At 46.8% G+C, this 72089-nt stretch overlaps 1 protein-coding gene across 1 annotated transcript; it reads right to left on the reverse strand.

The window, feature by feature from the left end:
• Nucleotides 1-7522: 7522 nt before the first annotated feature.
• Nucleotides 7523-38286, reverse strand: Dd (CTD nuclear envelope phosphatase 1-like protein dullard). Its single transcript, XM_045736938.2, has 6 exons — nucleotides 38005-38286; nucleotides 32114-32180; nucleotides 30036-30226; nucleotides 19318-19546; nucleotides 16974-17126; nucleotides 7523-8260 (listed from the first exon to the last, which is right to left on the reverse strand). Exons 1-5 carry the CDS (start codon nucleotides 38101-38103, stop codon nucleotides 16981-16983), a joined length of 732 nt encoding a protein of 243 aa, XP_045592894.1. The 5' UTR covers nucleotides 38104-38286; the 3' UTR covers nucleotides 7523-8260; nucleotides 16974-16980.
• Between the last annotated feature and the right edge of the window lie 33803 nt (nucleotides 38287-72089).

Below are 72089 nucleotides of genomic sequence, written 5' to 3' on the forward strand. Positions count from 1 at the left end.
ACGATGCACATAAATTACGTTGTTCTTGTTTAAAGATGCTAATGATGCTGGGATATAAAGGGGTGACTGCTGAGATGTTGCAATGCATTGACGCTTTTGTAGAAAAAAAGAAAAGAAATTTCTGATATACAACAAATGTCAAAAAGATTCGTTCGGTGTTTGGCAGGTAGGCTGCTCCATTATAACAATCTTTCTTTGTTTCAAATGTGTTCCATTTGTTTTGTATTTGTCATTTACATCTTAATAATGGAGCAGCCTACCTTACATACACTGAACAAACCATTATGACATTTTTCTTTCTTCAAATGTGTTCAATATTTATTTTTAATTTGTCTTATAGCAAAAGGTTCGTTCGGTGGTCAGCAGGTAGGCTGCTCCATGTTTCTTACATAAAAAAAAAAAACGAAAAATAAAAACTGTTGAAACAATTTGAAAAATGGACAAATGCCATAGAGGTTCGTTCAGTGTTTGTCGGGTAGGCTGCTCCATTATTGAGACGTAAGTGACAAATACAAAACAAATGGAACATTTGAAACAAAGAAAGATTGTCATAATGGAGCAGCAGCCTACCCAACAAACACTGAACGAACCTTTTGTTATAACGAATATGAAAGACAAGGGCTGCTGGCTGGGTTAGTACTGCGTGAGCAACCATTTGTGGCACACGTGCCACTGGCTCCCAAACACCTGTCCAACACGGTGTTGAAAGATTGCGCTCAGTCGGTGAAATTCAGACCTTGTCGTTTGAAGAACATAAGGGTCATAATGTTGGTGAAGCTAGGAGCAATAAGGACTTAACACAACAGTCGGATGCAAGTGATACAGCACCGATGAGCATGATACAGCGAGCGTATCCAGTTGTAGCTCTGAGCCCCACCCTTGCCATTTCCAATTTATAAAAATGGTACATAGATGAATCGTTTTCTGCGTTCAGGGATGATGCATCTGATACAAGTAGCATAGATGAACAGTGTTAGCAGCTTCCATGGTGGTGTTTACCATAGATTTTCAAGAATACCTGAATCTCTTCCTGACTGACGGACACTCTTTGAGGCTAACTGAATCTTCCTGTGTGGGACCTTACAAAGCGATCTTTTCAAGACTACCTTACAAATTGAGCTTTTCCTATAATCGTTTTAATACTACCTTATGCTTTACAAGCTTGGCTACATACCACCTACAAGCACTAAAGCCAAGGGTGCACACGAGTACGTTATTTGCAAACACACAGAACAATGAAACAGGAAGTGAAAATCTATCTGTAGCTGGTGCAAGGACAGCAAAGTCGTGCTGTGTTCCATGGACTACTTCGTTGATTATTACGCACCTCCAAAGTACTGAGTGTGTAATACAGTGTGTTACTGTGTAAATAGTATGTGAAACTGTACATATTGTAATTTTAGTGAATGTTTACCACGTAATATTGTGACAAACATTTATTGTGGACACATGTATCACAGTTCCATGGAACATTATGAACATTCTACTGTACACATATTGTAAAGGTCACAAATATGCATCATATACGATAAAAGAAACAAATAAAACCGCATTGGAAATACATAGAAAAAATATTTGAAAATATATTTGTGGCAACACGCGGTGCTTGAATGGCCTGTGCGACCGTGTCTGGGAGTTTCACGCACGGGCGACCAGCCCCTGATGACGTCACAGTGCACCTTGTCCACGTCCTCACAGCCAAAGTAAGTGGAATTTGGTAATTATTTTTACATAGACATGTTCAGGGAAGGTAATTTATCATTTTACAAAGAAAAATGATTTTTTGGGAACATTTGATGTCATGCACACTGGGGGAATTTCACAATAAACACAGTGCATCACAATAAACATCATTGCATCAGTGGTTAAATGGGGACATTCGTTTTGTATGACGTCCGTTTCACATGACGAACACGGAACGGATTAAATTCGTTATTCGAGGTACCACTGTATGTGAATATTGCTATGGTAAAAGACTAAATTACAAAGTCACAATTACATCATGAGGTTTAACACAGCAGTATGCAACCTTCTAATGGGCCTGTGAAATTAAAAATGCACCAATAGCTTCCCATACACAGAAGTCGATACGTACTTGTATGTACACATGCAGTGTAAATTAAATTTCTTTGCAGATTGACTTTTTGCTCCTCTTATCTGGTGCAATCAAGACTTTTTCAAGATACTAAAATGTGCCAATTCAATATGCCAACGTTATCACAGCCATTAATTACTCAAGATAATAGTTGTATTTGCTTGGCTCTAGCTGAACATGTCTAAAAAGCCTCCTCACCCACAATGCACTATACACATTGTGGCAAAGGAAGAACACTAGTGTGTACAGAGACCCAGATATGTCAAGAAAATATACTACACTGCCTAAACTGCTAAAGCAACCTATCTTAAACTGGCAACTCTCAAAAATCAGTATTTAGCTCTATAAAATCAAACTAGAAAACATGATTAATACTTAAATATCTTTATACCAGTTACAAAATGACAAGACTGGTGAGCAGCTTAAACTGGACACTCAAGGAAACTGTTCACTGACAAGAGAACCCATGCAACACCAGACAGAGGTAGAGGTGTAAGCCTAGGTTTAAAGACCCCAGGTTTAATCGCACTAGGTGTGCAGTACACAAGTTGTTGCAAGAGTGTGTTAAATGTTTAGCATTCTTTCTGTAGGCAGTGCAGAAACACCAATTAAAACATTAACTATCAAATAACAGGCTAACTAAATAAGTTTCCTTTGTTACTATACATGACTAATACAAATCATGGTTTATTTCATTTTGAATACAGTACAGTATAGTGAAACTTCATAAATTTGGGCTATATTACTCCAGACCCCATTCAGCTTTTCACAAATTCCAAACGCTGATAAATCTTTTTACTAAAAACGATAGAATGCCCATTTTCTCGATGTTTACACACACTATTTAAACAAGGATTTTTCTAGTGTAAAAATATAATGTACTGTATATATAATTTAACTTTAAGAAAATAACATCAAAATTTGAGCCATGGAGCACATTTCTTTGCCCAGATCTCTTTCCTCTCTCTCTCCTCTGGCAATGAGCTACTTTTTGTAGTTCGGAAATGTTCTGTCCCAACACCACACTTCAGCCGGATCACTTTTCAATCTCATTTTAGCAATTTCGTTTGTGTGAAGACACCCTCTTCTTCCCATCTTGTTGAGTCAAATTACTTATTGTTGGCAGTCAGGTTTTTATTTGTAAATGAAGCAATACCCAAATACTGATGAAAATCCCTTGACAATAGTGGTTGATCGCACTAGCGTAAAGCCCCCCCACCCACCACGGCTGGGACAGTGCCCCTCATGGCCGGGACAGTACCCCCCTCCATGGTCGGGACAGTACCCCCCTCCATGGCCGGGACAGTACCCCCCTCCATGGCCGGGACAGAACCCCCCCTCCATGGCCGGAACAGTACCCCCATGGCCGGGACAGTACTCCCCTCCATGGCCGGGACAGTGCCCCCCTCCATGGCCGGGACAGTGCCCCCCCTCCATGGCCGGGACAGTGCCCCCCCTCCATGGCCGGGACAGTGCCCCCCCTCCATGGCCGGGACAGTGCCCCCCCTCCATGGCCGGGACAGTGCCCCCCCTCCATGGCCGGGACAGTACCCCCTCATGGCCGGGAGTCCCCCTCCATGGCCGGGAATAGTAACATCTCGTTGATAAAGGCTGGCTGTCAACAGAAATAGTAACTAACTAATACACTAACTGTATTGTATCAGTTTTGGTACAGTCTAAAGCACAGCAAATAATTACTAAAAAGCAAAACTTTTATATCAAAAATTTATTATTGCCATATTAACAATTACAGACAAATAATAAAATGACAGTAAACATTTTCAAAGCCCAGGGTTGGCGATTACCGACGATGCCGGGTCAGTAAACAACCCACCCAAACTTTTTTTTTAATGTTCACGAAAATTTCTTTCGAGCTTTGACATTCTATTAAAACAATAATATTTTTCAGGTTTGTAAAGTTTCCACTAGAACAAGTTTCAAATTTTTGAGAACATGCTATGCTATGCTTTTAATTTTTCACCCCTCTTTACACAAACACTCAAGCGCACACGCGCGCGCACTCTCTCTCTCTCTCTCACACACACACACACAATGATCCCCACAATCCGGGGGACGATCCCCGGCGGAGGTGGAAACAAATGGGCAGTTTCACCTTGATGCTCCTGTTCACCTAGCAGTAAATAGGAACTTGGGAGTTAGACAGGTGCTACGGGCTGCTTCCTGTCTGTCTGTGTGGGAGGGTGGAGGGGGGAAGAAGGGGAAAAAAATCAGTTGCTTGACAGTTGAGAGGCAGCCCCAAAGAGCCAGAGCTCAACCCACCCCCACAATCACAACTAGAAGTACAAGATGAGTACACACACACACACACACACACACGCGCGGAAAGGAAATCATGCCTAACAAACCAGGAATTCCACGATAAAGAAACAAGAATAAGGCAGGACATGGAAGGATGGGCAGACTGCATATTTCTGGACTGCCAAAACGCTTTTAATACAGTGCTGCCCAGGAGACTACTATTTAAATTTGAGCAGCAGGCACGTGTAAGCAGAAAGGCCCTAGAAAGGGTAAGGAACTACCTAACATGAAGAAGCCAGAGAGTAACAGTCAGGGGCGAGAAGTGGGACTGGCGAACAGTAACGATTAGAGTACCTCAAGGATCGGTGCTGGGACCAGTTCTATTTCTGATATACGTAAATGACATTTCTACAATAGTAGAGTCCTATACTGTATGTCGATGTTTGCTGATGATGTAAAGTTGATGAGAAGAGTTGTGACAGATAAGGACTGTAGGATCCTCCAAGAGAACTTGAACAAGTTGCAGAGATGGTCCGAGAAATGGCTACATTTTAAATGTTCAACATAAGCAAATGTAAAATTAGGGTACAGGGAGGATATGGGGTGAGGGAGGGGGAGGAAGGACAGGGAGGGTATGGGGGTGAGGGGGGGAAAGGAAGGGCTGAATGAGCAATTGAATGAGGACAGAGGGGGTTCAGGGTAAGGGGGGTTTCTATGGAGAGGAAGATGGGGGTGTTGTGCTCTCCTCTCGGGTTGTTGGGGTGCTGGTTGGGAGTTCCCCACTCCCCTCTGGGGTTGTGGAGTTGGGAGCTGTGGTACCCCGTTTCTCTCATCTCCTCCTGTGCTTCCTCCTCACTTCTGCTGCCATTACTCTTTTCCCTCGTCAAGTCCCTCTGGAGGAATACTTTCCTGTAACCTCTCACATGGTACAGACGGCTCTTCCTTGCAAGAACTGCCTCCTTTGCGATCTCGTTTGTAAACACTATCTTTATCAGGCGATCTCTGACCTTGTTGTACCGGCCAAGCCTGAAAACCTTCTCTATGTTATGTCCAGCCCCTTCCCTCTGTAGGATCCCTCTCACTGCCTCATTGTCTTTACCAACCTATTCAGTCTTATTGGAGCCTTCCTGTTCATTAATGCCCACTACTGTACTACCACTGATCTTTTCCTCTCCTACAGCTCATGGAGATATTAGATAGATTTTTTTTAGTGTCAGTAGTTGACTAATGGAATGCATTAGAAAGTGATGTGGTAGAGGCAGACTCCATACACAGTTTCAAGTGTAGATATGACAGAGCCCAGTAGGCTCAGGAATCTGTACACCAATTGACCGACAGTTGAGAGGTGGGAACAATGAGTCAGAGCTCAACCTCCGTAAGCATAAATAGGTGAGCACACGCGCGCGCGCGCGCACACACACACACACACACACACACACACACACACACACACACACACACACACACACACACACACACACACACACACACACACACACACACACACACACACACACACGCACACACGCACACACACACACGCACACGCGCGCGCACATCCTTTCTCAAGGTACTGAACACAATGTTCTAAGAACACTGTGTATGGTACCCTGAGAAAAAATATAGATTACATCCAAAAATTTGTTTTTTAATTCACTTACAAATACATTGGGTCTTTCCTTCATCTTCAAAATTTTTAGTACTGTACCTTTGATTTTACTTGACTAAATATAAATAGTCCAGTATAAAACAAAATCACTATAGCACTTCATATTCGAGATATATTCCCTATCACAAGTATGAATGCTTAGTTCTGCCATTACATAGTATATAAAAAAACAAAAAAACAAAAAACAGAAAGGAGCAATTTAAAAAACCCTTACAACAGTAGCCATTGACAATATTTTCTCACACGAACACTGAATCAGGACAATGTTCCAAGCTGGATAGTGTATCAGGAAAGATGAAATTAGAAACAGGTGTGTGAATGTCTGGGAATTGGTGACGGAATACGGTGTTAACTGTTGCCGCTATGACGTGCATGCACATTACACGTCTCAGGCAATACACTGAATCCAGCGAGATCAGAGGCCTAAAATCTGGACTGATTTACACTCGAGATATACCAGCAGTCTTGTATGGATATTTCTTATGTTACATGTAGTGAACGGGATGAGGAAATCAGATGAGACCAATACTATACTTCATATATAGTGCAGTATTATTCACATTCTCTGCATACAAATATAAAGTCTACATGCAGCTACATCAAACCATGATGGTTAAACAGGTAATCTACCCATTTCCCTGCCAATAATTAACTCCACATTTCTACTCCACAACTTGGATCTCTATAACGTGCTACCCACTCACATCCATAACTCCATAACTACATAACTATAACTACATGGTACCATCAGCAGTCCTGGACACCATGGTCTCCTCATCACCACCTTCACCACAACAAAAGGCTCAAGAACTACTAAAAAGAACCTTGTACCTACATGCATAGCTACATATTTACAAATACACTTTCTTACAACCCAATATTTAAATTGGAAACCTTTGTACCTTCATGTGTTAGTGGGTCATCTCAGTACAGCCCAGTAAAACTCCGAGGGGACTGTCACGGGTCCTATAAATCCTTAAACAAATCCAAGTTACTTGTTCATTTTCAAGAGAGCTCTTAATTCACTTCACTCGCAATCAACAGGGATGTCTACGAGGGGTCGAGCCGGTTTTCACCGACTCCCGAGCCCTAATTTCACATTACAAACCACGACTTGAAAAATCTGATGCCTTGTAGACCAAGACAATTAATTTTGGTCATTGTACTAGCCAGAATGTTCACTTGTATACAGAATGTCCCTTAATGACAACCTTTGACTTTTATGAGTCAGCCAGCTGACAGCCACATTTGTGATCTATTTACACTTCACATACACTTGTACAGCAACACCAACACGAGCAAAAAAATTTTGTCTTCACAACTTTGCTATAAATCAATTAGAAATATTTTTAGATGCAATGATATTTTTATATTTTTAAATCTAGTGATCTTGTCACTAATCTTGTCTTGTGATCTTGTCTTGGTTTCTGTACCACCCAGAAGCTTCAGCTTCTGGGTGGCACAGAAAACATTTGTCAAGGTAGAGGAAAAGTCTGCTGGACAACCAAGGCATTAAGCAGCTACCCTAGTGGGTTAGCTACAAATTTTGAATTTTATTTTTTAAGCCCTGCTAACAATGGAGCCTCAAGCCAACATTATATATGCCTGTCAACATTATACATGCCTGCCAACCACTTTTATCAATGATGTTTAAACAACAAGAGTTCTAAGTCAATGACGAACAAAGACAATAGAGCTCTTTTGTCCAGAAACACACACACACAACACAGCTCAAACCACCATTTCAGTGATGGCTCCAATTTCATCTCTGAGACAAGTGCTCAAAGCTCTCTTTACAAACACACTAATGAGCTCCTAGCCCACGTCACAGACAACATATCCCTAAGCCACGTTACTTGACCCAGTAGTATTCTAAGCTTGACAAATCAAAATTTAAATGTTCAACATCCTTCAAATGACTTCACATATATATATTCTGTAGCTAAACATTATTCTATATAAAAATGTGTTCACGCACTATAAAGGTTAAATTAATCTATTGTTATGAAAAAAAAAAATAAAAAATTGTATGGGAGAGACTCAGTTGGACTGAGGACTCCCCAAGTAGACCATTCACTCCACCAGCGTTCTCACCAGTCACTCACCACTCATGCCAGTAGGAGGGAAGGGGGGGGGGCCTGCCAAGGCTTTTCAGCTGCCCTCACATGCCCCTGAGACCAATAAAGGTGGCCGGTAGTAACTTGTAGAGCCACAGCCACACCATACAAACTAGAACCCTGCAAATAAAAACAAAACAAATACCATAAGAATTCCTTTAGTAACTTTACTCCACTGATTGATAACTCATTCTTATATATTTAGAGAAAACGGTTTACCAATGAAAATGTATCGATCCAAATATTTTTGAATTATGAAACAAAATAATAATAATAAAAAAAGATGCTCCAGTAACTCGACAGGTTAGACTGGTAAAGGCTGGATGTGCTCTTGGGGTACCAAGGGAAAATTCACTGAATGAATTTTTTTTTATTATGTATTTTGATGCCACAGACATGGCCACACATTTACAATGCTAACCAGCATATACACATTTTCTTCTGTCTTCCATGGACAGGGTTAGAGATCTGTTGAACGTATAGTTCAGCGATTTAATGAACAATCAACCACAGAAAGTGATTGCAGTGCTTTTCAAATGCTAATCTAACCTACATACATAAATACAACAAACAGGGCTTCTCCCACAGAAACACTCCCCTAACCGGGGCAAGATGGCAAGCCCCAAGACAACTGCAAGGGCCAAGACTCACCGCAAGCAAAGAAGTCCTCATCGGGGAGTGAATCCTGAATGCCAAGTGAGGGGACAGGGGGTAAGGAAGGGGGAAAAACAAGCATGACTTGTTGCTTATTTTGTTTTCTTTCTAGGAGAGTTCTCTTGCTCTTTCTGGACGTAGGCAGCAGTTTTAACCACTGTCCTTTGTTTGTCCCCGGAGATAACTACCCAGAAGAAAAGTGAAAGGACTTACCCCGGGAGGCTGTCGCCGCACACTCCGCAACTCGAAGCCGAGACAACTGGCTGCAACCGCCGACCCAAAGCGACACAGGCTCAACTAGGCCCAGTAACGTTTGGGAGATAATGCGCAGCCAGGACCCTGTTCGATTGCCAAAATCCCCGCGCCCAAATGTCAGCCCAGGACATGTTGCCAAAAACAGCAGCAAGAGCAGCAAACTTGGAAACTTCATGGGCACAGGGATAGACTGCAGGCTGGCTAGCCTTAGCAACCCTGCAGACGACCTGGGAGACCCATACCCGCGAACAGGGAAGAAGGTAATCCAGATCAACCCAAAGCGCGTCCCCGGACACAGGCCGTGGCACGCAAATAATGGTGGAGGGCTGCACCAGACACAAGACATGATGCACCCCCGGCCCGACCAGCCAAGCATCAATAACCGAAAGACCCCTCCGGAAAGCAGCAGTCTCATTCTTTGCCAGTGAAGAAGGAAACAGCTGCTGACAAACAAACCTATCGCCACAACCGAAGGAGCAGAAAACCCCTGCGCCAGAGGAGAGCATGAAGCTCACCGACCCGACCCCTAGAGGCCAATGTCAACAGAAAAAGAGCCTCCACGAAACAATCGTGAACCGAAGGGGCCACAACAAACCATGGAGAAGAAAGGAGAGCATTCTGTCCAATGATCAAGACAGTTCAGGCAGCGCATGAGCAGGCTGGAGGTGAAACGACGCACGAGACAGCTCGTGAAACGGCACAGACGTAACATCAATATTGAAAGCAAGCTGAAGAGGCTCCGCCAGCGCCACACGATATGAGGCGACAGTATGGGGCAAGATGACGGACCTGAACCTCCACAAGAGAAGGACAAGACCACGTCAACAAACGCAGTTATCTAAGAAGGGACAGAAGGAAAAGGAAGGACTGCCAAGAAGAAGCACGCAGGTGGGACACCATCAACGAAGCCACCCCAACACCAACAGAAGGTGAGAGACTCGAAGCAGAACCGAACCAGCCCCGCCATGGGCCAATCGAGCCTAGGAAGAGGCGGAGCCGCAGGAAGATCTTGGGTGCGACCACGGAGCCAGCAGAGCCAGAAACCCAAGTTGGCAAAGGAGGAGATGGCACATCTGCTGTACAGAAAAATATTCCAATGCCAGTGAGCCCGCCAGGAGATCGGAGACGACAGTCCCGACCCCAGACTCTAGAGAAGGGACACCGTTAGACCGTGAAAATGCCAACAGGCAGGTTAAGCCAGGAAACCAGGAACACAAACCTGACAATAGGAGAGGCACAAGGCACAAACAAAACACACATCCATGTGTAGGATAAAAGGAGAAAACGGAAAAACCCAAGAAAATGACCAGAAGAAAAGCCCCAGCACTAACGGCCGGGTACGTACAAGAGTGTAGAAGGAAGATGAGGAACGAAGAAGGCAAATAGCAAACTGGAATGAAAGGGACACGACCAACAACACACAGAGCCGCTGGGCATGTTCCAACAATCCACGCCAACAACACAGTAGTGTGACACGTCCCAACACTAGACTAAAAGGAAAAAGGTGCAAAGGTATGCCACCAGACCAGTAATCGAACCCAGGAGTATGAGCTACGAAGATTGATCGCCACATTTAAGATTCTCAAAGGAAGTGACAAGGTAGAGAAAGATCGACTACGGGACCCCAGGGGGCACACGGGTGGAAAGAGAGCCCAAATGAGCCATAGAGACATGGGAAAGAAATATTGCAGTGTCAGAGGAGTAGACAAGCGGAATGCATGAGGAAACGATGTGGTGGAGGATGACATCACACACAGCTTCAAGTGCAGATAAGATAAAGCCCAGCAGGCACAGGAACCTGCACATGAGCAAATGACAGGTGAGAAGCGGGACCAAAAAGCCAGAGCTCAACTCCTGCAAACACAACTAGGAAAGTACAACTAAACAAGTACTGTACAGAGAATCCAAGGTATACGGAAGGGCGAAGCCAGGCACTCCAAGACAGGGAAGGAATGAATGACACAGATAAGACCACGAAAAACGGGGCCGTGACCTCCCTTGCAACCATGAACCCAGACGAACAAGGAAGGCCACAGGAAGAAGCATGGAAGGGCCAGACAAAACGCCACAACCAATCCGCAACACGCATCCACAGTATGAAAACTGCAGTAAAATGGCACCTCAAAACATCCGGACAGTAACACTTACCCCATAACATATACCCCCACCATTGTACCTCGTAACCTGGTGGAGCTGGGGTCCCTAGCTGGCCTCGAGCATGGGTTGGACATGCATAAGAGTGGGACTGGATTGGTATAAACAGGGGCTGCCTCGTATGGCCGAAGAGGCCTGCTGCAGGCACCTGGTTGTGTTCTGATGTTCTTATATTCATATCCAAAAACCACGAACCAGCGCCTGGCCGAAAGAGATACCAGACCGCATAAACTCGCCTGCAGAACATAGGCATGAACGTGTCACGACACAATGTAGCCGAGAAAATTCTGGGAGCACGGCCAGTGGAAGAAGGCAGAGCCGCAAATGCAGAAGAGGAGGGTAGAGGTGAAGGAGGAGCCCCACACCCATACGCAGGGAAAACCCAGCGTCCTCCTCATAGCAGCAATCCAGAACACCCCCAGTAGCTACTGGGCACGAACTGGAGAATTTAGAGGAGCAAGAGGCAAAGCACCCAAGAGAAAAAGAACACAGAACCCCAGCACATGTGCACACTGCCCATATCAAAACAAACAACCATGGCACATGCGCACCAGGGATGCCAGAATTGAGTTGCTAGAAGTCGTGAGCCGAAGAAAGAAACCATGAATGTGACTAGAAAACTAGACAAAATAGTGTTGTTAATGACCAAAACCCAAAAGAAAGTATACAGGGCAGCCGCCAACCGTAGTCTAAAAGAGGAGTGAAAATAATCATAGAACAGCTTCCCATTTGGGCTACATGGAGCCCACTCTGGCAACCCTGTGCAACGCAGGACAGAGCACGGGGAGAAGAGACAAACACGAAAGAACGAAACGGGACTGAAAACCAAGAAGCTCGGAGAAGGACCAACAAGCCCCAGAAAGGACTGGAAGACGAGAGATTCCAATAATACGGGAAGAAGCAAAACTGTCCTGATCCTTCTAAAACATAAGCAAGCACGAAGGCACAGAAGACAAAGTTGCAACCGAGACCAAAAGTCATGCAGAACCCCAAGAGGGGAAAATGATAGTGAGGGCCCGTCCCAAGAAAAAGGGTGGAGAAACGTACCCACCGACCTGGTGGATCACAGGACGGACCCGGTGGATCCAAGGAACAAGTAACCGATCCCAGGGAGGGGTCGACCCCCCCCCCAAAAACATGTACGGAGGGGGGAGGGGGAGGGGGGGGGGGGGGGGGAACCCCACTCCTTGTAACTGCAAGCCCCGTCCAGAGGGTAGAAAAATCTAGGCGGGGGTTCAATGGGGCCAGAGGAACCCCACATCAGCCCCTCACCAGCCCTGGGAACCCACCAGGCAGGTCCCGGGGCCGAGCTGTTCCCCAAAAGCTCCAGCCTCATAAGAAAAAGCCAGGGCAGCAAGACAAGTACTAAGGAAGGGAGCCCACTGGCAGACTCGTACAACACAGCTGGAGGAACAGGCTCGAATGCCCCCGTCGCTACCCCGGAATGGGAATTTCCCAAGACCGCCCGAGTCTCAAGACCACTACAGGGGAAAAATAAGGGTGCGTGGAAAGAAACAAAACTGAAGCAACCAACATCCCCCCAAGCCCTGTCACACCAACCAAAACTGCGCAACCTCAGGGCTTCCAGGTAGTCCAACTACCTAGCGCATTGCCACCCGCGAAAGGCAACATGCAATGCCCGTGCTGCCTGTACCCGCATAGTCTGCAAAAGACTGGATAACCAAGTCACAAATAAGCAACAAAACTCGAAGGACTCCGGGCCGAAGGTGCCACCAACCCCACAGGCAGCAGACGGAGGCAAAGACAGTGAGAGTCACCCTGAGTCAAGGGGACAGAGCAACCCTCGAACTCGCACAAAGCGAGGGGAGGATTCCGAGGTTACATTCAATGGACCCACGCGCTCCCTAGGGGATTCACAGGGTTCTGAGCATTTACGGAATTCACACCCAGGTAATCCCAGGCAGGGTACTGCTAACCAATGCCCAAATCTACCAAACAATGTTCTAAGAAACTGAACCTCCGGGACGTGTACACAAGGACCTAGCAAGAGGTCCACCGGAAGAAGGAAGAATACCCAGTACACAGGGGGCAAGAACCAAGGCAGACCCCCCACCAGGCAGACAAACAAAAAGAAAAAGAAAACCTCCCCTGCACACCTTCCCCCTCCCAGGGAGGGGGGAGGTGCGCAGACAGCGGCGCGGCGACGTGTGACGTCATGCTCGTTTCTTTTTGTGGAGTTCTATCCACTTGTTCGGCTTTTGGTAGCAACTTTCACCAGAATAGGGGTTTGTTTTGGGACACTTACCTTTCTGGGTGCCTGACCCGGTCAATGGCAGACATAGAATGCTTCCAACCACACGGAGGTTTCTATAGGCCATTGCTCCCACGCCTCACTGAGGGGGCCAGGTTCTGGCTCGTGGTCCCCGGTAGGCCCCACAGAACTCCATACACATGGTTGATGCCAAAGTCCGACATTAGCATATCAGCCTGGATAAGCTCCGGGGAGCCGAAGGGGCTCCCCCCAGAAAAAATCTGTACTTACCACCCAATGATGTTTGTTGAGCATTAGGTTGAACCACTCCACCTGCTCCAGGAAAAGGTTTCCTGAAGTAGTAGTAGTTGTTGTTGTTTTAGTTAGCTACTCAGAACAAAATGTCCATGTAGCATGGGCTATGGTGAGCCCATAAACTTCCTGAAGTTTCTCAATCCATGTTTTATAGGTAGAGTGGATGAGGGTAAACATTACTGCTTATCCACCCAGAATGTCCTCTTGCAGTGGTACAAGCTGTAACATGGTGCAGCACACAGTGCCACACCACACGACTTGCACTTAAACTTGGTGTCCTTCCTTTTACCAGACTTGTAGCAGACACCACACTTCAGACCTTTCTCGATGTGAATTAGAGAATGGTTCAAGTTCCTATTCAGACGTTCTGGTTTATCCACAATACGAGGGCTTCTCCTAGCAGCAGCAGCACCAGGAGGAGTAATCTGACTCTCGTCTTCTGAGTCAGATGATGAATTTTCCTCTCGAGGTGAAGCTGGGAATAGTGGCCGCCTCACACCTGATGGTCCGGGTGTTGAGACATTGTCGCCAGTAGATCTGCTCTTATGTGCATCACGAGCATGTATGTTGTCATTTTGGAGAGGACTATTCTTAGACTCAAAATTCAGTAGTGACAAAATGATCTCTTCGTGGAAATGCAGCAATTTAAGTTTCTTTGTATCAATTGTGTAGTACTTGTATAATGCAAAAGCATTATGGATAGCCATTTGCAGAAAGCAGAATTTCTTTATCCACTTGTGACATTTCCGAGTGAAATGATAATATTTAACCATTTGGTCAAAGTGATCAACACCTTTCATGTTGTTATTGTAGGCACAGATTGTGTTTGGTTTGTTCACAGTGACCTGTTGCACTGAAGATGTTTCGGTTTGTTCACAGTGACCTGTTGCACTGAAGATGTTTCGGTTTGTTCACAGTGACCTGTTGCACTGAAGATGTTTCGGTTTGTTCACAGTGACCTGTTGCACTGAAGATGTTTCGGTTTGTTCACAGTGACCTGTTGCACTGAAGATGTTTCGGTTTGTTCACAGTGACCTGTTGCACTGAAGATGTTTCGGTTTGTTCACAGTGACCTGTTGCACTGAAGATGTTTCGGTTTGTTCACAGTGACCTGTTGCACTGAAGATGTTTCGTCAGGTTTGTGCACTCGTGTTCTTCGTTCCACTCGTGTATCTGCATTGTGGCAAGTTGTGATGAGTGAAGCAACTCGCTTATCTTTCCACAGAATTATAAAAGTATTGTTCTTCTGTCGGAATACAGTTTTATCTACTGTCAGTTTACCCTTTGCTTGTAGCCGAAGATCACTTGGTGCACCACACAGCAATCTCAGAGTACCACAGGTGTATGCACCTTGTTCAACCAGCTTTTCACTCAGTTGAACCGAGTTATAGTAGTTATCCATATATAAATGGTAACCTTTATTCTTCAGAGGTTCAATCAAGCCCATAACCGCTTGAATCATTGTTTTCCCAATTTCTACATACACTTTAAAATCATAGATGTAATCAGTATGTGATTCAGCCAGCATGTACAGTTTTACTCCATACTAATCAGGCTTATTTGGATTATAAACTTAGAAAGCAAGACGGCCACGCCAAGATATTGTGCTGTCATCCAAACACAGATTTTTCTGAGGAATGTATAATGTTTTGGATATTTTGAGAGACATTCCATGAATGTTCAAACTTTTATTAGTCTGTCTTCATTGTTTTTGGGAATGGCATTATTGTTATAAGTATGAAAATACTTTGAAATCAATTCATGGCGTTTCGCAATCATAAAAGTATTGAAAGAATGTACATCCCATAATTTGCCCGTTTGCCAGTACATTCTCATCGTTGGCAACTTCATAACACATATCAACATTGTCAGTGCCAAATATCTGGCAAGCTCTTTTACACTCACTTCATCCCACTTATTGTTTGAGTTGTCAGAAGCATTGGACATGCTTTGTGATGCATACAATTTTGTTTCATGTACCATAAATTTCAGCAAATCTTGCGTAATAACTGTAAAAATCCCAGAGGAGTGCTTGGTACTGGTACCATCAAGCCCGGTGTTCCAGTAAAACTGTCTACAAATGGTGCAGTGTTGTCAGTAGACCAGGCTTCACCAGAACTGGTGCGTGGGGTACGTGTGGTACAAGATCTATTAGCACGCTCTGCACGTGTAGCTGTGGTGGTATCAAAATCATCATCACTCCCCTCACTTTCAATTTCATCCTCATCTACTGTTTCAGTTTCAATCACCTCACTATCTACATACTGTCACTTTCGTTACTTTCAAGATCAGAAAATTTGTCAACTAAAGCCTGGAATTTTGTTGGCGAGTTTCACTTTTCTCTACTTTTGCCAAACGCTACTTAGATTCTCCCTCAGACGTCTTTCTTTCACTGCTCTTGTCCTGGGACGGCACTGTTCTTGAGCAGTATCCATCTTAGGGTAAATGTAGAGTGTATAAAGGAATTAACAAATATAGCCGAGGAAAAATAGCCGGAACGGGCACACATGTTGGACGCGAGGGGAGGCTGCAGTGGTCACGAGGTTTCAGACAATAACAATGAGCCTATGACGGCATGTGGTGCCTTGATGCCACATGGGCCATAACAGAAAATGGGAAGACGTTTGCTCAAAATTTAAAACACGTCCCATAATGATTGGATAAAAAATTGAATTTTAACAAATATTTTCATTTTGGGCGCCACATACGTTTCAGGCGGGCATCCCCAGAGTTATCTGTGTATGTCAACTACGTCCCGGGAACATCAAAGTGTTAAGCATTAATATACAGTGAATTTTAAAACAAGTTTCCAGCAGTCATGAGGATTACAAGAGCTAACATGGAAGTAGCAGAGGTAGTGAAAAATTTGTGACAGGAAAATAACGGAGATAAACTTGGCAGCTAGTGATCTCGGGGAACTATGTGATCATAAAGCAACCTCATGGTGTGAACAGCAATTTAATTAATTTAAAGGTTAAGGTACAAGGTACATGCATATGCAATCAGTCTAATAACTAAATTAATTCCTACATGTTGACCAGACCACACACTAGAAGGTGAAGGGACGACGACGTTTTGGTCCGTCCTGGACCATTCTCAAGTCAATTGTCATGGAGAATGGTCCAGGACGGACCGAAACGTCGTCATCCCTTCACCTTCTAGCGTGTGGTCTGGTCAACATACTTCAGCCACGTTATTGTGACTCATCGCCTGCTTAATTCCTACATGATCGTACAGACATACCTGAGTGCTACCATAAACGGTGAAGGTGTAGATTTCGAGACAAAACAGAACGCACATCAGCAGTAAAACGGAGTGCGTCCAACACGGGTAGCAAGTTGAGCAGGGACGTGTCCAGGGGATCACTGAACCACGACTTAATGGGAACTGCATTATCTGCATAGAAATTGATTTAATAATTCTCATTTAGCACCGTGAAACTGTAGACTAACAAACTTTATGTATCACTTAACATGCAAATAAAAATCTATAACTCATTTAGCAATAAACATCACTGAACAGGATCTTATTTTCTTTCATTACAAATTACAATAAATCTGAAAGCAATACAAAATAAAACTACTATTTTTCAGACATCTACATTAAGTTTATTATAAATATATTCCTTGCTTCCTAGTAGTCACTTAAGTAAACAGCAAATGGCAACATGTGGGAGGCGCTGTTGGAAATTTCCAACGCTAATAAACTACTATTGTATTATAATAAATCATCATCATCATATACTAACTACAGTAGTAATTAATTTCACTAACGGTAGTGTCAACATAAATTAACCATTTCATCTGCGTATTAGTGCTAGAATTCTCATGAAATCGAGTAGCAACATTGCGTCAGATAATATCCAGTTGGACACATTTATTACCAATGTGTTAGAGAATTGAATGTGGTTCTCTAAAATTGTCAGTATTCCGTGTAATAATTACCTACGGACAATATAACTCCCAATAATCTAAAACCGAGTTATTAACTGAAATAGTTATGTAGTAACAGTTTTCTCCGTTACGTGCGAATGTCATGGAGAAAATAAAATCTTCTCCATTTCTCGTTTAACACCATAAAACGAGAATATGATAATATTTAAATCAGTATAATTGCAACCCAGTTCTCATTAACGTATTACATCCATAATTGGGCGGAAAAGAATTATTTGTGATTAATAATTTCTGTGGTGAATGCGAGAGACGGATTGAAGGAGGCGGAGATGCCATTGTGAGAGAGGGCATCCCTGGCGTGAAGAGTGGCGAGACACGTGGTAGTGACTGGGGAGTTTATCGACAAGAATTACGTTGATACCTGGTCAACAGTTAATCATTACTTATCCACGCGTTCTATAGTGCCCGGCCAGTTAATAACGCGTCAACAATTGAAGCCAAGACCCGTAATTACACGTACACAGCAGTGGACGTCTGGGACTAGCTGACGCGGTTTCGGCAGACCTCAGTATTTGATACGCTCATGTTAAGTATATGGTTCTCGTTTGATGCATCATCCTAGATTATATATTTGTGAGTAGTTTGTCGTCATACAGCAAGGATACCTAATACACAATGTTAGTAAACTTATGACAATTTTCTCCGTTTTCATGAATATTGAAAATAAATCGTAGCCTAATCAAATGCTACTTAAATTTCTCTGATTTCAGCGTGTATACGAGGAGTCGTCAAGTTGTTTCTCATCACTCGTGATATTCACCTCGGGTTCTTTCTTTGTGGAGATCCTGTGACCACGAGGACTAATGACGAAATGGCGTTACAGAAATCGTCTTAAAGCTAAGACATTTTTCGTACAAATTTATTTAATATTATTATTGATTTCTATATAATTCCTGTAGGATCTTTACATTGAATAGATTATTACCAGAAATGATAATTGGTAATTAATGTGTTTTGCTCTGACTGTTGCTCAGTAATTCAAATTCTTTAATATTCATAATTTGAGTTATCATATCTTTGAATCTATAGTAGTTTAGATTTATTATGTTATTTACTCAACAATGAACTAGTGACGAACCACACTGGTTCCTAGATATATATGAACTTCTAGAAATACCCCCCCAATGTAGGTCTTTGAGGCTTTGACTTTAATTAATTAATAATACAGTCTATTCATTATTTTCAAGTGATTATTCATTTAATTAGTATCCATAGACACTGATTCTCTAGTGTTATTCTAATGATCACTTTTATTCGTTTTCCCTCTTTTCACAAAAGTGGGTGGTCCTTCGATTTATTAAATACAATAAGTAAATAATTGAATATATGAGTCAAGCCCCAGATATCCCACAGGTGCGTTGAGAGTCATCAGACTCTCAGTCTCAGTGTGCGCGTGCATGTCGCAGTGTAAACGTTGTCTTGGTTTAAGTGAGGGTCACAATATATGAGGATGGGTAGGTGAAGAGAAAGGTGGCAGATGAATGGTTGGGGAAGGTGGGTAAACATTGGTGTCTGGATTAATTATTGCTTAGGTACTAGATATACGAGTGAGTGCACTGATAGAGAGGAAAGTGGCTGGTTGGATGGACAGGACAGGTAGGTGGATAAATAGATGGATTAACAATTTCCCTCACCTGGATATTGCCTATACGCTCCTGGGGAATTATCTAGAATGAATATAGAAGCCAAATCAGGACAAATGGCAGCCAGGTCTTTTGTGTAACTACCATAGTCGAGCGTACAGTGTTGGCGGTAATATCGCCGCCGTAAAATTCCACGGCCGCCATCCAGCTTATCCGCAACTGCCGCTCCATATATTTCCATACTAGCTGTGAAAACCACCAGGTCGTACCACTGCGAGACCTGAAAGATGAACAATAACTATATTGTAGTAAACCAAAAAAAAACTTTGAACAACAGCAACTACACACACCTTCATATACCATAAACAAGTACCAGACTGCATTATATTGCCAGTCTTCAATTTTTGTACATAGGAATGTTGAATAATACCGAGTTACTCACATTTCTCCTAAAATTTGAACAATTATTTGTTTTTATTTTTTTACCTCTAGTCTTGCAAGACCAACTTTATTGAAAAATAAGTAAAAGAAAGTTGGATAAATAATACTTGAGAAATGAAAACTGTTGATTACTTATCATCATCTTTCCAGGACTGAGGCAAAGTATACAAAGCAGTAATAGAGAACATTGTACAACTCTCCAAGTGGGTTATCAAATTTACAATAAAAAACAAGTGCTGAATGTAATGAAACACCAATTTCTGGGTGAGCCCCCCATGACTCCCTGAAGCTACCATCTTTAATGTAGGTGCCATTTACTAGGTGTCATCAGTCGTCGAGTTATCTGGCCTACAGGGAACACGGCACTAGGAACCTGGTCTCCTCAGGGGGTGCGGGGAGTTGTGGCATTTATATATTAATGTATTCATTTACGCTACCATCAAGGGAAGCCCCCACAAAGTCAAAACCAACCACAGCTGGCAGCGTCTGATACCTGCAGACGTGAAACCAGCCATACAACTCCCCAAACTATGTAAACAAATGACCGAAAGTGTTACATCCAGTACCAGCTTGTTCGTTCCACCTTCCCTTTATTTGGGGAAGGGCAGGCCACGGCTCATATGGTGAATAGCCATCAGTTCGATGAATGCAGTTTTTTTCAGTTTAAAAAACTGAAAAAGTTTGTTTAGTTTAGCTCCTAAACTTCTTAGCTCCTGAACTTCTTATTCTAGGAGCTATTCATTTTAATGGACTTCAACCTCAGTTGAAAACCTTGCCCTTGTCTATATATACAAACTTTTGGAGAGCCTTAATTCTGGAACCATTTGAGCTACAGTTGTGGGACAAATCTTGTTCTATTTTTCTCATTAAAAAATTGTTGACCATATATCTACTGTTTATATAACACAATCTCTAGACAGTTCCAAGGTATTTGATCAATGTTTATTTTCAGGTCAATAAAATGTTCCAGAACTTGAATATCCTAAATCTTGGTCACTATGCTGCCAAATGCAAGAACATCTTTAAAGACATTCATCTCTTCTTGAGGTTATCTTGAGATGATTTCGGGGCTTTTAGTGTCCCCGCGGCCCGGTCCTCGACCAGGCCTCCACCCCCAGGAAGCAGCCCGTGACAGCTGACTAACACCCAGGTACCTATTTTACTGCTAGGTAACAGGGGCATAGGGTGAAAGAAACTCTGCCCATTGTTTCTCGCCGGTGCCTGGGATCGAACCCAGGACCACAGGATCACAAGTCCCGTGTGCTGTCCGCTCGGCCGACCGACTCTTACCTAAAGATCTGAGGCAGAAATCTGTCCCTTAAACTCACAACAAACCATAATGCAAAAACTGTCTATGGAAGTGAGCAAAATCTCCGTCACCACAGTCCGCAATGTGCACTGAAGAATCCCAGGCTCAAAACATGAAGACAATGTAGCAGAATTTGAGGCTAAAGTTACGGAAGATAATGCAGCTGATCAGTATGAACTTGCTGAAATGATTAAGCTGCTGGGCAAAATAGGAGATCGATGAAGGCATGGAGACTATCTCACAGTCTACATTATACTAAGAAGAAACCTACAGAGAGTGGAAGGAGCTGTGAAAAGGAAGCTTGAATGTTTTCTTAGGTATTCAATTTTATCCCCAGATTGCAAAGCCACAAAGATAAAAATTCTTCAACACTTAAACAGTTAAAAGAAGAGTTTAGTAGAGTGACAAACAGAAGTGAAAAATAACATTTCTGATGCTCCTACCAAAACCATGGAGTAGAAATCATGAAGGAATTAAAAGTGTTCAGAGTACATGGCTATTGAAGCAAAATATTTGGTGGTAGAGTTTGTAGTACTTTCAACACCACATCCACAGCTGGGCTGCCTTTGGATCAATGGTTATGAGATTATCACATTTACCACAACTGCCGAGTCATTCTTATCAGTGCATAAACATAGATAATTATATGAAATGTGTATATAGTGTAATAATACCAAAAACAGTATGTTTTATTGTGCAAAGTATTATGCACACATTAGTGACACCAATGTAGTTGTGTGCATCAATGTTCCACACGTTTTATTCTAAAGATTGGTCAAATTACACACTGCTGCATAATATAAGCTTCAAAAATCCAGTGAAAATACAAATCAGTGACATTGAACTAAATCTGTATGAACATATTGGTGGCAACTCCTGCCACCTGTCCGGCCCGGGCAGCTCCACGGGACGTCACATCCATCAGTGATGTGAATCAGTGATGGCAACTCAATACTTCCTCTCTCCACCACAGAGAAAATAAGCGATATAGAATTTTGTTTTGTATTTTTAATATTTATAAATTTATATTTATATTTTTAAATTATGAATTTGGTTTGAGAGAAATCTATATACAGTATAAAGGAAGCTATATAAAAATTTGAAGTTTCCTGTGATCAGGGAATGTATTGTAACAATATTAGAAAGAAAACAAAAATTTCCTGTGCACTTGCACCCAAGTTGCTGATCGGGGCCAATCGGCCGAGCGGACAGCACGCTGGACTTGTGATCCTGGGTTCGATCCCAGACGCCGGCGAGAAGCAATGGGCAGTTTCTTTCACCCTATGCCCCTGTTACCTAGCAGTAAAATAGGTACCTGGGTGCTAGTCAGCTGTCACGGGCTGCTTCCTGGGGGTGGAGGCCTGGTCGAGGACCGGGCCGCGGGGACACTAAAGCCCCGAAATCATCTCAAGATAACCTCAAGAAGTTGTCACATGAAACAAGTAATTACCCAAGTGTAGTTACAGGATAAGAGCTACGCTCGTGGTGTCCCTTCTTCCCAGCACTCTGTCATATAACACTTGGAAATTACTGACAGTTTTGGTCTCCACCACCACCTCACCTAACTTGTTCTAACACTAACAAACTTCCTGTTTGCGAAAGTGAATTTTCTTATATTTTTTCGCCAACTTTGTTCAGTTAGTTGAAATCTGTGACCTCTTGTTCTTAAAGTTCCAGGTCTCAGGAAATCTTCCCTATCAATTTTATCAATTCGTGTTACTATTTTGTACATAGTGATCATATCACCTCTTTTTCTTCTTTCTTCTAGTTTTGGCATATTTAAGCTCTAACCTTTCCTCATAGCTCTTGTCCTTCAGTTCTAGAAACCACTTAGTGGCCTGTCTTTGCACCTTTTCCAGTTTGTTGATGCTCTTCTTAAGATATGGGCACTACACAACCACTGCATATTCCAGCTTTGGCCTAACAAAAGTTGTGAACAATTTCTTTAGTATTTTGCCATCCATGTATTTAAAAGCAATTCTCAAGTTAGAAAGTGCAGCACAGGCTCCTTGCACAATGTTCCTAATGTGGTGATAGTTTTCTATCTAGAACCACCCCTAGATCTCTTTCTTTATCAGACGTCTTTAACGATTTCTCGCATAATTTATAGATTGTATGGGGGCCCATGTTCTCCAATTGCACATTCCATAACATGCATTTATTTACATTAAATTCCATTTGCGAAGTGGTGCTCCATATACTTATTCTGTTCAGGTCTTCTTGAAGGGCAAGACAATCATCTATGTTACTTATCTTCCCTATTATCTTAGCATCATCAGCAAACATGTTCATATAATTCTACATTCCATCTGGTAGATGGACTTCAACCAACCAGGTATCAACCAGATCGTTTATGTAGACAGTGAACATTACTGGTGCAAGAACTGAACCCCTGTTGTCCTCCACTTATGACATTTCTCCAGTCCGATACAGTTCCTCTGATTACTGCCCTCATTTTTCTTATCAGTTAGAAAATTTTTATATCCATGTTAGAAGCTTACCTGTCACCCCTCCAATATGTTCCAGTTTCCAGAACAACCTTTTATGTAGAACTCTGTCGAAAGCCTTTTTTAGGTCCAGATAGATGCAGTCAACCCAACCACTTTTTTCCTGTAAAATCTCTGTGGCACATTCATAGAAACCGAGGAAATTTGTTTCACAGGATCTTCCAGATCGAAAACCATACTGTCTGATATTATATAGTTTGTCTCCAGGTGTTCTACCAATTTACTTTTAATTATTTTTTCCAATATTTTGACTATTACACTTGTCAATGATACAGGTCTATAATTGAGGGAGTCTTTCCTGCCACCACTATTGTAGTTTGGAATTATTTTAGCCTTTTTCCACACATCTGCTATGACTCCTGTACACGGGAATGCCTAAAAAATTAGTTGAAATTGAATGCCGAGTTCAGGTGCACATTCTCTCGGAACCCATGACGAAACTCCATCTGGGCCAACTGCTTTGTTCTTACTTAGCTCCTTCAGCATTTTTTCCTGTCGCTAGACACCTCTATGTGCTCTATGTTGTCCTCTGGAATTCTTATTATGTCTGGTTCCCTGAAGATTTCATTTTCTACAAACATACTTTAGAACTTTTCGTTTAATGTTTCACACATTTCATTTTAATTTTCCGTGAATCTGTTTCCTTAACGTGCACAAAGCAGGTGGTTAATTGCCTACTGGAACACTTGGCCCTTTAGCAAATTGGCTCTTTTGTAGCCCTTTAGCAAATTGGCTCTTTTGTAGCCCTTTAGCAAATTGGCTCTTTTGTAGCCCTTTGGCAAATTGGCTCTTTTGTAGCCCTTTAGCAAATTAAGCTTTAGAGTAGTGTTTTCCATCTGGGGTTGTGTGACACCCCAAGTTAACTAGGGGTTCAACAAGAGTGATAAATAGGCTAACTATAATCACATGCAAATATATTCGAGACATTTTCGGGTAAACTTTTTTTTTTCATATAACCAGTATCAAGATCAAAGACACTCTCTGCTTTCAGTTGACAATGAAATTCATGTAATTACCTAAGTGTAGTTACAAGAGCTACACTTGTCATGTCCCATCTACCCAGCACATACAAAGTTACAAAGTTTTGAAACTTTGTAAAACAAAGTTTCAAAACTACAGTACTTGCAGTTTTGAAGATACAAAATCATACAAAATACAAACAAATTAAAAATTATTTGTACAAAATTAAAATTTTCACAATTTCAAATTCCTAAAACTCATCTAATACAGTATTTCATCAATTTTTATTTGTGTTCATTGTGGGCTCAGAATGGCATATAAAGTTCATTTTCCTCCGGACAAAATTTAGTTTGAGAGTATAGTTTACTGTAAAAAAAAAAGTCGGTGTGGCTTTCAAAATACAGTATGTACAAAATTTAGATACAAAAATTTATAACTCCAAAAGTTATGGGTTTATGAATAATCGAGCCAGAGGAAATCCGAGAACTAGGAATTATGCAAATACTGTATGTAAAAGTGGTGAGAATTGCTCAGAAACTGAATTTTAAGAATTGTAAAGTTGTAAATCCTGTTCATACAGAAAAATGAAGGTAACCTTCTCGACAATAAATATAGTAATTCAAATTGATGTCATATCTAGTAAATTTAAATAAATATTGCTTGGCATTCGTACTCGAATATGTGAAAGTTGTAGGCCAATACGTGTTGAAATAAAGTCAATAAAAAATACCCCCCCCCCAAAAAAAAAATATAGGGATAATTATAATGAGTTAGAGGATATATATAATTATACTTTATATAAGTGATAAAGCCCTCATCTGGTCCCCATTCAGCAAAAACAGCCTAGAAACACGAAGAAAACGAGTTTGAAATCTGTGAAAAAATAGGCTAAAAAAAAATTCAGTCAACTTCTGCCACCTGTGACCAATTTATTTGTTGACCAGTTTCATTCCAACTTCACATACTTAATGACGGGTATGCTTTCTCCAAGACGCATAAGCCACAGCAAAAATAAGAAACAAAGGAGAGGTTGGGGAATTTGGAGGACATAAGAAATATTGGTATTGGGCAATGTATTTATGTGGTATTTAATAAAATAGAGCAAAACATAATCGATCATCATTATTTTGCCTTTCAGGTGGGAATCAACAATTCTAGAAGGCACCAGCTGCATCCTCCTCACTACTACTATTCTTCTTTTTGCATCGGACAGGAACTTGCATCTCTCGATCACTGCATTATCCACGAGTTCCACTAACTAGGTGTTATTGTTATCAGTACTAACTGCAAAATTTTTTTTTTTTAATTCATATAAAATCCCTTTCTTAACATATTGGGATGAAATCTTCATGACGCTGATGCCAAATAACGTGATGTTTGTTTAACACTTTTCACTATATTTAATTTTTGGATGAATATTTTTGTGCACCCGGCCCCTTACCTTGTTCCAACCATCTACCACTCTGTTCGCAAAAGTGAACATTCTAATGTTCTTGCTATAACTTTGTTTAGTTAGCTTAAATATATGATCCCTTGTTCTTGAAGTTCCAGGTTTCAACAATTCTTCTTTATCAATTTTGTCGATTCCCGTTGCTATTTCATACGTAGTAATCATATCCTGTGTGGATTTGGGTATCTAAAGTACAACCCGGAATTATTTCAAGGGTACAAAGGTTGAGAAACGCTGCTTCAAAGTCTGGACCACAGAAAATACCAGGAAATGAGGGCGAAATTTCATTTCTGTCGGTTCTTCCTAGTAGATGCCCAACTACGATAGGTTGAATTAACATTTACTTTTGTCAAATTTGCCCACAGAATGAAAAAACTGCTGTATGAAAAATAACTTCTTTAATATTAATCAGATTATGTAAACGATTTTTACACATAGGTGCAACATTAGGAAAAATAGCTGGTGCCATGGAAAACCCATTAAGCATAATTAAAACAAAATTCTATAATTCATTTTTCATTTTAATTTTACATTATAAAAAATAGGTGATAATTTGCTTAAAAAAAGGGAGGTTGGCAATATTTAGGAAACCAGGATTTCATGAAGATTAAGATTATGTCTAGAACATTTTTATCCAGATTTTGTAGGTCCACTGCATAATGGTCAAGCAGATTATTATCAAGCTCAATAAATGTATATACTGTACTGTATGTCAAAAAAACCAGAGTTGAATATAGTGAAACGCCATTTTCTGGGCGAGACCCGGAGGCTCCCCGGAGCTATCTAGGCTGATATGGATATATTAGCTTTCTGGCATCAGTCAATGGTGCATGGAGTTCTTGCCTACCGGGAATCACGAGCCAGAACCTGGCCCCCTCAGAAAGGCACGAGGAGCAATAGCCTATAGAAACCCCCTATATGATTGGGAGCATTCTATGTCTGCCATTGACTGGGTCTAGCACCTAGAAAGGTAGGCGCCCCAAAACAAACCCCCTATTTTGGTGAAAATATTGCTACTGCAAGCCGAACGCCGAACGAGTGGACATAACTCCCCAAATTAAAATTAGCAAACCAGCATGACATTACATTGCCGCGCCGCTGTCTGCGCAACCGCCCGCCCCCACCAGGGAGGGGAAAGGAAGAGGCCCAGACCGTTGCGCCGGCAATCCACACTCCCTGTTCTGAGGCTGGATGTCAAAACACTCGAAAATACTGTACTGCTGACCAGAGGGAGGGAGGGTGCCGGGAAGCCTTCGAGTCTCACCCAGAAAATGGCGTTTCATTACATTCAATGCTGGTTTTCTGGGGGAAGCCTCGCCGACTCCCCGAAGCTAACTACCCAAAGATAACAGAAAACTTTGACTTACCCGGGAGATGGTCGGTCCTCACCCCTCAACTTGAAGCCGAGACAACTGGCTGCAACAGCCGACCCAATGCAATGCAGGCCCAACAAGGTCCAGGAACATTGACAAGTTAGCGAGCGGCCAGGACCCTGTTCGATATTCAGGCGCAAAACCCTGCGCCTGAATATCCACCCAAGACATGTTGCCAAAGATGGCAGCCAAAGCAGCAAACTTACTTACATTGTGGGCATGAGGATAGACCACAGGCTGGCTAGACTTGGTAACCCTGAAGATGACCTGGGAGACCCACGCCCTGGAACAGGGAAGGAGGGAAACCGGGTCAACCCAAAGTGCGTCCCCGGCCACCGAAGCCATGGCGCACAAATAACGGCGGAGAACACAACACATGATGCACCCCCGGCCTAAGTTTGCTGCTTTGGCTGCCATCTTTGGCAACATGTCTTGGGTGGATATTCAGGCGCAGGGTTTTTGGAGGTCGAACAGGGTCCTGGCCGCTCGCTAACTTGTCAATGTTCCTGGACCTTGTTGGGCCTGCATTGCATTGGGTCGGCTGTTGCAGCCAGTTGTCTCGGCTTCAAGTTGAGGGGTGAGGACCGACCATCTCCCGGGTAAGTCAAAGTTTTCTGTTATCTTTGGGTAGTTAGCTTCGGGGAGTCGGCGAGGCCAACCAAGCATCAAGAACCTAAGGTCCCCTCTGGAAAGCAGCAGACTCATTCTTCACCAGAAAAAAAGGAGACGGCTGCAGATGAGCAAACCGACCGCCAGGACCAAAAGAGCACAAACCCCTGCACCGGAGGAGAGCATGAAGCTCCCCAACCCGACCCCCCAGAGGCCAATGCCAACAGGAAAAAAGAACCTTAAAGAAACAATCCTGAGCCGAAGGGGCCACGACAAACCGAGAGGGAAGAGAGAGCACCCGGTCCAATGATCAGGACAGCTCAGGTGGCATACGAGCTGGCCGGAGGTGAAACAACACACAAGATAGCTTGCGGAATGGAGCAAACATATCAATACTGAACGCAAGCTGCAGCGGCTCCGCCAGTACTGCGTGACATGACTGTCCTGGAACAACCATGAAAGGAAGGACAGGACAACCTTATCAGAGACCAAAATACACCTACGCAGTGATAGGAAAAACAGGAAGGACCGCCAGGAAACTTCATGTTGCCACCGAGACGAAGCACACAGGTGGGAGACCAATAACGAAGCCACCTGCGCCCCATACAAATGATGATAGACCAGAGTCAGCAACTCTAGAAGCGAAAACTCGAGGAGAAGAACAAACCAGCCTCGTACCGAGCTGGACCGATCTGGTTGATACCTGGTTGATGGGGTTCTGGGAGTTGTTCTACTCCCCAAGCCCGGCCTGAGGCCAGGCTTGACTTGTGAGAGTTTGGTCCACCAGGCTGTTGCTTGGAGCAGCCTGCAGCCCCACATACCCACCACAGCCCAGTTGGTTTGGTACTCCTTGGAGAAAACAGTCTAGTTAACAGTCTAGTTTTCTCTTGAAGATGTCCACGGTTGTTCCAGTGATATTTCTGATAGTCGCTGGTAGGACGTTGAACAACCGTGGACCTCTGATGTTTATACAGTGTTCTCTGATTGTGCCTATGGCACCCCTGCTCTTTACTGGTTCTATTTTGCATTTTCTTTCATATCGTTCACTCCAGTACGTTGTTATTTTACTGTGTAGAGTTGGGACCTGGCCCTCCAGTAATTTCCATGTGTATATTATTTGGTATCTCTCTCGTCTCCTTTTGCTGAAAGAGGCAGAGCCGCGGGAAGACCCTCGGGTTCAAACACCGAGCAAGCAGCGCCTGAAACCAAGGCTGGGCCAGCCACCAAGGAGCCAACTTTCAAGCCCAGCAGAAGGACAACTTTTCCCTGGTAAGTCTCCAAGCGAGCCAGGACCTGGAGTAACAGCTGAACTGGGGGAAAAAGGTACAGGTAACCCCACCTCGCCCAGTCCTGCCTGAAAGCGTTGACCCCCTGACGGCCTCGCAGTCGAGGAAGGGCGCCATGTTTACCGGGAGATGCCTCGACCTCACCGACGTGAAGAGATCCACTTCCGGAGTCCTGAACGTCCAGCAGAGTCAACTTAACGAGTCGGCGTCGACCTTGCCAGCAACAGTTCAGCCAAGATCTGAGGGTGTGGATCACCGGCGTGAGGGTCTTGGGCTCCCTCTTTTCCCTCCCGAGTAGGGGGTACACAGACAGCAGCACAGTAACATGATGACGTTATACTAGTTTGCTTATTTTCATTTGGGGAGTTCTGTCCACTGGTTCGGTTTTCAGTAGTAATATTTTCACCAGAATAGGGGTTTGTTTTGGGGCGCCTACCTTTCTGGGTGCCAGACCCGGTCGATGGCAGACATAAAATACTCCCAACCACACGGGGTGTTTCTATGGGCCATTGCTCCTCGTGCCTCTCTGAGGGGTCCAGGTTCTGGCTCGTGGTCTCTACTAGGCAAGAACTCCATGCACACTGACTGATGCCAGAAAACTAACATATCCGTATCAGCCTGGGAGCCGACGGCTCTCCCCCCAGGAAAAAAAAAGTCAAAGGTTGCCATGAATAACCAATTTCAGTGAAAAACAATAATGACTTTTTATAAAATGGGTCTAAAGCACAAAATAAATTTCTGGAAACTCTGTAATAAGGATTTGTAAAAGGAAAGAAGGGGAGAATGATCCTATGGTACCACAGACACCGTGTTACAAAATAAAAAGGTACTCACTATATCCAAAAAGAAGTCAACATGTGGTCGCTTGTGGACGAAGAACCTCACTGGATGTCTGTCTATCGTAACCTTTAGTACAAAATCTGGTGGGGTGCCTGGCTTTACCATTTGCCGAATGACACCGTCATGGTGAGAATGAATGAGCGTCTCGTCCAAGTCTAATACTAAAACTTTACGCTTCACCAGACCTGCCAATAGAAATGTTAAATTAAAGCTCAAAATATTAGCTAAACTTTTTATTGCCCACTTTTCCTATTTTGTAAGGTGGGGGGGATATGAGACTTGAGAAAGATAAACAATAGTTTATACCAAAATTAATATACTGAACTAAAAAAATAAACATCACTAGTCTATTAATTGTATAATTTACAATACTGTAATATACTGTATATAGCATTACAAGAGACCCGAACACCACCAAATTTCAGTAGTCATCCACAGCAGCACAATATGGATTCACAAGACCAGCTGTACAGTACCTCTCTTGTCAACTGTCCTTTACAATGTATACATATAAATTAACTCCCTCATTACGAACCACTTCCATCCAGCTTAGTCTCTTACCATATTGTGTGTGTGTTGTTGATATACACTCCCCACTTTCTCTCATACGAAGAAAACGCATCCTCATCATTAAACTCATCCTCTTACCTTCCTCTCCTCTCCTCTTCCTACCCTTAAATTCACTTAAAAACATACACTTAGCCAGTCTACCATCATTCCATTCCTACACCATGTGTGAACCGTCTCCATACACGGTTCACAATATGATGATGTATTCATATTTGCCTTCCACATCTCTCCACGGCATCTTCGCGTCTTGCTCTGTTTACCGTCCGTGCACCACACATTCTTCAGATACTTAATTTTTGCTCTAACATATTCGTAACACCATTGTTTACAAGTGGACAAAAGAGGTAGCTCTAGCACTACTTTATGTTGTCATTTAGCCCAGAAATCATCAAACATTTGCATATCTACTTAGAAAGCCCATACATCTTTTCTCAATTATGGTGACTTAGTTTGAATTTCTTAAACAATTTACAAGCTTGGAAACACCGAGAGGTCATTCTTGACCCGAGACCATTAAAGACAGCCTTATAGTCTTTCAATCTCAAACTTTTTATAAATGAAACTAAGCTGCCATGACTGAGGAAAGATGTATAGTTTTTGTAAAGTTGCATAAATGCTTCATGAATCCTGGCCCAAGTCACACCAATTATTTATTGCTGTTTTTATCCTCATTGCTTTTCATTGCTCTAGGGTTTTCCATTATCCAGGGTTTTCATTGCTCTAGGGGTTTCCCATTACCCAGGGTTTTCATTGCCCAAGCTTCTTCCTTCCTTATCAGTACTGTACTCTCAACTTCAACTGAGCAAATTATTTTTATCAATCGGACATCTCATATTTAAACTGATACAATAACTTCCAGCATTGTTGCATTCATTCTTATTCCACACACACTGCACACACACACACACACAGCTGGAGTGGAAGACGAGAGAGTTGTGGCAGTGTGACCCATCATATTTACTCTTGTCTCATGTATACATATTACCAATGACTTCGGTTCAACATGCAAATACTGTAATATAAGACTTTTTTCCACCACCATCACTTTACTTTCACACATTCGATGCATTTTCTCCCATACAATAACATTTTCAGTTTGTCTACATAACATACACGCACTGCTAAAACTACTAACACATGCATACATTAAATTTGACACACTCAATTATTCACATTAGGTAACCCAGCCCACTCTTGAAATGAAAGTAACATTATTTTGGTACATCCTGGACCCTTATAAAGGGTCCAGTACCCTTATAAAGGGTCCAGGACCCTTTATACAGGAGTCAGGAGTCTATGAAAAATCAAAATCTCATCACTTTTATTAAATTTCATGAGTGGATCGAGTTATTTGTTTCAGCCAAATTATTGCAACTTGTTATCTGCATAGTTCAGCTAAGCAATATGAAATACATCAAAACTGAATTTAGTATATTTTTTACATAAAATAAACACAATTCTATTCAGCATTTAACAAGACTAAAGTTAACAAGACTACTCACTTAGCCGGTGTTTAGAAAGAGGGGAGAGCGGCAGCACTTCGTACTTGACTGGCTGGTACTGCAAAACCTGTTGGCAATAATACATTTACAGTGCCTCATCGTAAGTGCTGTAGCTTGCATAACAAGAAATGCATCATTATACAGGTAGCCAGTTAAATTATTGAATTGTAATTATGATCAATTGCAAATTAATTAAACTATAAAAGCAATGTTAATGATCTTTTACTTATGCTACTGTAATTGGCATTTCACTTTAAAATATTTACATAAACTTTCAGTGGGTATTAGAAATTTATTAAAACATGAATGGTACTATGTCAGATTATTGGAAAAGAAAGAGCTGGGATTATACCAATAAAAAAGATTTTTAACAATTTTACCCCAGTCAATATTGTATTTTAGAATATACACAAAAACAGAAGGAAGAACAAATGTGACAGGTGTTTGTGGGTGCATGTTTGGTTTTCAAATGTTCAGTAACATTTACATGGCCAAACTTCAGCTCCAGAGCCTTTCTTCTCTTTGGGAAATTTAATAAATGCATTGTACCGGTTGCTCACAAGATTAATATAATTCCAATGCCCACCCAACATGGCATGCTTTCAGAGGTCCTAACATGTGACCTCTCAAGTCGAGCCTGACCTCGGGCCGGGCTTGGGGAGTTGAACAACTCCCAGAACTCCATCAAGCAGGTAAGTCATTTACAGTACTCAGGTTATCAAGATATACTTCTGCCTTCAATCTTGTGCTGGTTCTGGGGATCAATGTCCCCACAGTCCAGTCTCTGACCAGGTCTCCTGGTTGGTGATCTGGTTAACCAGGCTGTTTGAGGCAGCTGCTTGCAGTCTGAAATTTGAGTCACAGCCCAGTTGATCACGTATACTTTGTAGGTGCTTATCAAGTTCTCTCTTCAATACAGCAAGAGGTTGGCTATTTATGCCCACTATGTTTAGAAGGAGTGTTGAAAAGGTTTGGTCTCAATGTTGACAGAATCGTCTCTTATCATGCCAATTACATATAACTAACAGATAACTAGTCAATCAAAACCAACAAATTATTAAGTGTCAATATATAAATAAAACATTAGTGATTTCTAATAAAGACAATTAGATTTACAATATATAATAATTCCTCAGTAATGTGTAACCACTGTGTTATTATAACACATACATAAACACCAATTCTGACACATGCTGTCAATAGCAAAAATCATTTCTGAGCTTAACTGTGAAATCACCAGACTCCATATGATAGAAACTATAATATAATTTTATAATATTTTTTCATACAATTTTTTTTATGAAGTTCTAAATTACTATTTTTATGTTTTCAAATACAGTATAATATTCAATGGTGGAAGACATCTAAACATGTTCAGGAAAGAAACGGATTAATGCTATGATGATCAGCCCCTTACCACCTTGCCATATAGAGCAGTATTAGGCATGTGTCCCCAAGTCTGCCATTTGTAGCTCAAAGCCAGAGTTCCCATAGACCCAATGTTACGAGAAATGTGTTCCCCAAAACACCAAAAATCAACAGAACCTTTTTCAATTTACCTTGAATGTTAGAGTTGCCCCCCTTTCCTGACATGGGGGGCAATGTTTGTGAAACCCCAAGTTTGGCCTTCAGTTGGGAGCCTTGAGACTCCTAGTGGATTCAGCTGAATCCCACATTGCATTGTTTTTTACCGTGTCGTGGGGTAATAGTCTAGGGTGCTAGCTTGGGGGATACCAAGTGAGCGGGTTTGAATCCTCCTTGTGGCTAAATCCTACTTAAATGTTAAGGATGCTTCACCTGTGTTACGAGTCCAATTTTTCCCTCGGCTATGCCTTAACGCATCAGCATACATTCTCTCTGAATTTATATTCTCTACAATTTTCAGTGGAATAATTTTTTTATCAGTAAATTATGTACAGGATTCCATATTTCAATCATAAGCAAATCAATCCGATCAAAAACAATGCAAAAAGAAATGCAGATTAGATTTGATCAGGATAGTTCATGTTTAATTTTATGACAGAATAATACTCCTTACAACTTTTCTTCACAGAAGCTTATACTGTACTTGCAATCTTAATGAAAAAAACTTTTTCAGTTGATGGTTGGTTCATCACAATTAACCTAGGTAAACCTACAGTCAACTTTAACTTTAGGTGATACAAAATGTAACACACAATCTAGAGATATATTGTACTGTATAATACAATCATACCCAGATCAGCATGAGGGGTGATCACATCAAAACAGTTTATTGAGAATGTGGCATTCAGAGTAATGAACCTCAAGCATACTGTATACTATTAATGAATGCAGTGTTTAAAAAAAATAAAAAAAAGGTTAAAAACTTTATTCATAAAAGATATACAGTAGTGTGAAATATGAACTCTGATACCGTTATCTAACCTATGGATGATAAACACACTGGAGGACAAGGCTGAAGGACTGTGGTGTATCAGATACTGTACAGTATTATTGATAAAACAATGCCAGTTATTTTCATGACTGGTTTTAAAATCCGTTTAGCTTTTTCCCGATCTTATGATACAATACAGTTTATATTTATTTGTAGTAATTTTGTAGTTATTGCAGCCTCTGCAGTGGCTTTAATTATTTATATATATTATATATATATATATATATATATATATATATATATATATATATATATATATATATATATATATATATATATATATATATATATATATATATATATATATATATATATATATTTATTTATTTATTTATTTATTTTGACACCTCGGCTTATGAATGCCTGTTCACAAACTTTTCGGGTTATGAGCCAAATTTCTTCATAAAATCCGAATCGGGTTACGAACTTTGCCTCGGGTACTATAGTTTGTTGATACATGTATGGCTGACCTAGCGCGTGGTGGCACGGCGACCACACCTCAGTTTACCAGTGCCTCCCACCTACTGACAATCGCGCTTGAATTCTTTGAAATAATTTCAGTGTTTTTCGGATTTTTGGGTATTTGAACATAAAAGTAATTATTATATACAGTGGTACCTTCGTCTTCGTAGTTAATCCTTTCCCAGAGACGGTACAAAAACTGAAATGAATTTTCCCATAAGAAATAAAATGAATCAAATTAATCTGTTCCACACTACCAAAAATATTAACTAAAAAATAGATTTCATACAGAATAATACTCTTAGGTACCTTCCCTTTATTGGGGACTCTTGTTGGTGTATGGAAGACAGTGAGGAGAGGAGAGGGGAGGGGGGGGGGGGGGGGGGTAGGAGGAGAGGTGTTAGAGTTTAGAAGGGGAGTCAGTTTCTATTATAACAGCAGTGATGACATTTCTGGGGTACTCTCTCATGTTTTGCAGGCATACCACTAGAACCTGGTTGTGGCTTGCTGCTTGCTTGTCTTGCTAAGAATCTGTCTATAGACACTTATATTTTCTTATGTTTTAACACTTGTCTGTAGTGAGGCATCACATCGTCTCACTATGCATGATCTCTTGTTTTTCCTCTATCATCATCCTCATAACTTTTCTTAAGTTGAACATTACCACTGACTTTCTTATAACTCATGGCATGATATATAAGAACTTTCATGTTCAGAAACCAAAAAAGCGCAAAACAATGAAATTCTTCACAAAGAATCTAAGATCATCACTAGGTGGGAGACTGGTAAACTAAAGTGCCACACTCGCAGTGGACCCGTACGTGTATATACAAACTACGACCCCCGAGGCAACTACAACAACTGAATCTAGGAATTTACTACGACAACCGAATCAAGAAATTTACTACGACAACCGAAACAAGAAATTTACTACGAGAACCGCAAACTGCGAGAACAGGGGTCTACGAGAACCGAGGTTCCACTGTATATCTCGCCATGGGTCCCAAGAAAGTCAGTAGTAAGGTTCAACCTAAGAAAATAGTTGTGAGTAGAGGCAGTAGAGGATGTCCCTTTCTCATTAAGAAAATGTGTGAAATATGGGAAGAACTGCAAAGTTTTGTTGAAAAAACTCACCCATATAAAGCTGTAGCAGGCCATTGCATTGACCTGTTAAATGGCAATGTGATGTCTCACTATAGACAAGTGTTAAAATGTAGAGAAAACAAGTGTCTTAAGACAGATTCTTAATAAGACAAGCAAACAGTGAGCCACAACCAGGTCCTAATAGTACTCCTGCAAAACACAGTAGAGAGAGTACCCCACAAATGTCATCACTGCTGTTATGATGGAAGGTGGACTCCCTTTCCAAACACTAACACCTCTCCTTCCCCCCCCCCCCCCCCTCCTCACTGTCTTCCATGGACTTACCTGACACATGATCTGAGCTGTAACTCAAATGAGGCGAGATGATTCTTTGTCGAATTAGATTCAGCTACTCGGAACAAAAAATTCCAAGCTGACCCATCTCATCATCTGCATGTAAGCTAATGAGAATATGGAGCAAGTATATTACTGACTTGCTAGAGGTCCTTGGTGGGAGATTCCTCCTCCTTTCCGTGGCTCTCCGGAGGGGGAGACAGGTGACACTAATATCTAGAAGCACATTTAGATGTGCATGATAAAGGAGTATCTCACTTTCAAAAGGACATACCATTACCTGCTCTTGAAACAGCTCGGTTCAAAACACTAATCATTTCAGAAGTCAACTCTCAGGACTAACACTGCAACCCAAACATGATGGGGTGGATCTCATCGAGACCTTTAACAACAAGTTGGAGGATGTTGATCCAAACACTTCTTTACAAGGTCACATGTAACTCATATGGATGGTAACAGCTTCAAGCTCACCAAGCCAGTGTAGGACAAAACACCAGAGCTGCTTTAACACCTATAGGGTTATAAAGCCATGGAATGGCCTACCTGCCTTGCAGTTACCTTGTGATAATTTTGGGGCTCAACGTCCCCCTGGCCCAGTCCTCGACCAGGCCTCCTGGGGTCAACAAGGCCAAAGCCACAAATGCCATGACAATTCTAGTTCAAAATTAAGCTGGAATAAAAATTCAAGGACAATTTGGGGACCTTTGACCTTATACCTGCTAAAGCCACTCGAGATGGTGACCACTCACGTAAATTCGGGTAAATATTCGGTGAATACAGTGGTGGCTCTCTCCAACTGGAGGCCTAGTTTGCTACTGAATAAGATCAAGAGTGTTGTCAGTGGCAGTTGGCCATGGACAAAAGAAGTTATGTATTGGAGGAGATAGGCCTAGCTGCTGCTGATTATGGGTGTGTGTGTATTGAGGCAAAGGTTCACCTGGCCGACGACAATTTAGGGACGAGTGTGTTGATTGTTTACATAAAATTAGATCACACACATACAACACTGCCATCAAATTTTGAAACCTAACCCGAGCCTAACAATTCCTAACTTAGAATATGTTGTTGTAATAAAAAAAAAGTCGTTGTTGAACGGTTATTATATAAAGTTGACCAAGACCCCCCCCCCTAGCAGTCCTGTGTACGAGGCGACTAACCACATAAATCACTTCGTGCCAAAACCTGTTCATCAATGGATTGTAAAACCAAACAATTGAGCTGTTTTCACAATTTAGATCACACCATTCCTTGCCTACCCCCCCCCAACCCCCACCCCCCTAAGGGGCAAGAGTACCAAGAGTACTAGAGACAGTAAACATTAGTCTCCACTCACCACAAGACCTAGAGGCTCCCCACAAGACGGGGTCGACACCACCGTCTTACAAGTACCCCGATGACTTGGGAAGTGTGCGGGGGGGGGGGGATGAAAGCCCGAGATGACCTCATACCCGCGTCGGGCTCCAGTACCCTGGTACCCGGCGGCGGGGTATGAGTGAAGGCTGTGAGCAAGGGGAGGTGTATGTGTGCGTGTGAGGAGCGTGTGAGGCAGACAGTCACCTGCACCACCAACACTCACCGTTCTGGCCTGTTTCCGAAGGACATAGCACACGAAACTCCAGATCTTCTGAGCCAGAAGCAGGAACGCACGAAGGCCCATTTGTAGTTGCTTATACATTGGTGTCGGTGTTGTGGCGGCTTGGTCTCTGAGCAGCACAAGGTAGGTGCACACCGGACCGGAGGCGGAGCGAGGCTCAAACACACATCACCAGCCAATATTTACATTGTTGAGGACCTGAGTGGGCAACACACCGCCTCCATCGACCCACTTCTCGTCAACTCCACCAACTCTGCCGCTCCCCGACAGATGGCGCGCCCGACGCCGCCGCTAAAGGTTCCCGTCAACCGGTTATTTTGTACCTGGTAAACATCCCCTTAATTTACCTTAACTTACTCTTAATGTATCTCTAATTCCATCTCTTAAAGGCAGTTTAATTATTGCAATGTAATTTTCATGAGGGGAATATGTAGTTTTCTTTCTTTCGTATATCAATTTATCTGTAAATTTAAATCCTTAATGTGCACGTCCTAATATTAGTGCTTATATAACATATCTATCTACATTTTGCCATTGGCATTATTCGAGACCATGGTTTAATTTTGCATGTAAGGTAAACACATTGTTAATTGGCTTTGGACGAAACATTTCACATATAGTGTATACAGAAGTCTGTTTACTGTACGTCAGACCAATTATCAGTTGTGCAGCACCAGCATCTTCAGTCCATATCTCGTCAAACACAAAATAACGCTGGATAAAGCTAATTGCTAGAACCCTGCATGAAGTACATGTCACTCAGTCAAGTTAAGAACAGTTGACTTTGACTGTTAGCTGAATGAATGGCCATATGGACACCATGATTCATGTGGATATGTAACATGTGGAACATGGAACACACGAGTGGAACATGAACTATCTACGTGAATGTGAACACCTGAGAGACATCAGAAGTACGTGTAGAATAATGCACCCCACATTGTTTGAGTTAGGAAAACACTATTTGTCAAATATTGATACTGTTCTTAAAAGATTTCCCCATTTTGCACCCGCAAGATAACGTAAGCTTTTAAGGGTTGATAGATGTTAATCTTCTTGTTTGAGGAGCTGTTCACTTGAGACAGTTAAGCAAGTCCCAGCTGTGTATGGGTACAAGTGACAGGAGGAACATCCCAGCGGGTTTTCTTCCTATTGGGGAGTGTTGTACATGCTGCTATGGAGGTGTGTCCACTCACAGGATGAGTGGTGCTGCCCAATAAACTCGCCCCTCGGGGCAAAATGAAAAAATTTAAAAAATGAACAAGGGGACACAGGTGGAAACTCAAATGAGACGCAGAGACATTAAAAGAATTGTTTTCAATGTCAGAGTAGTTAACAGATGGAATGCATTAGTTAGTGATGTGGTGGAGGCTGATTTCATACACAGTTTCAAATGTAGAATTTATAGAGCCCAGTAGCAGTGTTGTCAGGGACCATTTGGTCACCATTTGGTCCGGGAGACATCTCCCGTCACGTAGGGTGCAGTCGCGCCTCCACAGATCTCCAGTATCATCTCTTGATACTGGTAATGGCTCAAAAGGGCCACCACTTACGGGCTATTCATGCCCGTGCCACTTCTTGGGTGGCTTAATCTTTATCAATCAGTGTTGCCAGAGAGATTCGCTGGCAGCGCCATTGCGAGCTGGTCGGACACGGATTTGTTCCCAGAAAAACTTACGATTCTGAGCACCCATCAGCTCAAATCATCGCGGTTTTGTGAGGAAGAATACATCAGTACTCCAAGATCCAGACAATATCTTGTTTAGAAAGAAACAATTCCGATTTCGTCTGCAACTGACAGAGAAACAACTCTTGTTGATTACCTGCTGCCCAGCTGACTGGTCTTCTGCACAACCCAGTAGCAGGCGACCCGAACTCTCGAACCGCACTTTCGGCGCCCATCACCGATAATATTGTGTGTGTGTGTGTGTGTGAGGACCGTATCACTGACCAGGTCACTTAGAGTCCTACCCTGAAGGGCGAGGCGATACCCTGCGGGCAGCGCCACAAGGGGGCACCTTAGAAGGTGGGCTGAGCCTGACAGGGAAAGGTAGACCCAACAGCTCATTTAGGTGTTAGGTATCCCTGATTCCACCTGGGGGAATCATTCTACGACCTCCGTTGGAGGGGAATGAATTTCTCCAGGCCTAGGAGTGTCTCAGGCATTAGGTAGAGCAGTGATTCGGTCCTCACTACGTGGAGAGTCATGGGGAAGTCGAATAGAAAGAGGCAATGGAGGCAGCTTTCAAACGAAGAGGGACGGTGGACCGAGGTGCAGCAGGCACCGAAGAGAACTGCTATCGAGGCCTCACCACGTGCCTCTACCAGCAAGACAGCAGACGTAATGGACCTAGAGAGGACAGCATCAGTCACACACCAAACAGTGTCAGACAGTGTACCTCTCTCCACAACCCAGCTACAGGACAACAGTATGAGACAGGAGAGGACAGCACCAGTCTCACACCAGCTAGTGTCAGACAAGGCTTTTCTGTCCACAACCCAGCCATAGGACGACAGTATGAGACAGGAGAGGACACCACTAGTCTCACACCAGACATCGCCAGACTCTGTACATCTTCCAAAATTCAAGATAATGCAGACAGACCACTTTCCTACAGCATATGGAGTAGTAACGGCAATGGAAAAAGAACAACCAGAGCTCAAACTTTCCATCACAGTCAACCTGAAAGGAGAAATAATAATGACACCACAAGACCAACATTCTGCAAATTACTTAGAAAAAGTAAGAGTCCCGCAAGGGAAACCTGTATGCTTGGAAAAGCTGGACTCTTCAGAAAGACGCACACGAATCGTGCTTTTTCCCTGTGAGAAATGCTACAACGAAAGTGGTAGTAAGGCACATAATGAAATTTTGTACTATTTCTGGTTTACCAAAAGTAATACAGACAGATAATGGGGCTAATTTCACTTCCAAAGTTTTTCAGCAGTTTTGTGAGGAGTTTGGCATCCTCCATCCTCTGCTTACCATCCGGAGAGCCAAGGTGCTTTGGAAAGGATGCACCAAATCCTTAAGCAAATGCTGAGAACCAGTTGCATGGAAACTGGCAGAGACTGAGATGACGGTCTTCCACTGATGCTCATGGCACTGAGGGATACTTATCAAGAGTCCCTGGGGTGTTCACCCAACTCATTAGTTTTAGGCCATGAGGTGAGAAGTCCACTAACCATCTTAAGAGATAAGTTGGTCGGAAATCCAAAGAGTGTTGTGCAGGTAAACTATATTCATGACTTACAAGATAAGTTAAATAAAAACAGGGCTAAAGCCTTAATTCATCTTAAAGTGAAAAAAATAAGCTACACAATATTTATATCAGGGTATCCACTTTTATTAGACTCACACACACCGGAGTGCAGACTCCCTTCGACTGCTGCAATAAACATGTTGATTGTCTGGTGGTGTTTAGGCCCAGTCATTGCAAGAGAACGAAAAAAAATATAAGTGAAATTACGTGGGTGTGAGTCTGCGCTGTGGTGGATGTGGACGTGGACCCGCGCTCCGGTGGATGTGGACCCGCTCTCCGGTGGATGTGGACCCGCGCTCCGGTGGATGTGGACCCGCGCTCCGGTGGATGTGGACCCGCGCTCCGGTGGATGTGGACCCGCGCTCCGGTGGATGTGGACCCGCGCTCCGGTGGATGTGAGCCCGCGCTCCGGTGGATGTGAGCCCGCGCTACGGTGGGTGTGACCCCGCGCTACGGTGGGTGTGAGCCCGCGCTACGGTGGGTGTGAGCCCGCGCTCCGGTGGGTGTGAGCCCGCGCTACGGTGGGTGTGAGCCCGCGCTACGGTGGGTGTGAGCCCGCGCTACGGTGTGTGTGAGCCCGCGCTACGGTGTGTGTGAGCCCGCGCTACGGTGGGTGTGAGCCCGCGCTACGGTGGGTGTGAGCCCGCGCTACGGTGGGTGTGAGCCCGCGCTCCGGTGGGTGTGAACCCGTGCTACGGTGGGTGTGAATCGGCGGTTCGGTGGGTGTGAACCCGCGTTCAAATGCGAGAGCCACGCTCTGCACACGCGGGAGAGCCACGCTCTGCGCACGCGGAAGAGCCACGCTCGACACATGCGTGAGAGCCACGCTCGACACACACGTGAGAGCCACGCTCGACAGACGCACGAGAGCCACGCTCGACACACGCATGAGAGCCACGCTCGAGACACGCGTGAGAGCCATGCTCTACACGCGCACCTGAGCCACGCTCTACATACGCGGCCAAGCCACGCTCTACATACGCCTGTGAGCCACGCTCTACACATGTGCGTGAGCCACGCTCTACACATGCGTGCGAGCCACGCTCTACACACGTGCGCGAGCCACGCTCTGCACACGCGTGCGAGCCACGCTCTGCACACGCGGGCTCACACCCACCGGACCGCCGTTTCCTACCCACCGGAGCGCGGACTCACACCCACCGGAGCGCGGACTCACACCCACCGGAGCGCGGACTCACACCCACCGGAGCGCGGACTCACACCCACCGGAGCGCGGACTCACACCCACCGGAGCGCGGACTCACACCCACCGGAGCGCGGACTCACACCCACCGGAGCGAGGACTCACACCCACCGGAGCGCGGACTCACACCCACCGGAGCGCGGACTCACACCCACCGGAGCGAGGACTCACACCCACCGGAGCGCGGTTCCTCCCCGGAGTGTGGTCCTCTCCCCGGAGTGTGGTCCTCTCCCCGGAGTGTGGTCCCCTCCCCGGAGTGCGGTTCCTCCCCGGAGTGTGGTCCCCTCCCTGGAGTGTGGTCCCCTCCCCGGAGTGTGGTCCCCTTCCCGGAGTGTGGTCCCCTTCCCGGAGTGTGGTTCTGCCTCGGAGCATGGTTCTCCCCCGGAGCCCCGCTCTCTCCTCGAGTGAACCTTGTGGGAGGCTCAGTCAATATGCTTCTTCATGGCGGGCCTCACAAACTTCTTTGTGTCCCAGACGGCTTTCTTGACCTTGGACACGGCGTGAGATACATTAGGCAGGTGGTCTGCCATGTCGGAAAGGTCGTAGTTAATTTCGTCAATTTTTAGCCTCAGGTCTATCATTGGCTCAGTGTGCGTCAGTTTGACCATCATCTCCGGGATCGCTTCTTTGACGCCCGCGAGCGACTCTTTGACGCCTGTGACTGTCTCTTTGACGCCCGCGAGCGACTCTTTGACGCTCGAGACCGCGTCAGAACCTACGACCGATGCCTTCAGGCCCACGAGGCAGCCTTTGACACCCGCGAATGTGTCTTTGAGACCATCGACAACCTCCGTGGCTGTCCGTGTTTGCTGCCACCCGGGTTGTGCAGTCATGGGTTGATGGTGGTTTCTCACCGGGCCCCACATCCCCTGGGGCCCGGTCGCCGTTCCCTGGGGCCCGGGCCTCATCCACTGGGGCCCGGTCGCCGTCCCCTGGGGCCCGGTTGCCATCCCCTGGGGCCCGGTCATTATCCCCTGGGGCCCGGTCATCATCCCCTGGGGCCCGGTCATCATCCCCTGGGGCCCGGTCGCCGTCCCCTGGGGCCCGGTTGCCATCCCCTGGGGCCCGGTCATTATCCCCTGGGGCCCGGGCCTCATCCACTGGGGCCCGGTCGCCGTCCCCTGGGGCCCGGGCCTCATCCCCTGGGGCCCGGTTGCCATCCCCTGGGGCCCGGTTGCCATCCCCTGGGGCCCGGTCATTATCCCCTGGGGCCCGGTCATTATCCCCTGGGGCCCGGTCATTATCCCCTGGGGCCCGGTCATTATCCCCTGGGGCCCGGCCCTCATCCCCTGGGGCCCGGTCGCTGTCCCCTGGGGCCCGGTTGCCATCCCCTGGGGCCCGGTCATTATCCCCTGGGGCCCGGTCATTATCCCCTGGGGCCCGGTCATCATCCCCTGGGGCCCGGTCATCATCCCCTGGGGCCCGGTCATTATCCCCTGGGGCCCGGTCATCATCCCCTGGGGCCCGGTCATCATCCCTTGGGGCCCGGTCATCATCCCCTGGGGCCCGGTCGCCATCCCCTGGGGCCCGTTCATCATCCACTGGGGCCCGGTCGTTATCCACAGGGGCCCGGTTGTCATCTCCTGGGGCCCGGTTGTCATATCCTGGGGCCCATTCCTCGCCCTCTGGGGCCCGTTCCTCGCCCTCTGGGGCTCGTTCCTCGCCCTCTGGGGACGGTTCCTCACCCACCGGGGCCCGTTCCTTACCCAAGAGGTTACTGGGTTCGCGTTTGGAATAGTCTCGTTAACTATTTCAAACCGTGGCAGGCGATGCTCGTCCTCCTGAGTCAGGCGCTGCTGGCTCTGGTGGGGCGTGAAGTCCTGCTCCTCCTGCAGCCGGAGGTCCTGGCGGGGCATGAAGTCCTGCTTCTCCTGCAGCAGGAGGTCCTGGCGGGGCGTAAAGTCCTGCTTCTCCTGCAGCAGAAGGCCCTGGTGGGGCGTGAAGTCCTGCTTCTCCTGCAGCAGGAGGTCCTGGTGGGGCGTGAAGTCCTGCTTCTCCTGCAGCAGGAGGTCCTGGTGGGGCGTGAAGTCCTGCTTCTCCTGCAGCAGGAGGTCCTGGTGGGGCGTGAAGTCCTGCTCCTCCTGCAGCAGGAGGTCCTGGTGGGGCGTGAAGTCCTGCTCCTCCTGCAGCAGGAGGTCCTGGTGGGGCGTGAAGTCCTGCTCCTCCTGCGGCGGGACGTCCTGGTGGGGCATGAAGTCCTGCTCCTCCTGCAGCAGGAGGTCCTGGTGGGGCGTGAGGTCCTGGTCCTCCTGCGGCGGGACGTCCTGGTGGGGCTCGGCCTCGGCGGGCTCGGTCCCGCAGCAGCAGCAGAAGAAAACCTTTTTGACCCAATGAAGAAACTTTTTGCCAGAGGTCCGACACATTACTAAACGGGAAAAAACAATTTTAACAAGGAAATTTATTAATAATTTTTTTTTTTAGTGTCGGGGGAAAAAACATTTGCTTTATACGAACAAAGGGGGATGTTGGGGTAGTATTTCCACACAACATACACGAGTTAGTATTTCCATGTACTGTATGAGTGAGCATGTCGCTCACTCGTATGTTAGGTGGTTTGTGTTTCTGGCTGGTTGTATGTTTGTGCTTGTGGGAGCGTGTTTGTGTGCTCGTTAGAACGTGTGTTTGTGCTTGTTGGGGCGAGCGTTTGTGCTTGTTGGGGCGAGTGTTTGTGCTTATTGGAGCGTGGGTTTGTGCTTGTTGGAGCGAGTGTTTGTGCTTGTTGGATCGTGGGTTTGTGCTTGTTGGAGCGAGTGTTTGTGCTTGTTGGATCGTGTGTTTGTGCTTGTTGGGGCGAGCGTTTGTGCTTGTTGGATCGTGTGTTTGTGTTTGTTGGAGCGAGTGTTTGCGCTTGTTGGATCGTGTGTTTGTGCTTGTTGGAGCAGCCGTTTGTGCTTGTTGGATCGTGTGTTTGTGCTTGTTGGAGCGAGTGTTTGTGCTTGTTGGATCGTGTGTTTGTGCTTGTGGGAGCGTGTTTTTGTGCTTATTGGAGCGAGTGTTTGTGCTTGTTGGAGCGTTGTTTGTGCTTATTGGAGTGTGTGATCGTGTTTGAGGGAGCGTGTGTTTGTGCTTGTTGGTGTGTAACAAACTAGGTTTGTTGTAGGGAATTATTCAGTATAGATTCTCATAGACATGGGGACCGCGTAGTTTTGAAAGTCTGGAGTCAGACGGAAGTCGACCTGACTCGGGCAGAGAAAGATCATCCCTCCAGGGATTTGCGGTTAAGATTACAAGATGGCCGCCGCCTTTGTCTTAAAGCAACATGCAATGAATTATTTAACAAAAATCAGTAATTTAGAGAAATTCAAGTTTTGGTTAAAATTGTATTCAATAATATACCTGTTCAAGTATCAAGAATATTCGCAATTGTAGGAATAATGAGTAAGTCACCGTCAGTGACGTCAATAGGAGAGAACTAGTCTCGGATGCGGATGAATCTTGACCACCCTGGGTCAACGGTTACCAAAGCCCTCCATATCTTGTAATTCACAAAGTTCAAATAGCCATATTGTAATATTGGAAATAGCCTTTCCCTGAGATGCCTGTACGATTACCATCAGTTTATAAGAGTTTAACCATCTGGGTTGTTCAGTACAACGGAGATTAGTTGTGCAATTTAAACCCTGCTTAGTAAACTAGTAACGTGGCGGATTGATACTCCCTATAGCTCTCGCTAGTGGTGCGGGAGCTAGGTAGACAGTGTATGCTAGGCCAGCGACTGGGGAGGGCAAATATCTTCACCTCTCCAAAAGATCAGCACCCCATCAGTTGGTCCCGTAGACAAGATACAGTTGCTAAGAGTTGTTATAGGTAAATAGTTCATTTCGTGCCTCAATAGGAAGTGTTCAGTTAGGGAGTGATTTTATTTAGTTGTTGTTTAGATGTTGCATAAATAAATGATTAGATTGTTCTCTGTATTTTATTAGTTCCATGAATAATTTTGCATGTCCTTGTCACGTGGTCTCCACGAGTCAGAGGTTATTTGGGTCGCAAGCCTAGCAAAGTTTAAGAGATCATATATCCCCTTGCTATCTGTAATTCCCACACTTAACGTAGATTCATCCCTCCTTTTCCAAGTAATTTGGGGATCAAGCCCCAAAGTGTTAATGATTGATTAATTGGTCCAGACCCCGATTAATTGACGCTTCTGATTAATGGTCTGGTGGTGGCAGCAGAAGGAGATCCTTGAGTTTGCTAGAAGTCTAGTACAACGTCACGGGGGCTGTAGAATCTTAGCCGATCGAGCGGCTGAGACCACATGGCGCGGGATTCGGCAAAGTTAACTCTGGGGTCCCTTGGAATTAAGTTGAAGTAAATATAATACGGGTGGGTAAAGGACGAAGGTATAACCAATACCCCCCCCCCCCGTGTTACAGGTGCGTGTGTTTGTGCTTGTACTCACCATTTGTGCTTGCGGGGGTTGAGCTTTGGCTCTTTGGTCCTGCCTCTCAACTGTCAATCACCTGGTGTACAGATTCCTGAGCCTACTGGACTCTATCATATCTACATTTAAAGCTGTGTATGGAGTCAGCCTCCACCACATCACTGCCTAATGCATTCCATCCGTTAACTACTCTGACACTGAAAAAGTTCCTTCTAACGTCCCTGTGGCTCATGTGGGTACTCAGTTTCCACCTGTGTCCCCTTGTTCGCGTCCCGCAAGTGTTGAATAGTCTGTCCTTGTTTACCTGGTCGATTCCCCTGAGGATTTTGTAGGTTGTGATCATGTCTCCCCTTACTCTTCTGTCTTCCAGTGTTGTAAGGTGCATTTCCCGCAGCCTTTTGCTCGTAACTCAGATCCAAATTGCTAAAAGCAGCGAGCTGACGGTCTAAAAGTAGCGAATTTGTAATAAGAGTAGCCCAATTTTTTGTTTAATCACCGATACAGGTTTCAAAGTAATATATTTTGATATATAGAGTACATTAAAGATTTTAATTGTTTTATTAATATTATCTCTGCATATATGTATATATATATATATATATATATATATATATATATATATATATATATATATATATATATATATATATATATATATATATATATATATATATATATATATATATTAAACTATTTGCAAGCTTTAATTAAAAAATTATCGCATCTTTCTTGAATATTTTGAAACTTTTCCTGGGTTATAAAATTGTTTTGTCTGTTAGTGGGCAGAAGTGTTGAAAATTCGTAACCAAAGTCAACTTTCTCCAGGGGCAGATATATGGAAGTGTAGTCCAAATTAACATGAAGCTTTGCATGATGAGGATGAACGATTCTTCTGAGTATTCCAAGAGTGAAGTTTTCTAAGACAGTGTGAAGGTTACACTGATCTGCTTCATCTCATCAGGGTACATTGAAAATAGTTGCCTTGCAACATATTTATCACAAGAGGAAAAAGCTATTTGGTAATGAGTTGTTAAAGAATCCCGCTGACCTAACAGCCGCTTTACACTACCGCTCCTTGCCAACCATCGTCTTCCTGACAAAGATATTAACTGTAAGGGATGTTTCCCATCATTTATCAATCTGTAAATTTCTAGATAACCTTCTCACCTTAATGAAAATCTGTGGAACCAGGTGTAGCTTTTGGGATGAAGTAATAATGACAATTAAGGTTGGGAAATCTATGGCCCTTGGGGAGGATTACCTTGCCATGCGGTTACTTTTTCTTTCAAAGGTTCCTAGGATCCCAGGGGGCTGGTCTCTGACCAGGGCTCCTGCGGTAAGTGGTCTAGTCAATCAGGCTGTTGGACGCGGCTGTGATTTGTACGCATTATATTATTAAAGCATAAATAATCATCATATAGTTTCTTAATATTAATAGTCCAAAGTAGCCCAACTTGCTTTTAAAGTAGCCCAACTTGCTTTTAAAGTAGCCCAAAAAGTCGCAAGTAGCGAAATGAAAAATTTGGGAGCGTGGGGCTCTCAAAAGTAGCCCAATTCGCTACTTGTAGCCCAATCTGGCAACCCTGCCTGGACACAAGCTGCCCTGTAGCCTATCCTACTACTAATGTATCAATGTTATACTATAACATACATAGGTAAATATTGTGGCCTGTCTAGCCTACTTAAACAAGGGGTAAAGGGAGGGAAATTGATCTACCATTTACATTCCTGGCTCACAATGCCTGTCCCTTGATGGTGTGAGGTTCCCACGCTTCCTGAGTCGGTCCTTGATGATCCAGGAACGTTCCACATACCTCAGGTGTCGTGAAGCCTTCGCGTCGTCGCCGAACCACTCCCAGAGTTTCTGATATCCCAATCCTGGTTCACCAGTGAGCACTGAGCTAATCACTGTATGCACACACTCGTCCCTTCCTCAAGGCGTTGCTCCTTGCCCTAGGAACAGTGTCGTCCCTCCAAAATCCTCAGTGAACGTGACCCGGTCACAGCTAGGCCTGCCCGCCACACCTTCCAGACCTTCAAGCGTCAGGCGGTGTCCCTCCAGCGTCGTCGCCGACCGATTCTTCAAGTTTTGGCACTTCTCTGCTCAATGAACTTGGTTTCTTCTTGCTTCCCGGAAGCGCAGGGTCTCCAATAACAATGGTAGGCTGCGATGGCTTGCTTTAATCTACTGAGTAAGGCTCCAAGAGCCTCCAAACCCCGAGAGCTGACTGAGGAACGTCCTCCCACTCTCACTGTCAGCTCATCTCTGACGTTGGCGACGCCTGGGGAACTCGGTGACGTCACAGCGAGCGCTGATTAGTCGCCCGTGACCTAAGTCACCCAATCCGCTGTAACGTACGATTATGTTATGGTGTTGGGTTGATTAGATACACAGTGTTTAGTGAGTTTCATATTTATTTAGTAGTCCTGGATACAGCAGTGTCGTAGACGTTGAGTCGAAGCCTGGAGCAGAGCAGAGAGCTGAGTGAGGCCAGAGTCGTGAAGCTCTATGTGGGAGAGCGTGGCAGCTCAATTGGGAATTGTGAGTGTCTGAACTCGGGGAGCGAGAGCGTGGCGGCTCGATGCAGTCGTAGTCTGCTCTGTGTCGAAGCTGTAGCGTCTTGGGTCGACTAGAACTGTACATGCCAAGTACTACATTGTTGACTGTGGAAATTGAACTGTCCGTTATTCATTAAATCGCTTGCTTATATGGTGATTACACCTCAGCTCCCTCCAACAAGATGAGAAGAGTATTACCTGTAATTGGGGAAAGGATTGTAGCTTCTGTAATTAGTGCTAATTAGTTATGCTATTATGATAATGAGATAATGGAGCGCGTATAAGATTTACTCGTTACACCACACTCGGTTGGCGCCCTCCACAAAATGGCAGATCTGCAGGTACGGGGTACCATTTCATTTGTATCAGGGAGCCACTTTCCCCATACCTACAAACTTATAATGTAAATTTCTCCCTCATCAGGCGGCCGATCTGATCGCCACATATGCAAAAAGATCCCCTGCATCTCAGAGAATCAGTAAAGAAAGCTGATATGACTCTTAAAGCAGGCATATGGAAGAAATAGGGTGAGGGCACAGTAACAACAACTTGTTCATCTCGCTTCGACTGCTGCAATAAACATGTTGATTGTCTGGTGGTGTTTAGGCCCAGTCATTGCAAGAGAACGAAAAAAAATTATAAGTGAAACTATGTGGGCACGGATCCACACTCCGGTGGATGTGGACCCGCGCTCCGGTGGATGTGGACCCGCGCTCTGATGGATGTGGACCTAGCTCCGGTGGGTGTGAGTTCCCGCTCCGGTGGATGCGGACCCGCGCTCTGGTAGGTGTGGGCCCACAATCCGGTGGGTGTGGACCCGCGCTCCGGTGGGTGTGGACCCGCGTTCCGGTGGATGTGGACCCGAGCTCCGGTGGGTGTGGATCCGCGCTCCGGTGGGTATGGACCCGCGCTCCGGTGGATGTGAACCCGCACCTTCTGAGCCTCCCAAAAGGTGCTCTCCAGGAGAGAGCGAGGCTCCAGGAAAGAACCACGCTCCGGGGGAGAACTACGCTGCGGGAGAGAACCACACTCCATTGGGTGTGAGTCCGTGCTCCAGTGGGTGTGAGTCCGCACTCCAGTGGGTGCATGTGAGTCCGCGCTCCGGTGGGTGTGAGTCCGCGCTCCAGTGTGTGTGAGTTCCCGCTCCCGTGGGTGTGAGCCCGCGCTCCAGTGGGTGTGAGCCTGCACTCCGGTGTGTATGAAATGGCGGTCCGGTGGGTGTGAGCCCACGTGTGTAGAGCGTGGCTCGTGTTACGAACCTTACCTCCTGTGGAGGTTGGTTTCGGTTGTAAAATGTTGGTGGACACAGGGAGAGTGTATATTAAAATAAATCCCTAGCTGAGATCAGAGAGGCCGCGAGTCACCATTAATACTCCGCCCAGTAAAGTAGTGCCTTCTCAGCTGGAGATCATCAGAAATAATGTAAACTTGAGCAGCTTAACTATGTAAGGGAAAATGGACTCTATTAAAAAGTATGTATGGGGGAATATAGTAAATAAAATCATTAATGTGTTTGACAGCATATGTAAAGAGTAGAGTATTAAGGGGCGATGATGCAAGAGAGGTGGACGCCATCTTGACTGAAGGGGGAGGTGTATCGCTGCCGACCGTTCCTGCTATTTGAGGGGTTTTCTCCGGCCGTTCAGTTAGATAAGCCTGTCCTTGTCTATATCCATGGTTGCAAGATTTGGTAGAGTAATATTACAGAAGTTGGAGAGGTTTTATAAGAGTCCAGGTTTCCTAGAGGCAAAAAGGAAGGAGCCAAAGAGTTACGGTAAGGGGCGAGAAGTCGGACTGGCGAACAGTAACAAGTGGAATACCACAAGGATCGGTGCTGGGACCAATTCTATTTCTTGTATATGTTAACGACATGTTTACAGGCTTAGAGTCCTACATGTCGATGTTTGCGGATGACGCAAAGTTGATGAGAAGAGTTGTGACAGATGAGGATTGCAGGATCCTCCAAGAGGACCTGAACAGATTGCAGAGATGGTCAGAGAAATGGCTACTGGAATTCAACACGAGCAAATGTAAAGTTATGGAAATGGGACTAGGAGATAGGAGACCAAAGGGACAGTACACAATGAAGGGGAACAGCCTACCTGTGACGACGCGTGAAAGAGACCTGGGGGTGGACGTAACACCTAATTTATCTCCTGAGGCACATATAAATAGGATAACGACAGCAGCGTACTTTACACTGGCCAAAGTTAGAACATCCTTCAGAAACCTAAGTAAGGAGGCATTTAGGGCGCTTTACACTGCCTACGTGAGGCCAGTCTTAGAGTATGCCGCCTTATCATGGAGTCCCCATCTGATGAAGCATATAATGAAACTGGAAAAGGTTCAGAGGTTTGCAACGAGACTCGTCCCAGAGCTACGAGGGATGGGGTATGAGGAGCGCCTGAGGGAACTGTGCCTTACGACACTAGAAAGAAGTAGGGAGAGGGGGGACATGATAGGAACATATAAGATACTCAGAGGGATTGACAGAGTGGACATAGATGAAATGTTCACACGGAATAATAACAGAACGAGGGGACATGGGTGGAAGCTTGAAACTCAGATGAGTCACAGAGATGTTAGGAAGTTTTCTTTTAGCGTGAGAGTAGTGGGAAAATGGAATGCACTTAAGGAACAGGTTGTGGAAGCAAATACTATTCATAATTTTAAAACCAGGTATGATAGGGAAATGGGACAGGAGTCATTGCTGTAAACAACCGATACTCGAAAGGCGGGATCCATGAGTCAATGCTCGATCCAGCAGACACAACTAGGTGAGTACAACTAGGTGAGTACACACACACACACACACACACACACACACACACACACACACACACACACACACGCACACACGCACACACACACACACACACGCACACACACACACACACACACACACACACACACACACACACACACACACACACACACACACACACACACACACACACACACACACACACACACACACACACACATCAATAGTCCCAAACATACTCTAACATGCACAAACACACACCCACCCAGAAGCGCAGACCACCAAACATACGAGTGAGTACATGTGAGCGATATACTCACTCATACAGTACATAGAAACACTCACTCGTGTATGTTGGGTGGAAATACTACCCCAACATCCCCCTTTGTATCTATAAAGCAATTTTTTATATTTTTTTCTCCGACACTAAACACAAATTTCATTAAAATTCGTTTTTTGAAATTTGTTTTTCTCCTTGTAGAAATGGGTCGTAGTGCTGGCAAAAGGTTCTTCAATTGGCTCAAAGATTTCATTTATGACTGCAGCTGCGGCACGAAGCCGGCCGAAGACCAGTCCCCCCAGGACCTGACGCTGCCGGAGCACCAGGACCTCACGCCCCACCAGGAGGACCAGGACCTCACCCCCCACCAGGACCTCCCACTGCAGGAGGACCAGGACCTCACCCCCCATCAGGACCTTCCACTGCAGGAGGACCAGGACCTCACCCCCCACCAGGACCTCACACACCACCAAGACCTCACCCCCCACCAAGACCTCACCCCCCACCAGGACCTCCCTCTGCAGGAGGACCAGAACCTCACCCCCCACCAGGACCTCCCACTGCAGGAGGACCAGGAGCTCACCCCCCACCAGGACCTCCCACTGCAGGAGGACCAGGACCTCCCACTGCAGGAGGACCAGGACCTCACCCTCCACCAGGACCTCCCTCTGCAGGAGGACCAGGACCTCCCACTGCAGGAGGACCAGGACCTCACCCCCCACCAGGACCTCCCACTGCAGGAGGACCAGGACCTCCCACTGCAGGAGGACCAGGACCTCCCACTGAAGGAGGACCAGGACCTCACCCCCCACCAAGACCTCCCACTGCAGGAGGACCAGGACCTCACACTGCAGGAGGACCAGGACCTCACACTGCAGGAGGACCAGGACCTCACACCCCACCAGGACCTCACACCCCACCAGGACCTCCCACTGCAGGAGGACCAGGACCTCCCACTGCAGGAGGACCAGGACCTCACACTCCACCAGGACCTCCCACAGCAGGAGGACCAGGACCTCACACTCCACCAGGACCTCCCACTGCAGGAGGACCAGGACCTCACTCCCCACCAGGACCTCCCACTGCATGAGGACCAGGACCTCACACTCCACCAGGACCTCCCACTGCAGGAGGACCAGAACCTCACCCCCCACCAGGACCTCCCACTGCAGGAGGACCAGGACCTCACACTCCACCATGACTTCCCACTGCAGGAGGACCAGGACCTCCCACTGGAGGAGGACCAGGACCTCACCCCCCACCAGGACCTCCCACTGGAGGAGGACCAGGACCTCACTCCCCACCAGGACCTCCCACTGCATGAGGACCAGGACCTCCCACTGCAGGAGGACCAGGACTTCCCACTGCAGGAGGACCAGGACCTCCCACTGCAGGAAGACCAGGACCTCCCACTGCAGGAGGACCAGGACCTCACCCCCCACCAGGACCTCCCACTGGAGGAGGACCAGGACCTCACTCCCCACCAGGACCTCCCACTGCAGGAGGACCAGGACCTCCCACTGCAGGAAGACCAGGACTTCCCACTGCAGGAGGACCAGGACCTCCCACTGCAGGAGGACCAGGACCTCCCACTGCATGAGGACCAGGACCTCACCCCCCACCAGGACCTCCCACTACAGGAGGACCAGGACCTCCCACTGCAGGAGGACCAGGACCTCCCACTGCATGAGGACCAGGACTTCCCACTGCAGGAGGACCAGGACCTCCCACTGCAGGAGGACCAGGACCTCCCACTGCAGGAGGACCAGGACCTCCCACTGCAGGAGGACCAGGACCTCACCCCCCACCAGGACCTCCCACTCCAGCAGGACCTCCCACTGCAGGAGGACCAGGACCTCACCCCCCACCAGGACCTCCCACTCCACCAGGACCTCCTACTGCAGGAGGACCAGGACCTCCCACTGCAGGAGGACCAGGACCTCCCACTCCACCAGGACCTCCCACTGCAGGAGGACCAGAACCTCCCACCGCAGGAGGACCAGGACCTCACACTGCAGGAGGACCAGGACCTCACACCCCACCTGGAGGACCACGAGCTCACACTGCAGGAGGACCAGGACCTCACACTGCAGGAGAACCAGGACCTCACACTGCAGGAGGACCATGACCTCACACTGCAGGAGGACCAGGACCTCACACTGCAGGAGGACCAGGACCTCACGCCCCACCTGGAGGACCAGGACCTCACACTGCAGGAGGACCAGGACCTCACGCCCCACCTGGAGGACCAGGACCTCACACTGCAGGAGAACCAGGATCTCACGCCTCACCAGGAGCAGCAGCTCCTGCCACGGGTTGAGACAGCAAATGAGTCTACTGCAAGTATGAACTCTCTAGCCCCAGGGGTGAGCAACTGGCCCCAGGGGGCGAAGAGCGGGTCCCAGAGGGTGAAGAACAGGCCCAAGAGGGTGAGGACCCTGGGGGTGAAGATCGAGCCCCCGGAGGTGAAGAACGAGCCCCCGGAGGTGAAGAACGAGCCCCCGGAGGTGAGGAACGAGCCCCGGGGTGCGTTCTTCCAGGGGTTCGACCACAAAGAAATTCGTCACCCCCTGGGGGTGAAGAAGGAGCCCCTGGGGGTGAAGAAGGAGCCCCTGGGGGTGAAGAAGGAGCCCCTGGGGGTGAAGAAGGAGCCCCTGGTTGCGTTCTTCCAGGGGTTCGACCACAAAGAAAACGAACCCCTGGGGGTGAAGAAGGAGCCCCTGGGGGTGAAGAACGATCTCCTGGGTGCTTTCTTCCAGGGGTTCGACCACAAGGAAAACGAGCCCCTGGGGGTGAAGAACGAGCCCCTAGGAGCGTTCTTTCAGGGGTTCGACCACAAAGAAATTCGTCACCCCCTGGGGGTGAAGAACAAGCCCCTGGGGGTGAAGAACGAGCCCCTGGGGGAGAGGAACTGGCCCCAGGGTACGACGACCGGGTCCCAGCAGGTGAAGAGCGGGCCCCAGAGGATGAGGAACGGGCCCCGGAGGGTGAAGCCCCTGGGGGTGAGGATCGGGCCCTCGGGGGTGATGAACGAGCCAACTGAGGTGAGGAACGAGCCCCCGAAGGTGAGGAACGAGCCCCCGGAGGTGAGGAACGAGCTTCCGGAGGTAAAGAAGGCACCCATGGGTGTGTTCTTCCAAGGGTTCGACCACAAAGAAATTCATCACCCCTTGGGGGTGATGAACGAGCCTCTGGGGGTGATGAACGAGCCCCTGGGGCTGATGAACGAGCCCCAGGGGCTGATGAACGAGGCCCTGGGGTGGATTAACGAGCCCCTGGGGTGGATGAACGAGCCCCCGGAGGTGAGGAACGAGCCCCCGGAGGTGAGGAACGAGCTCCTGGGGGTATGGAACGGGTCCCCGGAGGTGAGGAACGATTCCCTGGGGGTTAGGAAAAGGACCCAGCGGATGACAACTGAGCCCCAGGAGATGTGGGCCCCGGCGACTAACCACCATCAGCCCACGACGGCACATCCCGCCTGGCAGCAGCCACTCTCAGCCACGGAGGTTGTCGAGAGTATCAAAGACACTTTCGTGGGAGTGAAAGAACGACTCGTAGGCTTCAGGAACTCCGTCGTGGGTTCTGACGCAGTCGCAGGCGTCAAAGAAGGAATTCCTGAGTTGATGGAGAAATTGACGAATTCCGACCAGATGATGGATTTTAAACTGAAAATGGATGATGTCAGCTACGACTTAGCTGACATGGCGGACAATTTTTCGGATAATGTGTCCGACGCCGTGTCCGACGCCGTGTCCAAGGTCATGGAAGTCGTCTGGGACACAAAGAAATTTGTCACGCCTGCAATAAAGAAATATACCTTCTGAGCCTCCCAGAAGGTGCTCTCTAGGAGAGAGCAGGGCTCAGGGTAAGGACCATGCTCCAGGGAAGGTCTGCGCTCCACTACGAAGGAGAACCATACTCCAGGGCAGAACCACACTGCGGGAGAGAACCACGCTCCATTGGATGTGAGTCCGAGCTCCAGTGGGTGTAAGTCCGCGCTCCGGTGGCTGTGAATCCGCGCTCCGGTGGCTGTGAATCCGCGCTCCGGTGTGTGTGAGTCCGCGCTCCGGTGTGTGTGAGTCTGCGCTCCGGTGGGTGTGAGTCCGCGCTCCGGTGGGTGTGAGTCCGCGCTCCGGTGGGTGTGAGTCCGCGCTCCGATGGGTGTGAGCCCGTGCTCCGGTGTGTGTGAAACGGCGGTCCGGTGGGTGTGAACCTGCGTATGTAGAGCGTGGCTTTGCACGCGTGTGCAGAGCGTGGCTCGCGCGCGTGTGGAGAGCGTGGCTCGCACGCGTGTGTGGAGCGTGGCTCACGCGCATGTGTAGAGCGTGGCTCGCGGGCGTATGTAGAGCGTGGCTTGGCCGCGTATGTAGAGCGTGGCTCAGGTGCGTGTGTAGAGCATGGCTCTCACGCGTGTCTCGAGCGTGGCTCTCGTGCGTGGCTCTCGTGCGTCTGTCGAGCGTGGCTCTCACGTGTGTCGAGCGTGGCTCTCACGCATGTGTCGAGCGTGGCTCTTCTGCGTGCGCAGAGCGTGGCTCTCCCGCGTGTGCAGAGCGTGGCTCTCTCATTTGAACGCGGGTTCACACCCACCGAACCGCCGATTCACACCCACCGTAGCACGGGTTCACACCCACCGGAGCGCGGGCTCACACCCACCGTAGCGCGGGCTCACACCCACCGTAGCGCGGGCTCACACCCACCGTAGCGCGGGCTCACACCCACCGTAGCGCGGGCTCACACCCACCGTAGCGCGGGCTCACACCCACCGTAGCGCGGGCTCACACCCACCGTAGCGCGGGCGCACACCCACCGGAGCGCGGGCTCACACCCACCGGAGCGCGGGCCCACATCCACCGGAGCGCGGGTCCACATCCACCGGAGCGCGGGTCCACATCCACCGGAGCGCGGGTCCACATCCACCGGAGTGCGGGTCCACATCCACCGGAGCGCGGGTCCACACCCGCCGGAGCGCGGGTCCACATCAACCGGAGCGCGGGTCCACATCAACCGGAGCGCGGGTCCACATCCACCGGAGCGTGGGTCTACATCCACCGGAGCGCGGGTCCACATCCACCGAAGCGCGGGTCCATATCCACCGGAGCGCGGGTCCACATCAACCGGAGCGCGGGTCCACATCCACCGGAGCGCGGGTCCACATCCACTGGAGAGCGGGTCCACATCCACCGGAGAGCGGGTCCACATCCACCGGAGAGCGGGTCCACATCCACCGGAGAGCGGGTCCACATCCACCGGAGCGCAGACTCACACCAACGTAGTTTCACTTTTATATTTTTTTCGTTCTCTTGCAATGACTGGGCCTAAACACCACCAGACAATCAACATGTTTATTGCAGCAGTCGAAGGGAGATGAACAAGTTGTTGTTACGGTGCCCTCACCCTATATCCGTGCCTCACCCTATTCTCTGAGATGCAGGGAATCTTTTGGTATATGTGGCCTGATAAGGGAGAAATTTACATTATAAGTTTGTAGGTAAGGGGAAAGTGACGATGTCGGCTACGACTTGGCTGACATGGCTGACAATTTTCTGATAATGTGTCCGACGCTGTGTCCAGGGTCATGGAAGTCGTCTGGGACACAAAGAAATTCGTCACGCCCACGATAAAGAAATATACCTTCTGAGCCTCCCAAAAGGTGCTCTCCAGGAGAGAGCGAGGCTCAGGGAAAGAACCACGCTCCGGGGGAGAACCATACTCCAGGGCAGAACCACGCTGCGGGAGAGAATCACACTCCATTGGGTGTGAGTCCGTGCTCCAGTGGGTGTGAGTCCGCACTCCAGTGGGTGCATGTGAGTCCGCACTCCAGTGGGTGCATGTGAGTCCGCGCTCCAGTGGGTGTGAGTCCGCGCTCCAGTGTGTGTGTGAGTCCGCGCTCTGGTGGGTGTGAGCCTGCACTCCGGTGTGTATGAAATGGCGGTCCGGTGGGTGTGAGCCCACGTGTGTAGAGCGTGGCTCGCACGCGTGTGCAGAGCGTGGCTCGTGTTACGAACCTTACCTCCTGTGGAGGTTGGTTTCGGTTGTAAAATGTTGGTGGACACAGGGAGAGTGTATATTAGAATAAATCCCTAGCTGAGATCAGAGAGGCCGCGAGTCACCATTAATACTCCGCCCAGTAAAGTAGTGCCTTCTCAGCTGGAGATCATCAGAAATAATGTAAACTTGAGTAGCTTAACTATGTAAGGGAAAATGGACTCTATTAAAAAGTATGTATGGGGGAATATAGTAAATAAAATCATTATATGTGTTTGACAGCATATGTAATGAGTAGAGTATTAAGGGGCGATGATGCAAGAGAGGTGGACGCCATCTTGACTGAAGGGGGAGGTGTATCGCTGCCGACCGTTCCTGCTATTTGAGGGGTTTTCTCCGGCCGTTCAGTTAGATAAGCCTGTCCTTGTCTATATCCATGGTTGCAAGATTTGGTAGAGTAATATTACAGAAGTTGGAGAGGTTTTATAAGAGTCCAGGTTTCCTAGAGGCAAAAATATATGTGTCGTTGGAAGATAGCGGTTTGTGGCTGGGTGCACGGTACCAGGTATGGGACAGTGAGCCGTGGGGGGGTCAGAGCCACTTGAGTTTATAATACGAAGTGATCTTATGTTGTGAGGAAAACGCCATGTTAAATGTATTCCTGTGTGACTTGTACGTATTAATTTGTATTCACCTAGTTGTACTCACCTAGTTGTGTTTGCGGGGGTTGAGCTCTGGCTCTTTGGTCCCGCCTCTCAACCGTCAATCAACAGGTGTACAGGTTCCTGAGCCTATTGGGCTCTATCATATCTACACTTAAAGGTGTGTATGGAGTCAGCCTCCACCACATCACTTCCTATTGCATTCGATTTGTCAACCACTCTGACACTAAAAAAGTTCTTTCTAATATCTCTGTGGCTCATTTGGGCACTCAGTTTCCACCTGTGTCCCCTTGTGCATGTGCCCCCTTGTGTTAAATAGCCTGTCTTTATCTACCCTATCAATTCCCTTCAGAATCTTGAATGTGGTGATCATGTCCCCCCTAACTCTTCTGTCTTCCAGCGAAGTGAGGTTTAATTCCAGTAGTCTCTCCTCGTAGCTCATACCTCTCAGCTCGGGTAGTAGTCTGGTGGCAAACCTTTGAACCTTTTCCAGTTTAGTCTTATCCTTGACTAGATATGGACTCCATGCTGGGGCTGCATACTCCAGGATTGGCCTGACATATGTAGTATACAAAGTTCTGAATGATTCTTTACACAAGTTTCTGAATGCCATTCGTATGTTGGCCAGCCTGGCATATGCCGCTGATGTTATCCGCTTGATATGTGCTGCAGGAGACAGGTCTGGCGTGATATCAACCCCCAAGTCTTTTTCCTTCTTTGACTCCTGAAGAATTTCCTCTCCCAGATGATACCTTGTATCTGGCCTCCTGCTCCCTACACCTATCTTCATTACATTACATTTGGTTGGGTAAAACTCTAACAACCATTTGTTCGACCATTCCTTCAGCTTGTCTAGGTCGTCTTGAAGCCTCAAACAGTCCTCTTCTGTTTTAATCCTTCTCATAATTTTAGCATCGTCCGCAAACATTGAGAGAAATGAATCGATACCCTCCGGGAGATCATTTACATACATCAGAAACAAGATAGGACCGAGTACAGAGCCCTGTGGGACTCCACTGGTGACTTCACGCCAATCGGAGGTCTCACCCCTCACCGTAACTCTCTGCTTCCTATTGCTTAGGTACTCCCTTATCCACTGGAGCACCTTACCAGCTACACCTGCCTGTCTCTCCAGCATTTGTACCAGCCTCTTATGCAGTACTGTGTCAAAGGCTTTCCGACAATCCAAGAAAATGCAGTCCGCCCAGCCCTCTCTTTCTTGTTTAATCTTTGTCACCTGATCGTAGAATTCTATCAACCCTGTAAGGCAAGATTTACCCTCCCTGAACCCATGTTGGCGATTTGTCACGAAGTCCCTTCTCTCCAGATGTGTTACCAGGTTTTTTCTCACGATCTTCTCCATCACCTTGTATGGTATACAAGTCAAGGACACTGGCCTGTAGTTCAGTGCCTCTTGCCTGTCGCCCTTTTTGTATATTGGGACCACATTCGCCGTCTTCCATATTTCTGGTAGGTCTCCCGTCTCCAGTGACTTACTATACACTATGGAGAGTGGCAAGCAAAGTGCCTCTGCACACTCTTTCAGTATCCATGGTGAGATCCCGTCTGGACCAACAGCCTTTCTAACATCCAGATCCAGCAGGTGTCTCTTGACCTCCTCTCTCATAATTTCGAACTCTTCCAAGGCCGCCTGGTTTACCTCCCTTTCTCCTAGCACAGTGACCTCACCTTGTTCTATTGTGAAGACCTCCTGGAACCTCTTGTTGAGTTCTTCACACACCTCTCTGTCATTCTCTGTATACCTGTCCTCGCCTGTTCTAAGTTTCAATACCTGTTCTTTCACTGTTGTTTTCCTTCTGATGTGACTGTGGAGTAGCTTTGGTTCGGTCTAGGCTTTGTTTGCTATATCATTTTCAAAACTTTTCTCTGCTTCTCTTCTCACCCTGACGTACTCATTCCTGGTTCTCTCTGTATCTCTCTCTGCTTTCTGGTGTTCTGTTATTCCGGAAGTTCCTCCACGCCCTTTTGTTCAGTTTCTTCGTTTCCATACATGCCCTATTATACCATGGATTCTTCTGTTGCTTCTCGGATTTTTCCCTTTGGGTCGAGATGAACCTGTTTACTGCCTCCTGACACTTTTGGGTGACATAGTCCATCATACCCTGTACAGACTTATCTCTTAGGTCTGTGTCCCAAGGTATTTCCATTAGGAAACTTCTCATCTGTTCACAATTCCCCTTTCAGTATGCCAGCCTTTTGATTCCTAATTCTTTTTTGGGGGAGATAATTCCTAGCTTTACCAGGTATTCAAAGTTCAATACTCTGTGGTCACTCATTCCCAAGGGCACTTCCATCTTAACTTCCCTTATATCCCACTCATTTAGGGTAAATATCAAATCAAGCATTGCTGGTTCATCTTCTCCTCTCATTCTTGTTGGTTCTTTGATGTGCTGGCTTAGAAAGTTTCTTGTTGCCACGTTCAGCAGCTTAGCTCTCCATGTTTCTGGTCCTCCATGCGGGTCTCTGTTCTTCCAATCTATCTTCCCATGGTTGAAGTCTCCAAATTGACCTCATACATAATGAAATGGGTAGCTTTATCATTTCATAAGAAAAAAATAGAGAAAATATATTAATTCAGGAAAACTTGGCTTATTAGGCAAATCGGGCCTTGCATAGTAGGCCGAGTACGACGTTCTGGCTACTAGGTACAACAAATATATATATATATATATATATATATATATATATATATATATATATATATATATATATATATACATATATATATATATATATATATATATATACGTATATATATATATATATATATATATATATATATATATATATATATATATATATATATATATATATATATATACATATATATATATATATATATATATATATATATATATATATATATATATATATATATATATATATGTGTGTGTGTGTATATATCATGAAAATAAACACGTGATTAAGAATGTGACAATGTCAGACCACGGAGGAAAAAGAAACAGGAATTTCCTTAAGTACTTTCGTATATTAAATACATCTTCAGAAGGAATGATTTTACAGATCGAGTGATGGGTATAAATAGGCAGGAGAGAGTGGTGAAGTGAGGTGAGGTACAATACTTGGACAACGCAGAAGGCCCATTGGCCCATCAGATGCACCCACACACACACACACACACACACATACTGCAGTGATGGAGGTGGCCATGAAAGCAGCCACCTCGCAGGAGGCGGCACGCTCCACTAGCCAACTGCTGGAAAGGAACAGATCAGTGGTTGCTGTGGGTATTAAGGAGCAGGAAGGATCTAATAGGACAGAGTGGAGTGACAAGGACAAAGCAGCAGTGAATGAAGTACTAAAGGCACTAGACATGGAAGGGGCTGAGCATAGCATTGAGAAGGTTTTCAGGCTAGGCCGGTACAACAAAGACCGAGACCGAATGATAAAGATAGTATTTGCAAACGAGAACACAAAGGAGAAGATCCTATCAAGGAAGAGCTCCCTGAAAAACGTGGGAAAATTAAAAAATGTATTCCTCCAGAGAGACATGACAAGGGAGGAGAGAGCCGTGGCGGCAGAAGCAAGGAAGAGGCGCAGGGCGAGAGGGGAAAACCAGGAAGTCGCAGCTCCCAACCCAACACCCCCAGAGGCGAGGGGGGGACCCACAACCAGCTACCCAGTAACACCAGAAGGGAGGACAACCCCGCCTCCCTCCACTGCATAGAAAACCCCCCTACCCCAAACCCTCCCTGCCCCCACTCAAATGTTCAGCAAAATCTCCCTCCCCCCACACCCAATCCCCACCCTTCTACCCCTCCCCTCCTCCCGAGTCCTCCCTCCCCCCCTTTCCTTCCCGTCCTCCCTCCTCTTTCACCCCATACCCTCCCTGTCCCTCCCCCTTCACTGGATCCCCCGCCCCTCATCCCAGTATCCTCTGAGACCCTGTTATCCACCTCACAGGTCCTCACACCCATGGAACAGCCTCCCCCACCAGCAGAACACTCACCAAGGAGGCGATTTGAGAAGGGACAGAAGAAAGTGAGCCTCAAAGCGATGTACACAAACATAGATGGAATTACAAATAAAGCAAATGAGCTTGGAGAACTGGTACTAGAGGAAAACCCAGACATAATAGCCCTCACAGAAACAAAGATCACGAAAACGATAACAAATGCAGTGTTCCCACAGGACTATTATGTTATGAGGAAAGAGAGGGAAGGAAGAGGTGGGGGTGGTGTAGCTCTGCTGGTAAGACAAGGCTGGGATTTTGAGGAGATGGATATTCAGGGCTGCGAAGGTTTCAGTGACTACATAGCAGGTACTGTAACAAATGGAGGGAAAAAAATTATAGTCGCAGTCATATATAATCCACCACCAAATGACAGAAGACCTAGACAGGAATATGATAGAAACAACATGGCCACCATTAACATAATAGAAAGAGCAGCTTCTGTTGCTAGCAGGAATGGATCTGTACTACTAATTATGGGAGACTTCAACCATGGGAAGATAGATTGGAAGAACAGAGACCCGCATGGAGGACCAGAAACATGGAGAGCTAAGCTGCTGGACGTGGCAACAAGAAACTTTCTAAGCCAGCACACCAAAGAACCAACAAGAATGAGAGGAGAAGATGAACCAGCAATGCTTGATTTGATATTTACCCTAAATGAATGGGATATAAGGGAAGTTAAGATGGAAGCGCCCTTGGGAATGAGTGACCACAGTGTATTGAACTTTGAGTACCTGGTAGAGCTAGGACTTATCTCCCCCCAAAAAGAACTAGGAATCAAAAGGCTGGCATACCGAAAGGGGAATTATGAACAGATGAGAAGTTTCCTAAGTGAAATACCTTGGGACACAGACCTCAGAGATAAGTCTGTACAGGGTATGATGGACTATGTTACCCAAAAGTGTCAGGAGGCAGTAAACAGGTTCATCCCGGCCCAAAGGGAAAAATCCGAGAAGCAACAGAAGAATCCATGGTATAATAGGGCATGTATGGAAGCGAAGAAACTGAACAAAAAGGCGTGGAGGAACTTCCGGAATAACAGAACACCAGAAAGCAGAGAGAGATACCAGAGAACCAGGAATGAGTACGTCAGGGTGAGAAGAGAAGCAGAGAAAAATTTTGAAAATGATATAGCAAACAAAGCCAAGACCGAACCAAAGCTACTCCACAGTCACATCAGAAGGAAAACAACAGTGAAAGAACAGGTATTGAAACTTAGAACAGGCGAGGACAGGTATACAGAGAATGACAGAGAGGTGTGTGAGGAACTCAACAAGAGGTTCCAGGAGGTCTTCACAATAGAACAGGGTGAGGTCACTGTGCTAGGAGAAAGGGAGGTAAACCAGGCGGCCTTGGAGGAGTTCGAAATTACGAGAGAGGAGGTCAAGAGACACCTGCTGGATCTGGATGTTAGAAAGGCTGTTGGTCCAGATGGGATCTCACCATGGGTACTGAAAGAGTGTGCAGAGGCACTTTGCCTGCCACTCTCCATAGTGTATAGTAAGTCACTAGAGACGGGAGACCTACCAGAAATATGGAAGACGGCGAATGTGGTCCCAATATACAAAAAGGGCGACAGACAAGAGGCACTGAACTACAGGCCAGTGTCCTTGACTTGTATACCATGCAAGGTGATGGAGAAGATCGTGAGAAAAAACCTGGTAACACATCTGGAGAGAAGGGACTTCGTGACAAATCGCCAACATGGATTCAGGGAGGGTAAATCTTGCCTTACAGGCTTGATAGAATTCTACGATCAGGTGACACAGATTAAGCAAGAAAGAGAGGGCTGGGCGGACTGCATTTGCTTGGATTGTCGGAAAGCCTTTGACACAGTACCGCATAAGAGGCTGGTACATAAGCTGGAGAGACAGGCAGGTGTAGCTGGTAAGGTGCTCCAGTGGATAAGGGAGTATCTAAGCAATAGGAAGCAGAGAGTTACGGTGAGGGGTGAGACCTCCGATTGGCGTGAAGTCACCAGTGGAGTCCCACAGGGCTCTGTACTCGGTCCTATCTTGTTTCTGATATATGTAAATGATCTCCCGGAGGGTATCGATTCATTTCTCTCAATGTTTGCGGACGATGCTAAAATTATGAGAAGGATTAAAACAGAAGAGGACTGTTTGAGGCTTCAAGAAGACCTAGACAAGCTGAAGGAATGGTCGAACAAATGGTTGTTAGAGTTTAACCCAACCAAATGTAATGTAATGAAGATAGGTGTAGGGAGCAGGAGGCCAGATACAAGGTATCATCTGGGAGAGGAAATTCTTCAGGAGTCAGAGAAGGAAAAAGACTTGGGGGTTGATATCACGCCAGACCTGTCTCCTGCAGCACATATCAAGCGGATAACATCAGCGGCATATGCCAGGCTGGCCAACATACGAACGGCATTCAGAAACTTGTGTAAAGAATCATTCAGAACTTTGTATACCACATATGTCAGGCCAATCCTGGAGTATGCAGCCCCAGCATGGAGTCCATATCTAGTCAAGGATAAGACTAAACTGGAAAAGGTTCAAAGGTTTGCCACCAGACTAGTACCCGAGCTGAGAGGTATGAGCTATGAGGAGAGACTACGGGAATTAAACCTCACTTCGCTGGAAGACAGAAGAGTTAGGGGGGACATGATCACCACATTCAAGATTCTGAAGGGGATTGATAGGGTAGATAAAGACAGTCTATTTAACACAAGGGGAACATGCACAAGGAAACACAGGTGGAAACTGAGTGCCCAAATGAGCCACAGAGATATTAGAAAGAACTTTTTTAGTGTCAGAGTGGTTGACAAATGGAATGCATTAGGAAGTGATGTGGTGGAGGCTGACTCCATACACAGTTTCAAGTGTAGATATGACAGAGCCCGATAGGCTCAGGAATCTGTACACCTGTTGATTGACGGTTGAGAGGCGGGACCAAAGAGCCAGAGCTCAACCCCCGCAAACACAACTAGGTGAGTACACACACACACACACACACACACACACTATTATAGTCTGTGGGTTGGTTGGTGTTGTCGTCGTTGATCCTTCTCTATGGACAACCCAACCCACAACTCGGTAGAGTGCTTATACTAGGAGATCACCCTTGGCACTTCTGGCTCTTGGAGAGGGGCTCAACGTCACACGTTTAGGGGATGCGGCTCCAACGCTTAGCCTCGTTGTCACGTGCACACACCCACTCGAGCCGCTGTGACTCCCCACTCTCTCCTTAGGTGATATGATCTCCTCAATTCCCCTTTGACTTATTAGTATTACCTTCTACCCTGTCCACAGCAGTGGTTCTTGGTTCTTTCTCTCTCTCCTTCTTTACTACCTCCTGGGAAGCCTCACTAGGACAAGGGCAAACACCAGCAAATTGGGATACATTTACTGGACAAAGCACATACACACATATAATAATAATGAATCCTATACTCTATAATATTACAATCAGGTTGCACTCCCACATCATCAGAACTCTATCATCAGCTTATCAAGTGGTATCCTATCTCCTGGTTCACCACCTGATACTATCAACCACCTCAAGTTAATCAAGTCTACATACACTGTTGCACCATCAGCAAGATAATATATATAGAAAAATCAGCATTTGAATGCAATAACATATATCAGTATAAATGTTCATTGATACACAACAATGATCAATCGATCACTGTCAGTCCTGGAACACATACATCTGTAGGTAATCCAGCCTACGACTGTAACTCTAAACTTCAGTATAAAACACTCCTTGACATAAGAATGCAAACAGTCACTCACCTCTCACTGCGTCTTGCACACTAATGACAACCAAACTCTATCAACTCCCTACAAGTAATCCACCAGAACTTCCCTTCCACCTCTGGAAGTTCACTACCCTAATATCTTTAGGTTCTTCCGGGCTTCACTACCAGGATCCTCTGCAGCTCCTCCAGGCTGCTATCATGAAGTTTTCTTGAGCAACTAAGGTGCTTCACCCTTCTGCTAGGTTCCTCCACAGCTCTCTTGGCTGCTACACCATGAAGTTTCCTCGAGCAACTATGGTGCTTCTCCATCTCTACAGAAGCACGTGACACTCCTCTTCACTGCTTCTCCTCACAGCTCGAGGTCCTCTGCTTCACTACCTTGGAGTCTCATCAATTACTTCATCTATGCTGCTTCGAAGTTCTCAGCAACTTCTTCCCCAAAGACAAACCTGCAACCCATCGACACTCCAATAAAAATGTTCCCCATTAACACATGAACAAAAATAATCACACAATATGTTTGCCTCAAATCTCTATCTGTTCTCTACATACAGTGAGAGTGGACTCCCCCGTTTTGGGCGGGTCCATACTCCACCTCGCCTGGCGGCAGTCCTCACTCGCTGGGAGGGTCTTCCTCCGTCAGGAGCCGGGCTCCCTCAGTCGTCTGTCAGAGCTCAGAGGGGACGGACGTCGCTCCGTGCTCCTCCCTCTTCACTCTCCTATTTCAGGCTTTCTGCCTTATTAAAACATGTCTAACTTATAAATAAACATCGCTACTGTCGCTGGGCACACAACCAACTACAAGCAATCACTATGAACTGGCGTATATCGTGCTTACCACAGATCGTCTGGTCGAGGGCGCTTCTCCCTCTGACGGCGTCTGGTCACGGCGCTTCCACGGCCCACAATAATGCCTCTGGGCGATTTAATAAACACTTCGTCGACCAGGACTTGAGACCACAACGTTCCCAGCTCAGTTCCACAGCTGGCACGTCTACAAACTTCTCTTCTCTTCGAGATATATCACTAGGGGCTCCCTTCTGGCGGGAGCTCGAACGGAGCGCGGCTTTCCCCTGCGATGTCTGGCACTCAAGTGAGGTCAAGGTCCTCCGGAAGCGAGCCTCACGCCTCCAGCAAAATGTCCACATCTCCTAGCCAGTCATTTATCTGTTTTCTTCTTCATTGCCCATAATCTCAAACTGTTATACATATCCAAGCAACTATTTTACATATGCGTTATCACCTCAATATTTGCTAGACCTTCTAATCAGGTCAGGCTTGATGAATAACTCTCAAGGAGGGAGACTCGTTTCTCCTGCAGGCTGAGATCATAACAACACACACACACACACACACACACATCAATAGTCCCAAACATACTCTAACATGCACAAACACACACCCACCCAGAAGCACAAACCACCAAACATACGCGTGAGTACATGTGAGCGATATACTCACTCATACAGTACATAGAAACACTCACTCGTGTATGTTGGGTGGAAATACTACCCCAACATCCCCCTTTGTATCTATAAAGCAATTTTTTATATTTTTTTCTCCGACACTAAACACAAATTTCAATAAATTTCGTTTTTTGAAATTTGTTTTTCTCCTTGTAGAAATGGGTCGTAGTGCTGGCAAAAGGTTCTTCAATTGGCTCAAAGATTTCATTTATGACTGCAGCTGCGGCACGAAGCCGGCCGAAGACCAGTCCCCCCAGGACCTGACGCTGCAGGAGCACCAGGACCTCACGCCCCACCAGGAGGACCAGGACCTCACCCCCCACCAGGACCTCCCACTGCAGGAGGACCAGGACCTCACCCCCCATCAGGACCTCCCACTGCAGGAGGACCAGGACCTCACCCCCCACCAGGACCTCACACACCACCAAGACCTCACCCCCCACCAAGACCTCACCCCCCACCAGGACCTCCCTCTGCAGGAGGACCAGAACCTCACCCCCCACCAGGACCTCCCACTGCAGGAGGACCAGGACCTCCCACTGCAGGAAGACCAGGACCTCACCCCCCACCAAGACCTCCCACTGCAGGAGGACCAGGACCTCACACCCCACCAGGACCTCCCACTGCAGGAGGACCAGGACCTCCCACTGCAGGAGAACCAGGACCTCACACTCCACCAGGACCTCCCACAGCAGGAGGACCAGGACCTCACACTCCACCAGGACCTCCCACTGCAGGAGGACCAGGACCTCACACTCCACCAAGACCTCCCACAGCAGGAGGACCAGGACCTCACTCCCCACCAGGACCTCACACTCCACCAGGACCTCCCACAGCAGGAGGACCAGGACCTCACACTTCACCAGGACCTCCCACAGCAGGAGGACCAGGACCTCACCCCCCACCAGGACCTCCCACAGGAGGAGGACCAGGACCTCACACTCCACCAGGACCTCCCACTGCAGGAGGACCAGGACCTCACCCCCCACCAGGACCTCCCACTGCAGGAGGACCAGGACCTCACACTCCACCAGGACCTCCCACTGCAGGAGGACCAGGACCTCACTCCCCACCAGGACCTCCCACTGCATGAGGACCATGACCTCCCACTGCATGAGGACCAGGACCTCACTCCCCACCAGGACCTCCCACTGCATGAGGACCAGGACTTCCCACTGCAGGAGGACCAGGACCTCCCACTGCAGGAGGACCAGGATCTCCCACTGCAGGAGGACCAGGACCTCCCACTGGAGGAGGACCAGGACCTCACTCCCCACCAGGACCTCCCACTGCATGAGGACCAGGACTTCCCACTGCAGGAGGACCAGGACCTCCCACTGCAGGAGGACCAGGATCTCCCACTGCAGGAGGACCAGGACCTCACACTCCACCAGGACCTCCCACTGGAGGAGGACCAGGACCTCACTCCCCACCAGGACTTCCCACTGCATGAGGACCAGGACTTCCCACTGCAGGAGGACCAGGAGGACCAGGATCTCCCACTGCAGGAGGACCAGGACCTCACACTCCACCAGGACCTCCCACTGCAGGAGGACCAGGACCTCACTCCCCACCAGGACCTCCCACTGCATGAGGACCAGGACCTCACACTCCACCAGGACCTCACACTCCACCAGGACCTCACACTCCACCAGGACTTCCCACTGCAGGAGGACCAGGACCTCCCACTGGAGGAGGACCAGGACCTCCCACTGCATGAGGACCAGGACTTCCCACTGCAGGAGGACCAGGACCTCACACTCCACCAGGACCTCCCACTGCATGAGGACCAGGACCTCACTCCCCACCAGGACCTCCCACTGCATGAGGACCAGGACCTCACACTCCAGGAGGACCAGGACCTCCCACTGCAGGAGGACCAGGACCTCACACTCCACCAGGACGTCCCACTCCACCAGGACCTCCCACTGCATGAGGACCAGGACTTCCCACTGCAGGAGGACCAGGACCTCCCACTGCAGGAGGACCAGGACCTCACCCCCCACCAGGACCTCCCACTCCACCAGGACCTCCCACTGCAGGAGGACCAGGACCTCCCACTGCAGGAGGACCAGAACCTCACCCCCCACCAGGACCTCCCACTGCAGGAGGACCAAGAACTCACCCCCCACCAGGACCTCCCACCGCAGGAGGACCAGGACCTCACACTGCAGGAGGACCAGGACCTCACACTGCAGGAGGACCAGGACCTCACACCCCACCTGGAGGACCACGACCTCACACTGCAGGAGAACCAGGACCTCACGCCTCACCAGGAGCAGCAGCTCCTGCCACGGGTTGAGACAGCAAATGAGTCTACTGCAAGTATGAACTCTCTAGCCCCAGGGGTGAGCAACTGGCCCCAGGGGGCGAAGAGCGGGTCCCAGAGGGTGAAGAACAGGCCCAAGAGGGTGAGGACCCTGGGGGTGAAGATCGAGCCCCCGGAGGTGAAGAACGAGCCCCCGGAGGTGAAGAACGAGCCCCCGGAGGTGAGGAACGAGCCCCGGGGTGCGTTCTTCCAGGGGTTCGACCACGAAGAAATTCGTCACCCCCTGGGGGTGAAGAAGGAGCCCCTGGGTGCGTTCTTCCAGGGGTTCGACCACAAAGAAAACGAGCCCCTGGGGGTGAAGAAGGAGCCCCTGGGGGTGAAGAACGATCTCTTGGGTGCTTTCTTCCAGGGGTTCGACCACAAGGAAAACGACCTCACCTCACGTTCTTCACCCCTGGGGGTGAAGAACGAGCCCCTAGGTGCGTTCTTTCAGGGGTTCGACCACAAAGAAATTCGTCACCCCCTGGGGGTGAAGAACAAGCCCCTGGGGGAGAGGAACTGGCCCCAGGGTACGACGACCGGGTCCCAGCAGGTGAAGAGCGGGCCCCAGAGGATGAGGAACGGGCCCCGGAGGGTGAAGCCCCTGGGGGTGAGGATCGGGCCCTCGGGGGTGATGAACGAGCCAACTGAGGTGAGGAACGAGCCCCTGGAGGTGAGGAACAAGCTTCCGGAGGTGAAGAAGGCACCCATGGGTGTGTTCTTCCAAGGGTTCGACCACAAAGAAATTCATCACCCCCTGGGGGTGATGAACGAGCCTCTGGGGGTGATGAACGAGCCCCTGGGGCTGATGAACGAGCCCCTGGGGCTGATGAACGAGCCCCTGGGGCTGATGAACGAGCCCCCGGAGGTGAGGAACGAGCCCCCGGAGGTGAGGAACGAGCTCCTGGGGGTATGGAACGGGTCCCCGGAGGTGAGGAACGATTCCCTGGGGGTTAGGAAAAGGACCCAGCGGATGACAACTGAGCCCCAGGAGATGTGGGCCCCGGCGACTAACCACCATCAGCCCACGACGGCACATCCCGCCTGGCAGCAGCCACTCTCAGCCACGGAGGTTGTCGAGAGTATCAAAGACACTTTCGTGGGAGTGAAAGAACGCCTCGTAGGCTTCAGGAACTCCGTCGTGGGTTCTGACGCAGTCGCAGGCGTCAAAGAAGGAATTCCTGAGTTGATGGAGAAATTGACGAATTCCGACCAGATGATGGATTTTAAACTGAAAATGGATGATGTCAGCTACGACTTAGCTGACATGGCGGACAATTTTTCGGATAATGTGTCCGACGCCGTGTCCGACGCCGTGTCCAAGGTCATGGAAGTCGTCTGGGACACAAAGAAATTTGTCACGCCTGCAATAAAGAAATATACCTTCTGAGCCTCCCAGAAGGTGCTCTCTAGGAGAGAGCAGGGCTCAGGGTAAGGACCATGCTCCAGGGAAGGTCTGCGCTCCACTACGAAG

This window comes from Procambarus clarkii, chromosome 18 (genome assembly GCF_040958095.1).
Source record: "Procambarus clarkii isolate CNS0578487 chromosome 18, FALCON_Pclarkii_2.0, whole genome shotgun sequence".
Lineage (NCBI taxonomy): Eukaryota > Metazoa > Arthropoda > Malacostraca > Decapoda > Cambaridae > Procambarus > Procambarus clarkii.

What these genes read in the sequence shown, in the direction of transcription:
- Dd (XM_045736938.2), bottom strand. Translation starts at nt 38,103, where the DNA reads ATGTATAAGCAACTACAAATGGGCCTTCGTGCGTTCCTGCTTCTGGCT. An exon ending in TTGACTTCTTTTTGGATATA is followed by an intron (nt 19,547 to 30,035) that starts GTGAGTACCTTT and finishes TTCATCTTTCAG; the next exon opens with GTCTCGCAGTGGTACGACCT. An exon ending in AGCGTATAGGCAATATCCAG is followed by an intron (nt 17,127 to 19,317) that starts GTGAGGGAAATT and finishes ATTTCTATGCAG; the next exon opens with ATAATGCAGTTCCCATTAAG.